The sequence below is a fragment of the Eumetopias jubatus genome, unplaced genomic scaffold, assembly GCF_037043125.1.
Source record: "Eumetopias jubatus isolate StellerSeaLion01/CBP00866 unplaced genomic scaffold, mEumJub1_p1.0 scaffold_3, whole genome shotgun sequence".
Classification (NCBI taxonomy): Eukaryota; Metazoa; Chordata; class Mammalia; order Carnivora; family Otariidae; genus Eumetopias; species Eumetopias jubatus.
Window position 1 is genome coordinate 116,039,777 of NW_028274809.1, and position 72,089 is coordinate 116,111,865.

General features: G+C 42.6%; 1 protein-coding gene across 1 annotated transcript; it reads left to right on the plus strand.

Annotated features, from left to right (window-relative positions):
* Positions 1–894: 894 nt before the first annotated feature.
* On the plus strand, positions 895–29,478 carry FGF9 (fibroblast growth factor 9). The gene is made up of 3 exons (XM_028106545.2): positions 895–1,171; positions 9,789–9,892; positions 28,691–29,478. The coding sequence occupies exons 1-3, from the start codon at positions 895–897 to the stop codon at positions 28,934–28,936; spliced, it is 627 nt and encodes a 208-aa protein (XP_027962346.1). The 3' UTR covers positions 28,937–29,478.
* Positions 29,479–72,089: the final 42,611 nt, after the last annotated feature.

The following is a 72,089-nucleotide window of genomic DNA, read 5'->3' on the forward strand; positions in this document are numbered from 1 at the left end:
CGGGGAACCCGGGCGGCCGCGGCGCTACCTTAAACCCAGCCCAATGCCGCTGCCTGCGCCACTCTGCGCGCCGGCGGGGGCTGCGCAGGAGGAGCGCTCCGCCCGGCTACAACGCTCCGCGAGCCGGCGCGGCAACACCTGTTCGCGGCAGCCAGGGCGGCACGCGAGCTCCCGGTCGTGGCTCTCCTCGCTCGCCGCTCGCCGCCCGTCCTAAGCCAATGGACATCTGCCGAGCCTCTGGAGAATTCTGGATACTAGCTTTGGACGCCTAAAGTTTTTTTTCTTTTTGTTTTTTTAATAATTATTATTATTTCTGGAGGGGGGACCAGGAGGGGAGATTTTGTCGCCGCCGCCAACGTGAGATATTTTTTTCCCCTTGAAGGATTCATGCTGATGTCTGCAGAGTCGGTTAGAGTAAAAACAGCGCATGCCTTCCTGGAGTCGGGATCCGTAAATTCTGACGTAGCCCGTGCATCTTAAAATCCCTATAATAACGCCTAGGCATTTAAGTTGCTATGGTCATTCTGATCTCAAACCAAATGGAGAAACTACGGATTTTTTTTCCTTATTACGGTCGGATGGGATGAAGACCTTCCTGCCTGCTAAGAGCTGGGGATCTATCTATAGAGATACATAGATATGTTTATCAATATGTCAGTGTGTGAGTATAAAGTGGTGGTTTCTTAGACTATCAGTGGTTTGACCTTGAACCTGTGCCAGTGAAACAGATTACTTTTATTTATGCATTTAATGGATTGAAGAAAAGAACCTTTTTTTTTTTCTCTCTCTGCAACTGCAGTAAGGGAGGGGAGTTGGATATACCTCGCCTAATTATCTTCTGGGTTGATACCGTCATTATTGTTTATTCTTGTGCTCCAAAAGCCGAGTCCTCTGATGGCTCCCTTAGGTGAAGTTGGGAACTATTTCGGTGTGCAGGATGCGGTACCGTTTGGGAATGTGCCCGTGTTGCCGGTGGACAGTCCGGTTTTGTTAAGTGACCACCTGGGTCAGTCCGAAGCAGGGGGGCTTCCCAGGGGACCCGCAGTCACGGACTTGGATCATTTAAAGGGGATTCTCAGGCGGAGGCAGCTATACTGCAGGACTGGATTTCACTTAGAAATCTTCCCCAATGGTACTATCCAGGGAACCAGGAAAGACCACAGCCGATTTGGTAGGTATACCATTAACCCTTTAGTGTCCGGGCGATGACATGTTCGGGTTATAACTACCAAGAAGGTGGTGGCCGGGCGGGGGATGCGGGAAAGGATCTGTCCCTCTGTCTCTGTCTTGCCAGCTAAAAAAAAAAAAAAAGAAGAAGAAATAGCCTCGGGAATTGCAGGTCTGCCTCTGGCACTGATGCAAGTCTACATTGAAAGGCAGCCCCCCCTCCCCGACTTTTTTTGAAAAGAGGGCATGATTTATAAATATAACAAAAGTCTGTAGTTATTTTGCATCAGATACTCGGGAAGATCGGGTTTAGGAAGTTTCTTTTGAATGGACTGATTCCACGAGTTTAAAGCTTTAATCATTAACTACTGAGAACTTGAAAATGCCTTTTGCTCAAAGCAGTGGTTATCATCTTGTGCCCCAATGAAGTTTTTGCTCCTTCTCTTTTTCTTCTGATAAGTATACTGCTTGAATTGTAAATTAAGCGTATTGTTTATTCCCACCGCGAGGGTCTGAAAACCCCGAAGGCGAAGGTTGCTGACTGATTGTTCTGTTGGGAGGACTAAAGTCATATTTTAGACTCCGAGAGCAGCAGAGGCAGAGGCGCTGGGGGAAAATGACGGGAAGGGGCAGAACGCTCACCAGGGGCGTTTGTCCTTGCAGCTATCAAGTTATTACCTATGCTCCATATTTCTATAGTGTGTAGCCCTGTGTGGGTTTCCTGGGTGGCTCTCTGGTGTGAGTGTGCGCGCGCGTGCAAAAGCTGCGAGCTAATTTTAAAGGGCATTGCGAGGATTTCATTTCCCAAGGAGGGTACTTGTGACTCAGCATTGAGGGCTGCAGACCCGAGTGCTGGTGACTCTGCTCACTTTAAAGCCTGCACACACGTGCCTGCGGGGCTACCCTGAGCCCAGCAGCACAGTGTCAGCGAGCACAATACCGATGGAGGGACTCTAGAGTGTTTTCCTTACTTACTAAAAAGAAAGCGCCAGTTGGACAACCAGACTGTTGGAAGGAGTTAACTTCTCAGTGAACCCACCTGACAACACTTAAACTAGGTCGTAAAAAACAAAGTCCTGTGGTGATTTTTCTTCCTCATGCTTTAATGCCAGATGTTGAACACAGCCTAAACTATCTGTTTAGGCTCGTGGGGCTGTAGATGATGCCAGAAGGTGAGGAAGATTCAGGCCTGGGATGGGGATGGTCCCAGATACACGAGGCCCAGGATTTTCTCCCTTTGCTCACGGCCGATCCCAAGCCCCAGGCTGAACCTACTAGTGTGAATTTCTGGCAGTCTCCCCTCCCCGCTCAAAAAAGAAAAAAGAAAGAAAGAAAGAAAAGGCAAAGCTGTAGCTCTTTGCTTTGCAATTATTCAGTTGAAATATAACTGGACCCCCCCCCCCCTCGCCGAAATGAACTCAGCTCTGGTTGTTGCAAAGCGAAGACTAAACTTTACTAGAAGTGCTGTTCTATCTGGCCGCTTTAAGGGCTGCTACAGTGCCTAGCGTTCAGTGCCCGAACAACAGGCAGTGGGCGGCCGTGGGTGGGAGAGCCGAGAGTGTGCCGGGCCTCAGCGGGCACCCACTGGACGTCTGCACCGCGCAGGCTGATGGCTAGTGGCGTGGGCGGGCGGCCTAGGTGCGCTGGGCGGGGGGAGCCCCAATCCTCCCGCGCTCCCAGCCGGCAGGTGCCGTCTGCAACCCGGGCCCCCCGGCGCACTCGGCGGCCGCCGGGCCAGCTCCGCGCGGTCCTAAATACGCTCCGTTTCCGTCCTCCTTTCTACCCGGCTGGAGTGCGCCCTTCGGTGCTGCAGGGACTCCTTGTGTCCGGGGGCGACGGGCAGGGGCTGACACACTTCTGGCCGTGTTTGGGGAATGAGATTTTTTTTTTTTTGCCAAAGTTTAGTCCCTTCGCTTTCTCTTTGTGTGCGAGTGTGGGTCCAGCGGGGCTGACAGCCGCCGCCCCGGGCAGCGCGGTCGTTTGTGGTGTGGGAACCGCCGGAGGCGCGCACCGCGGCGGGAGAGTTGGTGGCGGGGACGGAGGACTGGCCGTAGGTCGTACCCCTGACCTCCCCCGTGCCATCTCGGACCCATCTCCCTCATCTGAAGCACGCAGTCAGGTCTCGGAGAGTCGGTGGCTCCGCTGTGCCCGGGAGGTGGGTCAAGGGCCCTGGCAGACAAGGCCGGAGCCACAGGGGAAGGTGTGGTGGTGGTGGGGGGGACAAAGGGCCGCGGAGGCGGGCGGAGGGGGCGGTGAGCTATTGTTAACGGTGTTCCGGGAGCAGGGCTCGCGGCTCGCGGGCCTGCGTCTCAGCCCCCAGGCTTGGGCCCCGGCCTCTGGGCGGGGGGTGGGTGGGGGAGCGCGGCGGGGTACACCGCTGCAAGGCCGGGGCAGCTTCATTGTGTACATTAGCCGAGCCCTGCCTTTGAGAGAGCACCTCGGAACCCCGGCGCAGCCCGACTGGGCCCCGGCGTGGAGAGATTATGGGATGTTCCAGCTGGGGTTCCTCCACGTCCCCACCCCCCATGAGATTCTTCTTCTTTTTTTTAAACGCAGTCACCTTTAGGGTAGGACGTTTGCTAAATGCAGTCGAGTTATTAGAAATCCAGTAAGTGCCACAGGGGAGAGTGAGGATTCAGGGGTGGAATTGTGGGGACCACGAGGGCGGAGAGAGCCCGAGAGGCGAGTTCTGGGGTCAGCGGACAAGGACTGCTGGCACAGCAGCTGAACAGAGATCATAAAACAAAAACTAGACGTCGTCACCTTCTCCCCCACCCCCAATCCTGGAGGTTGGAGAAAGGTGTCGCCAAGGAAGTGACATCTCTAGTCTTTCGACTCACTAGGCACTGTTGGCTGGGTCGGTAGGGGCAGTGCGGGTGGGAGGGGACTAGAGCCCTGGCCAGGGTTGGGGGGGGAGGGTCGCCGAGCAGGCGAGCTCAGGGGTCGGCCGGGAGCTGGCTGCGGGGAAGGGCGCGCCTGGCGCTCCGCTGTACCACTCACCCTCTTTTGGATGGAGCTGAGTGGGTGGCTGTGCGCAGTGGGGGTGGGGAAGGAGGGTGAGGCAGGAGGGTTATTTAAGTCTTTCATCCGGTTGCAGAGAGAAGCGGCCCCCGGGGTGACAGCAGTGCCGCGGTCTCCCGCTGCTACCGCTGCGGCAGGTCCCAATATTAGCAACCTTTGCAGCGAGGTGCGAGTGCCGGGAGCCTCCTACCCTTGCTTTCCCAGCCCCGCCCGGAAGGAGGGCTGGGCTCGTGGGCGCTAGGACCCGGCCGGCAGTGAGAGGGGAGGGCCGCGGAGCTAGCGGGCTCCGGCAGGGGGCCGGGGGGCTGCGGCAGCTCGCCACACCTGGCGCTCCAGCTAGCTCCCCGCAGCCTCTCCTTCTGCCCTCCTCCCTCCCTCATCTGCAGCCTCCCTCTCCTCATCCCTACTCCCTTCAGGGGATTTTGTCTCACCCAGTTTCTCTTCTGATTCTCTAGAAAAGAGTAGCTGCAGTGGGGGTAGCTTTACACCTTGATTAAAATAGAAGGTGCATTTCTACGTGCAATGAACCGGCAGAAGGAAACGTGCTGGAAAGATGATTTTTGCCACCCCCATGCAGCCGCCGGTGACTGCAGCTGCTGGCAAGCTTGGCGGTGACACAGCAGCGGCAGTGCAGGGGACGTGGGGGCGGGGCAGGAGCTGCGGCAGTGACAACTTAGGTGGGACCTTGAGAGAGCCCTTTGTTTTTTCCTTTGGGGGTGGTGGTGTGGAGATAAGGTTGAGCATGGAGAAAAGGAAGGAGGAATTGTATTTCTGGGTAGTAGGCTGGGGGAGCGAGAGGTTTCATTTCATACATACACACATATATATATATTTTTCTTTTTAAAGTACTTGCTAGACAGAAAAAAGTGAGCAGAAAATCAACTGAGGAAATGGTAATGCAGAATAATAAAAGAGTGAGCGTTGGTCCTGATCTGCTATTTAACTTGGCACAAGGAAGCCTGAGTGGATTGACCGCCTGACTTTGTGGGATGATGGCATGCTCTCTGCAGTCTGCCCTTTGGCCTGGAGTGGTGGCTCTAAAAGGCCGGACTTCATCAGGACCCCAGACAAGCATGACCTGGGGCTTCCTGTTCAATATCTCACTAAGGGAAAGACTTCCTATTTAAGGTGTTATTTTCTGGATTGGTTCAGATTCTTGAAAAATTGGAGTTGTAAACTCCCCTTTAGTCAGTCATTTCCTAAGGAAACTCTGAGATTTCCTCAAGTTGCTACAGACTCGGACTTACTCTGTCCCAGGCTTTGAGATGATTGATTTGGCAGCCCTGGTGTGGGATTCTCTGGGTGAGCAGGGAGCTCTGTAGGGAGGGGGTTTAATCTATTTTCGAAAGCTTCATGTCATGCCTCTCTCCACAGTCTGCATACATTCTTGTCCTCTAAAGAATGCAGCTCTGTTAAGTGTTGGGGGCTTTTAGGCTAGAGGGTTGTTTAGCATGGGCCAGAGTGGAGCCGCTTCTGCCTGTCCTCCCATTTGCCATGGCTAGTCTTATTATGGCCTTGGAAGGTGAGGCTCAGTGCCGAGGGGCTCTTGGGAGCTGGGCCAGCTTTGGGTTAATGGTCCATTTGAACAGAGCTCTGGGCTGACCAGTAATACCTAGCAAGTCTGGAGCAAGGATTGAGTCTGGTGTGGTCATTTTCTGAAAGTAGTCCCAGGAACTGTTGTGGCCTCTTGTGGACCAGAGATGATGTCAGACCCCATCAGACCCCCTTGGGCCCAGCGAGCACATCCTCAAAGGAACTGTTGGCTGCTGTGAAAGAGAAGAGCCAAATGCCACTAGCCACTGACCCTGTGCTTCCCCTGTCACTCCATCACTACCCATGACGGTGGCCCTTCTGAATTGAGGATGTCTTGGTTGTGTCTGCTGAAGAGGAGAAACAGCCCACCATGGCACACACGTGAGGGTCACAGTTTTAACATCAGGCACAAGTCCACCATTCCCTCCCTCCCTCTCTTCCAGTCTTCTTTCTTCTCTTCCTTGCCCTTCCCTTCCTCTCCTGTTGCTCATTAAACATTGAAATGTTTCTACACCGAAGACTTCTCCTAGGTTGCTATGGATGCATCAGCCCTCTGTACTGCACACTCACGCAAACAGATAACGTGGGGAGTGGGCTGTACCCGAATGAGTATGGTTGAAAGCACTTGCTTGGCTCAGGCCCAGAGAGAGGTTCGTTGACTTGGTGGAGGTTATGGAGTTTCTTGTGGACAAGATGGTACCAGGAATGTTAAGGATTCCAATCTGGGCGTTGGGGATCTTGTTGCCAGGCTGTCAGGTCTTTCTGACCTTACAACATTGGTGTTCTCTCTGTGTGTGGGGGGGAATGCTGTGACTCACACGATCAAGTGTTCTGCTTGCCCTTGGATCACTGAGGTGACCTCATAAAAGGCTGGGCTGTTCTTTTGAGGTCCCTGTTTTTCAAGGAGCTACAGAGATCTGGACGGTGGTGTGAGATGATGAAATCTTTCCCACCTGGGGTACTACATAGGTAGTTCCGTTTCCCGGGGAGAGCCCCTCAGAAACTGGTCTCACTTTCAGGAGGCCCCCTCTGACTCCCCTTCCCAAACCTGAGTGGCCGTACCCTAAGCATCTCCTTCTCACTGCCTTCACCACATTGTTATATTTATCTATTTGTCTTTCCTTCCACTAGATGATAAGCTCTTTGAGGCTATAGGGCTTAGGCTATATTTTATTCATCTTTGTATATTTAACAAATGGCATGTTTCTTGGCTTATAATGGTCACTCAATAATAATTTGTTGATCAAATAGGTCAGTGCATATGAATTAACAGCTATCTTGTTGATGCCAGAAAAAGAAACAAGATAGGTATCTTAACACTTTCATTTCTAAAGTATATAATAATAATTTCAGTACTTAAGTCGTTTAATAGACGTTAACTCTGTGCACATAAAAAATTTGGGTAAATGTCTACATACATAGGAGATGCCCATCTTCCCAAATTTGGCATGATGAGAGAGCACAGTCCCAGGAACTTACCTGCTCTTCATTTTCTCTGCTACTTCTAGTCCTGCTCATTGGGTCTGTAGAATCTGATCTAGGTAACATCTTCTAGTCACCAGTAAGGGAATGACTATATAAAAATGGTATAGAAATCACGGACACATGAAAAAAAGGTAAAAACAGTGATAAGAGGTACATAATCAATAAGGATTTAGGCTTTGATGTCTGATTGCTTAGGGCAAGTTACTTAACATTTTTAAACCTCAATGTCCCCATTTGTGAGCTGGAGATGAACATATTGTAATGCTGAGAGTTATTCTGAGGATTGAGTGAAAGAAGGCCTCTCGTTTGGCACAGACTAAATGCTCAAGTGTTCAAGCTATTACAATTGTCATTGTTGTGGTTTACTGATAGTCTTCTTGCTGTTCTAAAGACAAGCTAGTCAGATGGTTTTGTAAGATCGCACACACCCTGTGTTTTGGGGCCTGGTGGGTGATGATGATGATGAATATTCATGATTAGTTCTGCCTCCTCACTAGGAAAAAACCAAGAGGTCATCAAAGACCCTGTTGGAAGGTACAAGTGTCTTTTAGTTTTGTGATTAAACTCTTCCCCCTTGACATAGGATATTAAAGTGGTCAGACCTCAACCGGGGCAAAATGTGTCCTGTCATTTTATAAGGACAATTGGACATCGATGAATTCCTTACACTAATTTCAGAATCACTACGACCTATATTGTGGTGTGTTTTCAGGTAGCTAACAAGAGGTTCATATGCATATGGCTCCTAATGGTAATAAAATGCCACAATGTAAGTTATTTTTTAATCATAAGAATTGAAAATAGTACAATGAAATGAAATAATTGCATCAGTAAGGGAGGGCCTCTCACACGAAATGAATCTCATGGAGGTATTTCCTTATTTATCTTCCCATTTGCTTTGTGAGGTAGGGAAGGCTCGTAATAAACTAGCTGCTTTTAGACGCATCTTCTGATACAGAGTAGCAGCTTATCAGATCCCAAATGCAATTTGTAATTTCCCTTTATATTTTTTCCATACACTATTTCCCATTTTATGAAAATAGTTTTGCATATCCAGATAGATATTCTATAAAATGTAAACACAAGATATTTGTTATATTTTGTGCTTATCAAAGAATTAAGAATACCCCTTTGTAAGAAATCTCTCTTCTTTTTTTACATTGCCTTGAAATCCTTTGCTTCCTCAGATTTATGTAGTGCATATCTTCTTTCGATTGCCACACAGTCTACTTTGTGAGAGTTGCAAAATTAATTGTTTAAAAATCCATGTAAGTGCTTTTTTATTAGTCACACGAGACTACCTATAGCATACTTTTATCCTTAGTTTTTTCCTAAACTCTTAACTATAAGTGAATTTTTCAATATTTAAAGATACTTTTAAAATAAGAACTTAGTATTTGGTAAGTGTTAACTCAAGGTCTACACAAAGTGTAGCACTTTATAACAAACTTGAGCAAATGGCTAAGCACAAGTAATACTAGCATTGTCCCAAATATACAGGTGGGTAATCATCTTAAAACAACAATATGGTTAGGGCCATAAAATTCTGGATTCATACCCAGCTTAGGTGTTATTATTCTTAGTGAGGTAAGCAAGGGGAAAGAAGGGGGGAGAAAAGAAGATCATTATGTTCGTTTGATTTTGAGATATAGTCTTCCATGCCTATTTTATTTTTATTTTTTTATTTTTTTAAAGATTTTATTTGAGAGAGAATGAGATAGAGAGAGCATATGAGAGGGGGGAGGGTCAGAGGGAGAAGCAGACTCCCTGCTGAGCAGGGAGCCCGATGTGGGACTCCATCCTGGGACTCTAGGATCATGACCTGAGTGGAAGGCAGTCACTTAACCAACTGAGCCACCCAGGTGCCCCATGCCTATTTTAAATCAAGAGGATTTTTGGTATCAGTATTCCCCCCCCACCTCCAGAATATTATGTTATCTTAATTGCTTAACTAGCTCTTTGAGGCTTAGATAAGTACAGTAAAAATCCATACTTTGTGTAAGCAGAAATATTTGGGATATATGTAGGCTATTTTAATTTTCCAGATGGAGCTCAATAAAGTTATACAATAACTTTATCTTGGTTTATTGTTCCATATAAACTAATCAGGTCTTTGGTTAGCACCTGGTACTCTTGTTTTAAGGGACAGAAGACCATTCTCTGAATAGAATGTTTTCCAATATACGCCCATACACAAATACTTGATTTCATATTTACAAAGTGGGAGTAAGTTGTTTTTCTCTTAAATTATACTCTTGTAAGGTTGATTAGGAGATGTATTTTGGCTTATCTGTCATATCACTTCTTAGGGTATCTATAAATAGTAGCTTTTTCATTTTTAAAATGTTTTGTTCTGTGTTGTGTTGGTAAGTATTTTTGTATCATTATTATAAGATAGAGTTTAGCTGAAAAATCAGTTCTTTTGGAAGTGGTTTTAAGAGAAGAAACTTCTTTAATGAGTGTGAGATTATCCAAGTTGGGAACTGGGCTCAGTGTCCTCCTAAAAAGTCCGAGGGATGCTGAGACTTAGGAATTGCTCTGTGCTCTGACCTGTCTTTTGCCCTCTGCCATTTGTCTCATAGGCATTCTGGAATTTATCAGTATAGCAGTGGGCCTGGTCAGCATTCGAGGCGTGGACAGTGGACTCTACCTCGGGATGAATGAGAAGGGGGAGCTGTATGGATCAGTAAGTACTGGGAGAGACTTTGCCAATCCTTATGCTTCACATTTGATTTGAACTGCATTTTCTCTAGATTATAAATATCTAGAAATGAAACTGAGTCTGTTTGGAGAGAGTATAAGTTCTTGCTTTTTGAGAAAAACCATTTTGTTCTTATTTATAGATATCAGCCCTGGATCTTCACTAGACCAAAGTTTCTAAGAAAATGCTTTATTTATATGCCAAACCATTTTCATTATCAAGTAAATAAAAAATTCACAAGTGTGAAAAATCCCATATTTTGTATTGAATGGAAGTTATTTTTGAAATGAATTGAAATTATCTTCTCCTAAGCTTTGCAAAGCAGTGTAATTAAAACTAGAAATAGACAACTGTGCAGTGAGTATAAACCTCTTTCTTTGAGCTACATAAGACTTTCATTATGTAGAGAAGAGGGAGATGGAAATTATTGTCAGACATTCTTGTATGTGAATAAGAATATAAAAATATTATAATTATTTGCAAGTATTATGAGGTTTTTTTTTTCCTGTCTCACTTCCCATCTCTACTGGGTTGTAAGCTCCTTGAAGGAGGCAGTGAAGAAGTGTTTATTATAGCCTGGCAGGTGCCAAGTGCTTTTCCGTGTGCTCGGGGACAGCAGTGAATGAGACAAAGTCCCCGCTTCTGCTTTGAGAGAAGGGGACTGACTTTACATCTTTGCTATCTCTTTACTTGTGCTAGCAGAGTTTCTAAACTACAGTGCATGCTACACCATAGGAACTTGATACATTTTTGCTAAATGTATGCGTGTGGATCATAGATTACTAGTTACTATATACTAATTTGAGTTTTCAACAAGAGGCTTATAGTGAAATCAACCTTTGGTTTTTCCTTGCCATTATTGGTGGCCAAATGAGAATTTAATTCACATTATCTACAAAGGAGAACATTGATTAGAATCTATAGCAAGTTGAAAATTAAAAGAAACTCAGAATGGGAAACTGAAATGAAGGGGATTTTCATATATAATTAGGAGAAACATTTTCTAGGTCTACGCCTTTCTTATCCACATATTAGTAAATATATATAATGTGTACACACATGCACACATGCAAGGGTTGGAATGGTATCAAATTTTTACTCAAACACTCCAGATGACAAGAAATGGCCTGTGTAATTTGAATACAGCACACACCATTTTTAATGGTGTAAGATTGGTTTTTCTGCCTTGGTAAAATTTGAATCTAGATTGGTTGATTTTGTTAGATATTTAAGTCTTGTTTAAAAAAGTGCTTCCTTGAGAGAATAGATTATTTTAAAATATGTTTTTAAGCATAGGATTGGGTTTAGCTTTTTAAACACAGTTTGTGGTTTAGATAAAGTTATTTATGGCCTAAATTATCTTTGTCAGCACTTTTAAGTGCAAAGATAGAAGGTATAAGGAAGCGTTCCATATTATTATTATTATATATTATTATTATTATAGAGGGAGAGAGGGAGAGGGAGAGATCTTAAGCAGGCTCCACACCCAGCACGGAGCCCAGCCTCACGACCCTGAGATCATGACCTGAGCCAAAATCCAGAGTCAGATGCTTAGCCGACTGAGCCACCCAGGTGCCCCAGCTTTCACAGTTTTAAAACATAAAATGATGTTCTCCTTTTGTCACCCCCTCAATTGTTTTCACTCTTAGGTATATAGAGATTTAATTTATGGATAAAATTAAGTTGGTCACAGTTGAACTTGATAAACTGCTTCTTGTGTGTAGGGCACAATCCAGCTTTTAGTGGGTGGAAGGTTCCATGGTTTATCATCATGGTTTCCAGACTTCTTTGATCACATACCACCACCAAAACAATTTTTTTTGAGTATGAATCTCAACAGTATATATTAAATTACTTAAAGATTCAATACATAAAATATAGTTCATAGAGATTATTTTATTTTATAAAACTTGTATTAAGGTAAACATTTTAAAAGTTTGTGACAAATGAGTTAACACGAATAGAGGCCATTTTTGTTCACCGTTCCATGGACCACCTTGCACACCCCTGCAGAGTACCCTCCCCCAGAGAGAGATGACCAGTCTTTCAGATGAAATCACCAGCATGACAGCCTCCCGCAGTTTCTTGGTTGACAAGGAGAGTGGTGGCCTCTATGTTTGCTGTCCAGCCAAGCCTCATCTCCCTGTCTGGACTCTTGCCGTGGCTTCTTGCTCATCTCTCCTCTCCTCTGGCTGCTCCCCTGCCTTTGTGTGCCCCCGTCTGCAGCACAGGCTGAGAACAGAGTGCAGGCTGTAGAAGATACCCTGAATGTAGACCCAATGAATATCAGTGACAGTCCTGCCTGAAATTGTGGCCAGGTGGCAGAAAGTTGGAGAACCCCATCTTGGCATGTTTTCTGGGAAGCCCGACTGCCTCGTGTAGGGCTTTTTGAGCACACAGAGTGTGGCTGGGAGGACGCCTCCCACCTCCACTGCTATGTGGCTGCAAAGCCACACAGCTTGCTGACAGCGCCACCATGGAACCCCAGCTAGGCAAAGGGGCGAGTCTGAGAAAAGGCCTCCATTTCCTCCTGTGCTTGAAAATGCACAGTTTCTCACATAAAGAGTATCTTCAGGCTTGGAAACTGCCCGGAGGAAAGTATAATAAGGAGTGCTTTTCCAAATTGTGATTTCTTTTGTGGAAGAGTATCTCCCGCAGCTTCTCTGCATCCGGCTTCTCCCCTCTCCAGTCCATTCTCCACACTCATGGGAGAATCACCTTTCAAATCTCACATATGAGTGTCACTTCTCAGTGTGGATCCCTTCATATCTTGCCTTTGAAGGCGAACGCCCGCGTGCTTTAGCCTAGCATTCAGGACTTTTCACCAACCACTTTGCTGCATCTGCCTGTGGTAGGGGCTCAATAAACACTTGTTGGATTGAAATGAACTAAGCATTGTTATTTATTTTGATGTTTCATGAAACACATGGGTGTGGACCTCACCGGGTCTGCTTGTGTTGTCAGGCGTACTGAGAACTCCGCTGGAAGGGAGAATCCACCTCTTCATTCCCATGCTGAGTTGGACAGTGGTATGCCATCCCTGGTGTGTCCCTCCCAAGGGGGCTGGGGCTGGGGCTGGAAAGAGGTAGTGTAATGGCGAAAGCATGGCAAGGAGTCAGGAGACTTGTGCTCTCGTTCTGTGTCTGCCACTAGTGAGGTGCTGGGCCCTTGTTCTCCTCCTCTATGAGATGAATAGCTTGACTTTGATGTCTGGAGTGTCTTTTCCTAGTCTGGATCTCAAGAATTTATGCTTTGGATTTTTTAGGCTACTCCTGAGTCTTGTCTGCCTCATGCATGATGTTCTTTATGTACACAAAATGCTTACACATCGAGATCTTTTTGCCTGTAATGTACAGAGCTGGGAAGAAAGCTTTCTGGATAGCCAGATGGTCTTCCTTTTGGTTGTACCTAAGGCAGGAGAGGGGAATGGAGATAAGATCTGTGCTCCTCTGTGGCTAGGAATCACATTTTCCTTTGGGTTTGTGGTTATCATATCTGATGTGGCAGTGGACATGAGGAGTGACAAAAACATTACATTTTCATTGTGATGAGACTGGGAGAAGGAAAGAAAAGAAACAGGTGATAATTCTATTATTAAATACAGTTGACCCTTGATCAACATGTATTTGGACTGTGTGGGTACACTTCCAGGCAGGCGTTTTCTCTTTTCAATAAATACAGTACAATACTATAAATGTATTTTCTCTTCCTTGTGATTTTCTTAACACTGTCTTTTCTCTAGCTAACTTTATTGTTAAGGCTATAGTATGTAACCCATATAATGTACAAAATATGTGTTAATTGTTTTATGTTTTTGGTAAGACTTCCAGGCAATAGTAGGCTATCAGTAGTTCAGTTTGGGGGCAGTCAAAAGTTATAAGCAGATTTTTGACTGGGCAGGAGGTGAGTGCCCCTACCCCTGTGTTGCTCAAGGGTCAATTGTACACTAAAAATTGCAGCTTAAAGAATTTTTACCTATATGAAGTTGGGTAAAGCTCAGTACACTAAAGCGGGGAAGTTTCTAAACATTGGGGAAACCTTGAGAACACTTACCTTATTATGAAAGAAGGTAAATAGGAGATCTGGGGAAATAGCAGATTTCCCCTCAAAAAGTAAAGCAAAATATAGCAAATATTAATTTAAAATGTATTTTAGGATAAATTTTCTCTTTTCATCTGTGTAATTCTTTGGTTTCCAAGTTTATGTTAGGAATGTATCTAAAAAGCCAGAGGTGAAAGGGGTCATAGTTCTTCAGAAAAATGCATGGAATTCTGGTACCCTATTAGAATGTGGCAATAGGAAAAATACGATCGCTATTGTGTATCATGATATGATTTCAGGACAACCTGAAAGATTCTGGCTCTGGGGTGGGGTTCAATGCTTGAATTCATGTGTTAATTCACCCAGGCATCAATTCCTTCGTTTGCTCCTTCATTCGTAAACATTTATACCCACTATGTGCCCAGCACTGTGCTGAGTGCATTACTGTGCAACAAAGATCCCAAAATCTGGTAGTAGGCATGTATTTATAAATAATTCAGTGCAGAGTGCTGTGTGCTTGTATTAGAGAAACACACAAACATCTTGGGGGTCCAAAAGAGTGTTTAAGTAACTGCTTGAGGAAATTGGGTGGTAACATTTACACTGGATCTTGAGGGAGGAATAGGAGTCTCAGAAAAGGCAGGGCAGACAAGTTAGGGCACATGAGCTTTCAAATGTAAGATTAGAGTATCCTGCCTGAGTCAGAGAAAGGGTGTTAGATCGTGCATGTGCGGGCACACACACACACACACACACACACACACACACACACACACAGAAGATTATAGTTTATTAGAGTATTAGTTTACATTTGTCACTTTTGTTTGTATCAAGGAGACTAGAAGTAAGGCTTGGATAGTTACTTTTAGAGTCTTAATCTAATTTATCTGAATGTTATCAAGATACTTTATTTTTTTAAAAAAAATTTTATTTATTTGTCGGAGAGAGAGAGCACACAAGCAGGGGGAAGGGCAGAGGGAGAAGAAGGCTCCCCACTGAGCAGGGAACCTGATGCAGGGCTCTATCCCAGGACCCTGGGATCATGGCCCAAGCTGAAGGCAGACGCTTAACCATTTGAGCCACCCAGGCGCCCCTGTTATCAAGATACTTTAAAGCATCAAGAGTAATTGACTGTAATAAATATCTCTTTTAAAAAGAATGCCATGAAAAAAATTAATCTCCTTTAAGAAGCTTGCATTTAATGAAAGATATTTCACCTTTTCATTAAAAAAGGTAGCACAATCATTAAAATTGTAATGATACAGGAAAGTAGAGCATAGAATCTGTAAAAGTGATACAAAAGGATGATGTGCAGATTTTGGGTTTGTATCCCTTTTATAGCACTTACTTTTTTCTGTCCAGAATTTTAATTCCTGTTGGTCTTTTCCACTAGATTAAATTTCTAGGAGTCAGATTCTCTGTCTTTATAATCTTTCTGTTTTTTAAAGGCCCAGCAGTACACGTTCGGTGCAGTTGGCATATGGTCAGTGTTTGCTGAACTGGCTCTTCAGCCTGTCACGACCCACATAGATGCAGAGCCTCACTGAATTTGGGCACTGTGGTTGATAGCACTACCTAGTATGTGGTTGTCCTCTTACAGGGTCCTCTTCTTCCTTATTTAAAGATCCAAACTTTGTAGATGACAGAGTGACTCATGCCTAGTTCTTGCAGCCCTCAGACCAGTGCTTTGGAACCTGACCATCAACCTGATGGAGATGCTTATAAAACATGTATTTCCTAGTAGATTTGGTTGTTATGTTTCTAGAGACACAATTGGGCCCTGGTTTATATGAATCCATGTAATAACTAGGTGTGATGGATTTTTGACTGTGTTTCCTATGCACATGAACTTAAAAAATACATTGGTCAGGGCAGTTGTCTCTACTGGGTTAGAGGTATATAAGTCAAAGAATTTCCCTTGCAAGGTGTCTCCATGGTGTGGGGTAGAGGGGGGAGAGACCCTATAGATCTACTTGTCCCAGAATGAAAGAATATATCAATCTCTCTATTTTCTTAAAAAGATTTTATTTATTTATGAGAGAGAGAGGGAGCGAGTGAGAGCACAAACAAGGGGAATGGCAGTGGGAGAGGGAGAAGCAGACTCCCCGCTGAGTAAGGAGCCCGATGTGGGGCTCGATCCCAGGACCATGAGATCACGACCTGAGCAGAAGGTAGACATTTAACCAACTGAGCCACCCAGGTGCCCCTATAAATCTCTTTAAGAGGAAAACATAAAATCTCTGAGATCCTTAGAAACACATACTGATTTAAATGATCATGACTATGTCATTTGAATATGAACCAACACAAATTTTTATTTTATTTTATTTTATTTTATTTTATTTTATTTTATTTTATTTTATTATGTTATGTTAGTCACCATACAGTACATCATTAGTTTTTGATGTAGTGCTCCATGATTCATTCCAACACGAACTTCTTATACTTCTTTAGCAACTCCAATTCGAAACATATTAATGTTAAAATTTGCACTAACCTCTAAGACCAATAAAATCCAGATTGGCGTGATTGAGTTAGTGTGATGGAAGATGGTATATGACTGAGGCTAAGATGCTGCTTCACTGTCCGTGTGGCCCTAAAGCTTTTTTTGAGCTGAGCACACCTGTTCCTTTGAGCACCTGAGGAAGACAGTTGTGCCCCTAACCCTCAAGTCTTCCTATTCTAATTCCTGGGAGACCAGATGATGTGCTAGGTATGTCTTTCTCTTTTCTTATTAGCCCTGGTGGTGAAAGTAGCACTAATTAGCACTACTTAGCACAAATACGTTCTTGGGTGGCAGTATACAGTTACAAGTGGTCATCTGGGGGGGTCCAGAATAGCCTTAAAACAATCCCTTTTTCATGAAATGAAAAGACCAAGTGAAGACAAAGGACCTAATTTGGAGGGCTGCAGTGCTCTCTAAATTAGGTTCTTTGTCTTCTGGGGGTCTGCAGATGCCAGTTTTGAAAATATCCCATCACAGTAGGTGTGAAGTCCAGCAAGGAGGCTTAGTGGTATGCTGGAGAGGCAGCTTGAGCCTGGCAGTGTATCAGAGACCTTCTTGTCTCCATTGGGCATCCTGCATTGACAATTGTGAGCAACTTTTGAACGAGCAGAATAAACTAGTGTGTTTGTGGAACAGGATATCGTACCAAAGGCAAGGCACCACTAGACTTAGCAATTTGTCACTGTGGTTTGTCAGTTCAGATTACTTTGATGATAGATGTTTAGGCATGTCCTGTAGATAGTCTCCAAAGAATGTAATTCATATAAAGGAAATGAAAAGGGTCATTTGTTTAGTAATCTACTTGACAGCAGTATGCTATGGAAATAGGTGGTTTTAAACGGATGTTTTGGGAAATAGAGCATTACCTTATACTGCATATGACGTTGCCGGTTTTCAAAGGATCGAGTAATAATTCTTTGATGATAAAGAGGGCAGCTCCTCAGAAGAGCATCTTCTATATTATTTGATTTAGTTCATACACTGTCCTTGTTTTAGAGATGGGGAGAGTGAGGGTTTAGTGGCTTAGTGGCTTACTCAGGGTCACATAGATAGTGACAAATTACGATTTGAATGTAGGTGAATGAATAAACTTTGTTCAAAACATATGCATAAGAGTTGCCATCCATTTTTGTGAATACAAAATAATTTTACCAGAATTAACCATGTATTAGAGAAGGATTTAGTATTTCCTTTATAGATATGATTTTGGAACAGTTTTTTTTTCTTTCTAGTAGCCTAGTTTTTATTTTGTGGTTTGTTTGTTTCCTTAGCATCTGTACCAATGGCCATTAATTCGTGGAAAATCATCTTTTAACAAATGTATCTATTTGTTTATTTAATTTTAGTTAAGTATATGTTGTTTAGTGGATTAGCTTTACTGATTTACTGAGACATGTTTAAAACATCCCACATTAGTAATGACCAAAGTCACAGAACACAGGTCTGGAGACAAAGGCCTTGGAAAGGACTTGGTTTTAATCATTAATAGCTCAGGAGATTGCTCTCATCTCGTCTGGAGGAGGATGGTCCTGGGTACCAGGCAACATGCTCAGCAGTGGTCTTTGTTCAGGCTCAGGAGTCTTGGAGTAGAATCTTCCTCATGACAGGTGCAGGCTTCACACAAGATCCCTTCTGTTTCCTGCCCTTGGTTTTACTCATATTCCCTGCTCCACACTGCTGCGTTTGCGGAAGCTCTGTGGCCTCAGTGTCTGCCCAAGAAGTCTGATGAGGAAGGCTTGAGCGTGTGGCCGTTTCTTGGGGCAGAGTCTCCACTGGCACCTAGTTCTTCTGTGTCCCTACTAGAATTCCATTTCATAAAGAGTAGCTCCATGGAGGCAGGGACTTGCTTACTTTTGTTTCCTATGGAACTGCCAGTACTTAAAACAGTGTCTTGCATGCAGTTGGCACTTATTACATGTTGCAAGTATGAATATATTGTCAGTGGGATCCCAAATCACTTGTTTGTTTGTTTGTTTCTTTCTAAGAAGACCTTGTGGATCCTGGCTCCTAAACACCTAATTTATGAAGATTAGAAGGGTTGATGTGCAGACCAGAGTGGTTCCTGACCATTTTGTGTATAAGGCTCTCTTTTTGATAAAAAATGTTAGGGAGATCCACAGGATAGTAATTGTGCTTCTGCCTTTTTTTAAAAAAACTTTATTTATTTGTCAGAGAAAGAGAGAGCACAAGCAGGGGGAGCGGCACGCAGAAGGAGAGGGAGAAGCAGGCTCCCCACTGAGCCGGGAGCCCGATGTGGGGCTCGATCCCAGGACCCTGTGATCATGACCTGAGCCGAAGGCAGACACTTAGCCGACTGAGCCACCCAGACATCCCCCCACTTTTTAAAAAGATTTATTTATTTGGGGGGCACGTGAGGTGGTGGGTGGTAGGGGCAGAGGGAGAGGGAGAGAGAGAATCTCAAGCAGACCCCACTGAGCACGGAGCCTGAGGAAGGGCTCGATCTCACAATGCTGAGATCAAGACCTGAGCTGAAATCAGGAGTCAGAGGGCTTCACCAACTGGGCCACCCAGGGGCCTCTGTGCTTGTGTCTTTTGATTGAAAAAAAAAATACATTGCGACAAAACCTACTGTGAATTCATTAACATTGTAAAATGAATGTGTTACAGAACAGTTCATATATACATTTGAAAAGAGCAGCATATCTGTGCAATGGATATTTCACTTACATAGTTGACTGGCAATGCTGACTAATGGCTTTCTTGTCCTGAGCCTCCCTGCACGCATGAAATCTGGTTAATGTGTAAATTGGGGAGCATGAGGACCACCAAGAGAAAACAACACTGGGGGCTACAGAGGCACAAGCTGACTGCCTCCAAGCACTCCCTGCTTCTTCTACTCCTCACTTACTTGCTACTTGCCCTCACCCCATCCTCCATCTTACCTCCCCAGCATCACCTCTCGGTTCAGAATGGATTGTTGGTCACACACAACCTGAACTCCTCCTCACCAGAGCCTGTTTCACAGACTGGTTCTGAATTGCAGAGCCTTCTGCTTCTCTTACTAAATTTGCTTGTGATCCCGAAGTCATTACTGGTGGCACTTCCATATCATCTGCAGACATCCAAGGAGAAGCAGAAGGGAATGGCCTGATGGGCACATTTCCAGCAGAGGTCCTGCCAGGCGATGCTCTGCCTTCTTGCTTCAGCTCACACTATAAAAAAGTGTCCTTTTGGGGATCTATTTAGTGCCACATTTTTCCTTTTTTGTGCTTTTTGTTGGTGATTTCAGTGTTTAGAATGCCCCCAAAGCATAGTACTGAAGTGCTGTCTGGTGTTTCTAAATGCGAGATGGCTGTGATGTGTCTTACCGAGCACACCAGCTAAGTAAGAGAGACTTGGGTGAGTGTGTGCCACAGTGCTGTTGCTGCTGTGTTGTCGGTGAGTTTGTTGTTAAAGAATCTACAACATTAACTTAAATAGAAACCCACAAAAAACAAGGTTATGTATTGATTGACCAAAGTGTTATGACTGACTTGCGTTATGACACCCCTGCTGCCAAGGGCTCCCCCTCAGGATTAAAAGGTTATGGTGTTACGTGGGAGGGACATATACAGAGCTGTCTTCCTTTGTCCTCTTTATAAATCCTTAAAATCCTGACATAAGTCGATCCCTTCTTTTCTTATTCTTTTTGTCGCGTGTATTGTAATTCACTGAAATCTCCGTCATGATTTGCTTTTCCTTTGTAATGAAGTGCTCAAAGCTCAATGCGGTATTCCAGAACAGACTTGCCAAGGTCACACCAAAGACATCCCTTTCCCTGTGGTGCGCGATGTGATTGCTTTGCATGGAATGATTTTTGCCCATTTAGCTGCCATGTTGCTTTGTATGTTCTCACGTAATTGCTGTCCACCCTCTGCTCCAGATTTCATCCCTCCATCCATTTTCCACATGAATTGCTGTGTTTCAGATAGTTTTCTCTTGGCTGTGTTGACTTGGCCTGTATTCTTTTTCTTTCTCCATCTTTCAAGTTCATTTTCAGTTTGCAGTGTTTTGATGGAATATCGAAGCCTGTTTACTTGCATTTGGAACGGTTTGAAGCTGGAGGTAAAGCAGGGAGTAGTGGAAACACAAAGCTTAGCATCCCAGCTCTATTGCTCACTTGCTGTGCGACCTTGGGCAGTCTGCTCAAACTTGCTGAGCTATAACTGTGAGACAGGGCTAATGACAGCCGCATCACAGCATTGCCGTGAGGATTAGAGAAGACGAAGCCCATAAAACAGCCAGCACACTGCTTGGCTCGCAGTGGCTCGTTAGTGCAGGCTTGTTCCCTTAGCATTCTTCATGGATGAGTGTGGCCGTGGTGGAACGCTGCCCTGGTACAGCCTCTCATACTCCTTACTGGACACGAGATGCACAGAAAGTGTGTTTCTCGCAAGTTTGAATTCTGGAATGAAGATGTATGACGCAGTCTATGAAAATAAATATAAATTTCCTTCGTTCCTGCATCCCTTGAATCATACTTTAAAATGTTAACCATAAAGCCTTGCTTATCAAGGTTAATTTTAGATACTTTATTTTTATATGTAGCTCGTTATTATTTTATCCACATAGTTAAAGAAGTTTCTTTGGGATTTAATTTACTTCAGTACTATTGTAATTCTTTTTTTTTCTAATGTTCACACATTAGTGGATTCACCAGGCTGTCACAGCACCTGAAATGTCTACCATCAGAATTGGTTTTTCAGGATTAAAGCACTGTTTTATAAAAAAGGATCTATGTCAGCATATGAATTTGGTTTTGGAGCGATGGAATTATTAGTTGATGGTATTAGCCCTGATTACTATTGGAAGTGGGTTGTTCCACTCTAGCAGAGAGAGGGGCCCTGAGAGACTTAGACACAGCCACCTTCATGTTACAAAGGGGAAGGGACAGCCACACCGGTCACTTTCTAAGAGAGCAGGGCCATTTATATATCACAAGTTCAGGGGTGGGAGGAGAAGTTTGGTTCCAGAGAAATCTGGGCTGGCATGAGTACAGCGGGAGCTAGGAGCTGGGGACCCAGGAAGTAGAGGGGATGCCAGAGACAGGCTTTATCTGCTTTGCGATTTTATGTAGGGTTTCTCTGTGGGTGTTGGGGGTGGGGATGGGGGTGTAGGGGCCCATGAGCATTGGCTGGGGGTATTTGAGAAGTTCAAGAGTTCTGGTATTATTTATCTTTGATGTTGCATTTTGTCTGCCTTATGCCCACATCCAGCTTTCCCGTTCGGTTTTAGTGCTCTACGACATTGCTGACTTTTTATTTTCTTGCAAGACTTGTTTTTTCTCCCAAGTAAGTTCTCTGAGGGAGAGCTTATGATGTAGGGTTTGTGGGTCCGGCATGTTTCTGGTGGCCAACATGGTGAAGAGGATGGTGGTGGGCCCTAAAGTGCAAGGACGTAGTGGTCAAGACACCTTCCAGGACGGGATCATCCTGATGGTCTCCCAGGGAGAAGAAAGGAGGGGCTCCTTGTGCCAAAGTGATGTCTTCTTCCTTATCCTCCTTTCTTCCTCGAAACAGCAACCTCATTCCCGTGGCTGCTTCTGGAAGCATTAATTCAGTCTGCATTTCTGATCAGCTGCCCCCACCCTCTCTGCAGTGGGCAATTGATGCAGCACATTTTATTTGGTTTCTTTCCTTATTTTCCTCCACTGCAGTTTCTTTTTCCATTTCCTGTTCAGTGTGTCCTTCCAGAGTTTTTGTGGATAGCTCTGCTTTCTCCATTTTGATGTTCCAAGACTGAATCCCTAGAATCTTAGACCCAAAGAGACCTTAGAAATGTCTTAGTCCAGTTCCCTCATTTTACAGATAAGGAAATTGAGGCCCAGGATTATTAATCAACCCGCCCACTGCTCCCAGACTCGTGTGTGTGTGTGTGTGTGTGTGTGTGTGTGTGTGTGTGTGTGTGTAAGTTTGGCATTCCTTTATGTAAGGAAATTCCATGAATCTTTTAGTTCTTCAAAAATAGTCTTTGGGCTTCCACTGTCATTGTATTGGTTCATTTTTCGGTTTCTCTTAATTTTATTTCTACAAACCAAGTTCTTAATTTAACCCGGTTTGTCTATCATAGAAAACCTTTGGCACATTTTTCTTTTCCGATTCCACTCCCTACGGTATATTTAATGGTTATTATGGAAACAAAGTAGTTGGACTCAATTGTCTTTGTCTTTTTGGATCCCGTATTTCCTTAATTTCCCCTCCTCCTCTCAGCGGGATGGGTTTCCGCCATGGTGTGTCAGTCAGATTCTTCCAAGGTGTTCCCTCTGCTCTGGGCTCTTCCCTCTTGCGCTATGCACTGTGAGGTTTCTTCAGCGTTTGCAGGTCTTTGATATGTATTTTCAGTGGTCGCTGGATGACTGGCTACTCTTGCCAGATCATCATCTAGGGTAAGAAATGTTACATGTGATTTCTTTTTACTCTGGTGTTCTAAGATCCTAAAAGAAGTTTCATGATTTTTTCCTGTAAGGTTCTCAGTGGAAGCATTAAACGTGCATTGTCTGCATACGGGCACAAGCAACAAAATTTCCTAAAGTGAACACTGGACTTCTCAAATTTGAATCCTCGTGTACCTGGAGCAAGGTTTTCTTTCCCCTGTGGGACTACGTCTCTGGAAATGGAGTACAAGTTGACGAGCTATTAAGATTTGCTAAACAAGTATCCGTGTCTATAGTGGCTTCTAAGGAAGGCCCCTGAATTGTCTAGCCTGTCTGGGGCAGGTTCTGTCCTTGGCGGCATTGTTGGTGCCACAAGGCTGGTGAGCACACAGCCTAGAAAGGGTCCGTGTGCGCCTGGATTCAGACTGGGCCTGGCCTTTGAATCCGCAAATACCCAAGTAAGCTGCTCCTGGAGAAAGGGTGGTTTGTGTTTGTTTTGTTTAGTGTTTGGAGGGGGAGGAGTGGAGAGAATGTCGGAATTCTTAATTTTCTCTATACTTTGATGAGACCAAATGAAAAACTGCCTGCCTCCTTGCTTCATTTTGTTTACATTGACCAGACACAACTGATCTAATTGTTCCCACAATTCTGAGATCATGGAAAGAAAGCAGGCCCCTCTGGAACAGTGGGGATTTGAAAGACGGGGCTTACGGGGAGCCATATCAAGGTGCCGGGGGGTTGGCTCTGAATTGGAGTCTAATAAAGTAAGAAATAGTGCCCTCTTGCCTATTCTCCTCTGTGTTTGTTGCTTTCTGTCCATTTGGGGACTTCTCCCAGGAGAGAAGAGTTAAAAGACCTGGCTTCTTATTAATGGTCCTTTAGTCATTATATTTAATCACCCCGATCCTTGCAACAACTCCCATTAAGACTTTACTGCTAGATTATTAATGAGGAAGAGTACATCTGTACGAGTAATTGTGGTTGAGGGAGGTTTAAATACCACGACTGTAATAAACGGGAGATATGAGAATGAGTGATTGCATCAAATCATTAACTTGCAAAATGTTTGGGAACTCTACTATCGAGTTAGTTTCTGTGTAGTCACTGACCTTGGATTTACGGGTTGGACTGGTTTGTGCAACTAGTTTAAGTGACCCACTGAGTTGAATAAATGCAACCATTTTGTATAGTGTGGTTAAAGCTACACCATATATATTTATAAACATATTTATAAATGTATTTATATATACAAAGGAATATGGAAATCATGTTTTAAAATGGCAGCATGCCATAAGCCTATATGTTTTCCATGAGAACTGTTGAGCCTCAAATTTTGAAAATTCTGATTTCAGTTTTTAAGAGGGTATAGATATGAATTGGGCATAGTAATGCCCATGTGGATTACACATTTTCCAATTGTCTAATATTTTAAGTGGTGTCTATATGAGTTTATGTCTTATAACATTCCTAAGCATTCCCTAGGGTGTGCTGTAATTTTCACATTATTATCTCATTCTTTGGTTTTAATAGGATTCGTAAAAGTTTTGAAGTTTTAATTTCAGTTTTTCCCACTGCTTAGAATTTGATGATATAAAATGAAAAGAGGTTTCCATAGTTGCTAACATTCACCAGATTTTGTTCCAAAGCATGGACTTTAGTAGACTTTTGAATTAAATCCACATTCTCCACCCAAGCCTAGTGATATAATCCAACAGTTCAAAGATAGGTATGCCATAAACAGCTATAGTTAAATAATCTAAAGAAAAAAAAATTAAAACATGGAAATACAATAAAACAAGAATTGATCACTTTATAGTGGAATACTCTATAAACTGTCTGCATTGGAAACATGTGGTGAGTTTTAAAACATCTGAGTTCTATAATTCTAAAGTGTATAGTTGATTGGAAGGCAGAAACTTTTTTTCCTTCACTGCATATATAGAAGAATACAGGCTAATATGTTTTTGCTGTCCCAATTTGCACTCGTTTGCTTATTTTTAATTTAGAAAAATCACTGCGGGGTACAAATACGTAAGTATAGTCACCTCGACTAAGTATTTTGTCACTGAGTTCTAAAGTGTGATCATAAAGAGAGTAATTCTGTAAATCTTGCTATTTTATCTGTCTCTCCAAAGCAGAAATCACACGTTAATGTAATCCCCAATAAGAGGAAGAAATTATTTAAAAGAATATACATGGCATAAAAAAGTAACAGGGTCTTTAATTTTAATGATCGTTTTAATTTTTAAGGTATGTCAGTTTATCTGAGTGGCATTATACTAATTGTGTCATAATTACAGGAGCTGAAATGTACCAGCGCTTTTGCAATGTAATGTCTGCACGATCTCATTTAACTTGTTAACTGAAGTCAGACAACCCTTCCGCGTAGGAGGCAATTGAACTCTTAACCATCACAAAAAGTTCTGGCTATAGATGATGCTGTTTTAAATGGGATAATTCACTTTATTTTCTGGGTTGCCTAAAAAGTTCTATTATGTGTATATAAAAAATGCTATAATAGCCTGCCAGGGGAAATAGAGCAGTGAAAAGGCTAGTTCAGTTTCCTAGCTTATAACTTTTTTAAAAAAAGGTTTTTTTGTTTGTTTGGTAGACTAAAAAAACCCCTCAAAACATATATAATGAGAATCTTTTCATAAATACTGAAAACAAATGTGTTCCCTTGCTAGATTGTGATGTCCCTACCACTGTAGACTTTTGTTCATAATCTCTACGCATTCCTCCTGCAAAGCGAATAGTGTTTTCTAAAAATTACATTTTGTTAAGGTAAAGAGGGAAGGAAGCACATAGGAGTCTTAAGAGTAACAGTTGCTTCGTGTAATTCCTGAGCATGGTGTGCGAGCCCTAGCCTTTCCCCTGTGCAGCCCTCTCTAGTGCCTGGCCCTTTGGAAACAGCACCAGAAGCCTCCCTGGAGGAGGAGGTCTGGAGGAATCACAGTGTTTAGTGAAAAGCCAAAAAAACCCAGAAGGGACTGGTCTCCGGAGTGCGGCGCCTCCAGTAGGGCTCCTGGAAACTTCTTGCTCTAGTGGCTTCATTCCCATAATAACGAGATCCTGTGGCAGAGACCAGGGCCAAGTCATTTCACATCTGGGTCTCACTGTCCCATGTATTTAACAGGAGAAGTTGTATTAGCTGTTTTCCAAAGTTCCTCCCAGTTGTGAGAGGTTATGATGTTAACATAATGTCACCAACCACCATTGTTTATGGAGGGCTTCCTCTGTGCCAGGCATGTTCTTTGCGTATTTGTAATGGCCCTGTCTGAAGATACTAACCTGCTTGAAAGCTGAAGTTACTGAGGCTTGTGGAGGTTAAGGACAGAGTCGTAAATGTCCCACAGCTAGTGAAGGGCAAAGCTGGGATGTGCATGGGCCTTTGACGCCACAGTTGGGCTCTTCACCAGCATGCAAAAACTACCTGTCTTCTGCTGAGGTGATGTTGTCTGTGTTTCTAATCCAACAAAGGCCATTGTACGAGAGGTCCGGTAGCTCTGTAAAGCAAGCAGGACTAGTACATCACTCATGGTTCCAAAAGAAGAAAGAAGTGTTCTATTTTTTAAGTAAAATGTCTGTCAGGTGATATGATTTCCTGCTGAGAAAAAGCAAGCTTAAAATGAATTAGTTTTTCATGTTTTTTGAGGAACTAAAGGTTCAGCATACAGTTCCATACGCTGGTCCATTTTATTAGGTAAGAAGAAAAAAACAAAAACAATTTGTTTAGAAAATTTACTTAATCACAGCAAACCCAAACCAGGCATTTTTAGCCAGGAATAATCTTGTCTGTGAGGAGAATATTTATTATACAGATGGAAGTAAAGACTAAAATTGCTGGTAATGTCTTTAACACACTATTTTTATTTCGTCAGTCTTAATAGAGATGAAAGAGAAATCACATGCAGCCTCATCCTCCAGTGCAGGGGAGGGCCGGGGTTGTGTTTTCTCAGAAGAATGCACTTCTAGGTTTCCATGTGGAGTGAGGTGAAGGGCTGCCTCTCCGATGCTCACCCCCTCCTCCTGAGGGCGGAGCTCCTCCTGGAACCCCAGTGGAGTAATCCCTCCGAGGGGGGAGCCGTGGAGGACTTCTCACTCCCCGCAATTCATTTTGTCCCTATGAACCCTGCATCAGCCTTCCAAAGCTTTCCCGTCGTTTCTGTCCTTGACAGTCGAATCTGTCCTTGACAGACACGTTGTTTTTTCTTTTTGCTTTGCCCTGTTTGATTTAAGAAGAACTTGTCCAGTGAGATAATATTGTGTCAGAAGCCCTTTCGGGGCTTGGAAGAGCACCCATCAGGAGGTGCGGGCAGGCCCTGTGTGCTTTGGAGTGGGTGTTAAGCCTCCGGTTCGTAAAAGAAATAGGGGAGCCGGCCTCACATTGGACTGTTGATTTTGTCAAATTCTCTCCCTTTCTCCCTTTGCTCTCCTGACTTACTCCAGTGCAAGGACGTGATGGATCCTGCCTGGCTACTCTCTATGAACTCAGTGTGCTAAATTGTGTCTCAGGTGTGTGCATGTAAAGAGGGCGCCTGGGGGGGCTCAGTCGGTTAAGCGTCTGCCGACCCTGGGTTTGAGCCCCGTGTCAGGCTTCCTGCACCGCGGGGAGCCTGCTTCTCCCTCTCCCTCTCCCTCTGCTGCTCCCCCTTATTGTGCTCTTGTTCTTGCTCTCTCTCTTAAATAAATAAAATCTTAAACAAAAAAAAAAGGACATCTGTATTTTGGTGATGTCTAGTTTATTGTCCTCTGGGTCTGAATGTCAGAAGTGGAAGAAAGTCAAATGCCCTACCTTCTGCTGTTTTAAGTGTGTGCATGGACATGTGTTTTTTTTTGGTTTGTTTTCTTATTTATGTAAGTTGCCAGATGAGCAAGAGCAAGGGGAATATTTTTAAAGGTCATTTTGTGTTCATGTTTTAAAAGTACCGTCGAGGAAGCTATTGATTTGAGAAGTTGTGGCCTAGTGGTGAGAAGAGCAAAGAGGCTACTAGTCCCATTGCCTTGTTTCTCCAGGGGACAGCTTTTGTGGCTTGGGTGTGCTCTTGGTTCTGGGATGTGAGGCGTATGTTGTTTCTGGTCATGACTTCTGTCCAGGAGACACATGGCTGCAGGAACCCTGGGGCATGCGGTTAAATGGGACCTAGAGTTTCATAAAGCTCAGGTGGAGGGAGAGGTGCAATACATTTTTAAGTAGGAGCGCTACAACAATTGTTTTTACTTCTTTGTCTTCAGGAAGACTCAGTCACACAGAAAGCATTCTATCTTGAAATGTGGACCATGGATTAACTGCATCAGAATTCCCCCAAAGGCCTGTTAAAAATGCGTATTTCCAGACTTTCTGGATCAGAATTTTAAAGGGTTGGAAATTGCAAATTTGCAACTATCCTACTTCAGAGGGCAGAAGGTATCTGACCACAGTGCTGGTGTTGAGAATGTTGGTCTATATTGCAAGTACTTTATAAAGCATATATTAAAGATGAGGCAGTTATCTGAACTTTTCCCTTCAGCGAAGGCTCTACCTCGCAGGATGGTCATTGTCCTAATTGCTGCAGTAAAAATGGGAACAACTCATAGCATTGGTCGTCCTTTGTCTGTCGGGCTTGTTCAAATAATGGACATACGAAAAAAATCTAGAAAACGTTTGCAATCTTTTGAACTTCAGTCGGTATGGAAAACAATTAGAATGTAGTTAAATTTATACAGTCAGGCACTTTTTGCAAAATACGTCACAATGGTTAACATGGGTTAAAATCAGTATTTTCTCACCAGAGTTATATTGTGTCGCGATTGGATATTGCTTTAAAAACAGAAAGTAGCTATTTTGGAAAATGCTGATTTGTTTGTTTGTTTGTTTTAACAGGAGAAACTAACCCAAGAGTGTGTATTCAGAGAACAGTTTGAAGAAAACTGGTATAACACGTACTCTTCGAATCTGTATAAACACGTGGACACTGGAAGGCGATACTATGTTGCATTAAATAAAGACGGGACCCCAAGAGAAGGAACGAGGACTAAACGGCACCAGAAATTCACACATTTTTTACCTAGACCAGTGGACCCCGACAAAGTACCTGAACTATATAAGGATATTCTAAGCCAAAGTTGACAAAGACAATTTCTTCACTTGAGCCCTTAAAAAAGTAACCACTATAAAGGTTTCACGCAGTGGGTTCTTATTGATTAGCTGTGTCATCACACCAGCTCCACAGTTGCCAAACTTTGCCGCATGCATAATGTACGATGGAGGCTTGGATGGGAACATGCTGATTTTGTTCTGCACTTAAACAGGCTTGTCCTCCTGGAGGACCGCCGCTGCCCACTTGCTTGATTTATTGTGAGAGGAGGAGAGGGAGACTGAGCGGGGGTGTGAGTGTGTGCGTGGATGAGGAGCAGGGGAGATGGAAGAGAGAAGCAGAAGCAGAGAGGACCGCGGCCTGATGCATGCTGGGATTTAGACGCGCTTTTACATTTTTGATCAGTTGTACTTCATCTTGTATCAGCACAGCTGCCATACTTCGACTCATCAGGATTTTGGCTGGTGGCCTGCGCAAGGGTACGCTGCATTTTCAAAGGCATGGAGGGTGCAGTCTTACTTAAGAGACTTTTTCAGTTAATGCTCACTGGTTCCATCCCGGTGAATTTAAAGCAAAGACCTCTTAGTAAAAATTAAAAAAAAAATAAATAAATAAAAATAAAAAAAAAGTTAAATTTATTTATAGAAATTCCAAAGGCAACATTTTATTTATTTTATATATTTATTTATTATATAGAGTTTATTTTTAATGAAATATGTACAGGCCAGATAGGCATTTTGGAAGCTTTAGGCTCTGTAAGCATTAAATGGCAAAGTCCGCTACGAACCTGTGGTAAATTCATGCAAGTAAATATAACGGTGCATGGATATGAGAAATTCTAATGACCCTAATGTACTAAAGGCGACAATCTCTTTTGTGCCCATATTATTGTAAACTTATGCACATCATTCATGACACTGAGTATTCACTCTTCAGACTGCTTGTTTCCTAGCTTATCCCAGAGGATTAAAGAAAAACTGGGTCTCAAACTTTTATTCTGTGTCTGTAATATTTCCTCTCTCATAAGTGACTTATTCCATCACTGTAACTTCACGGTTGGAAAATATAAGGGTTGGTATATATCCTATGTGTTTAAACCTATTGCAGAATATACCAAAGCTGAACAATAACTATGCTTTTATTTTAGTTGATCTCCAGGACAACAGGACTAACATCAAACATTGTACTGATTTAGAATCCTCAAAAAGAAAAAAAAAAACTTAGCACAGATTTTTTTTTTTTAATTTTTTAAAGGGACAGAGTCAGATTAAACAGGATCATTCTTGGAGACTTTTTATTTGTGCACTATCAAATATGACATTATACAAGCACCATAGAGGTCATTGTAACATCTTTTATAGAAAATTGCTTTTGGTGTGAACCATCGTAATACATAATAGCACCCTTCAAGTAAAACTTGCAAAATGAAACTAATAAATCTTTATCAGTAATGACAATGAGGGGGAAAGTATTACACTTGTTGACTGTATTTTTTTTAAAAATGGTCCTCACAAGCACTCAGTTTTTTTTAAGAGGGGAGGTTACTATATAGAATATCTTTTACAAGGCTTTTATAACATTTTATGCTGAAAAGCATAAGAATACATATTTCTTTAGTAGCAATAATTTTGGAACTTGCCCTTGGGCAAGGAAGACTATTTCTTACTATATACTAAGGAGGAAAGAGCCAAATTCTTAAAGCAATATTTAAGAAAAAGGAATTTATAACAAATTCACATACCATATATAACACTTTCTAGCCAGTTATGTTGGGAAATTGAAAGTGACAGTTAAAAAATTGTGTTGGGATTTATGTAACTAATTTTAAAATTTAATATTCCAACTTTGTTTTGCTCTGATGCACATTCTTTATGAAAAATAAAAGTATGTCACTGTTGAGTTAAAGCTGTTTGGAAGTAGAAGCGCATGACTTATTGCCATGAGCACATGTGGCCCTTCTATAATCCAAGTTCGAGTATGTAGCAGAGCCCTCCTGCTGATGTGCATTAAGGAAAAACTAAGTCTAACCTTTGGAATTAAGAAATATTTGGGGGGAGGGGACAGAAGCGATGTAAAATAGTTGATTTATGATAAACTCAGAATGTCCTCTTCATTTATTTTCTTGGGTTTTTTTTCTTTAACTTTCGAAACAGAAACTGCATTTAATTCCAAGATATAGTATTCTTATTTATTACTTAACCCTTTGCTGCTGCTAAAATGTGCACATATTCAGGCTTTAGTTTTTCCAAAAGGCATTTGATATTTTTGGCTGAAAACATTAAACATCTGACCACAGGGAAGAAGCAGGTTTCTAGGATGTCATAGGTAACAATACTTAGCACTGAAGAAACTGGTTTTAGGAGGTAGCCAAAAGTAATCTTGAAGTAGCATGAGATGCTAGGTAATCGGCCTAAACGAAAGCAACCAATTTGTGAAAAAGATTAAAATCTCCACGCATTCCTAGAAAATGCTACTTTAACATCTACTTTTGGAGTTAATTTCGTTTTGGTACCTTTTTCTTTTTTTTTTTTTTTAAAGAAAAATGTTATATGCTTTTGGCAATGGAAACAATAAACTGTAATGGTCTGTAAATAAATAAATATTGACTTATGCAATTTATGTAAATAAGTGTTCTGGGAGAGTAGATGGCTCAGGGTTTTGGCATGGGCATTGTCCTGTCGGGCTTTAGAGCAAGTGGGTTTGCATCCGGTTCTTGTCGTAAGAGACCGCAAGCCCGTTGGATGGCAGCTCCGAGCCACTGTGCAAATGGGTGGGTCCAGTTTTCACAAACAGACGCTCAGATAGCCAAACCACTGTCTTATTGGTGGCAGCACTTGCACCTTGGTTAGAGACTTAACGGGCACGGACTGAACCACCCTCCCATCTGTCACGTGAATGTCCCCAGGCAGTGTGAAGGACAGGCCAGGTCAGTGTTGGGGAACCTGTCTCTGCCAGGTCCTGTGTTGTAGATAAATGAATGGCTTTAGTTTATGGTGTTTTCCTTCTATTTCATCTCATTAACACTACAACGTTGTGTTATTTACTTGATAATCTGTAATTGTATGTAAATACATACAGGATTATGTAATTTGTGTAAATACATAATTACAGACTTTTGAAAACTGGTATTTTTTACTCGATGTCCATTTTGGAGCTGCTTCAGATTATGTGCCTACATGAACCAATGGAATTTTGAAAACAAGCTCTCCTTGCTCTTACAGCTGTTGTGTGTGTGTTGAGCGGATGGGGGGTGTGGGGGCTGGAGGCAGAGGAACAAACATCCAGATGTTTTTTTTCTTTTCTGTAAGCATTAGATGAAGAAACGAGTAATCTGGGATAAAGATTTATGAACTCGCAGTGAGCAAAATGCAGTGTGTGCACACATTTACGTGGATGGGTGAACGGACAAAGGCATATTGTTTGAGGTCAAATTCTGTTTGCTGCATCATTTGACCTTGAAATGTGCTGAATTTAGATCCACTGTTTGTGGTCACTTGCACGAGAGAGCAATGAAATCGCGGGGGTGGGGAAATACGCCAGATGGATTCAAAAGTTGTGCGAGCCACCGGCCCCCCTCGGGTGCATGTGTGTGTACATGTGTTATATATGCCACATAATGCCCTGTGTGTCCGTCCATAGACGTGTCACAGTTTAGAATTGATATATTATTGTTAAAAGTGGAACGGGGGAGGAAGTATGAGAATAAACAGTGCCTGCTTCCTTCAGCATATAGCCCCCAATTCTGGGATTCAGCTCTGTGCCGTGGCCCTGGACACAACAGGTGTGGTCACCAGAGTGTGAACAGTGGCTGGGAGCGTGATTTCTACCTTTTACTTCCAGTGTGCTTTGGCGACTGCTTTCTCTTGGGTCTATGGGAGAATTTGGTCCCCAGTTTTAGTAAGATAAGACGGATATGCATCACTGTCTAAGTTTAAGGTGTACAGCGTAATGATTTTACTTGCATCCCCATGATAACTTTAGTTAACATCCATCATCTACAAGCATTTTTTGATGTAACATTTTCTTCACTAGACAGGACCGTGTGGAAATAAGAAATAACCTCGTGTTTCATTTTCTTTGGAAAGAAAGTGAAAATGAGTTCTTAATTCACATTCTTAATGTGAATGCTCCCTCTTGCTTCTATACTGGCTTAGTCATCAGGTTGAGAGCCATTTGGCTCTCAGTTTGGATGATTATTGTGACGGCTACCAGGGAGGCAAACGAAACACCAAAGTGAGGTCTCTTTGTTATTTTGGTTAATGGTCAAAGAAAATCCTTAGAGTTGTTATTACCCACCAATTACATTCCATCTGATATCTTGGAAAACGTTTTTACAACTTAATTTTAATTGAAAATAACTGTAGGCATACCAAATATCTCAACAGCCCTTGGCAGGCTGCACTTGTAACCGGCTCTTTTTTTTTTTTCCTGTCCCTTCTGAAGATCCTTCTACTGATATATGCAATTTTGGTTATGATTCTCATTGTTATTAGTGGACTTAGCCAGGAACATTTGATACCGGGAACTAAAGAGTTAAAAAGCGTAATGAAGACATTCAAAGCTGAACAATTGGTCCTGCCCTCCTCACCAAGGGGAGGGACAAGCATTGTGGACGGTGTTCATGGCCCAGCTTGGAGACACTTATTTTTAAAAACAGTCATGCAGGCTTTTTCCTAACCATTTTGTGGGATGTTGCAAAACATTCTGTCAGCTCCACCTGGCTGTGGCCTCTGGCTTCTAGGATACGCATGTGTACAGGCTAAATGACAGCTCTGTGAGACTCTTGTTTCCAACTAATGGCAAGAGAGCATTTCCTAGTCTGTGCCAATATCGGAATTCTAACTCTTCTTTCAGAAGGAAGCCATACTCTGAACATCTCTTTATTCTGTGGTTGACCAAAGTCTCTTTCCCTCCCTCTCTTTTTCTTTCCCTTCCTCGTCCCCTCCCCGTCCCCTTCCTTCGTTTTATTGTAGGGAAATGGCATCAGCAATAAATAGACCCAATTCCTGATGGCACACTTGGAATTTCAACAAACAGGTGTCCTGGTATACTGGATGAACACGGGGTAAGGAGAGTACCAGGGGCTGCGGGACAGAGTGTGCCCAGTACAGACTTATGGCTGGTGATGGCTAAGGTGAAATACAAAAGGTGATAGGAGGTACAGAAAGAGCTGTAGTCGCTCGCATTCTAACTGGGTCGAAAAAGTGCTTTGTACTTGGAGAATCTAGTAAAAGATTATTTTTTTAATCTTTTATCTTTTACTGATATTTCCTGGATGCCTGTGACTGAGCCTGAAGATATAAAGAGTGCTGGTTGATTGGCCAGCGCTGGTCTTGGAGGGTTTCCTAGTCCTTGGGGAGGGGCATTGGTTCATGGAGATGACCAGAATCAGTTTTTGAATTGGATCAGCTCTGTTGCCCTGTACTTTCTGAGGCCATACTTAGAAGAACACTCTTTTGCTGGTTACTCTTGATTTCTATCCAGAGGAAGGTGACTCTATTCGTTTTTGTTAGTGTTACTCACTTCGGTTTTCCCCCTCACATTTACCTGACATCACAGGCAAAATCCACAATATAATAGCGATGAAAATATAGGATAATAAAAAGGTACAATATAACATAATTTTTAAAAAAAGATTTATTTGAAAAAAATAAAAAAGACTTATTTGAGAGAGAGAGAGAACGGGGAGCGGAGGGGCACAGGGAGAGGGGTAGAGAGAGAGAATCTCAAGTAGACTCCCTTCGGAGTGTGGAGTCCCACCTGGGACTCAATTCCAGACCCTGATATCAGGACCTGAGCCAAAACCAAGAGTCCATAGCTTAACTGACTGTGCCACCCAGGCACCCCTATAACATAATTTTTAAAATATACACTTCACTCTTTCAATATATTGAACAACTGTTATATAACATGGAACACTGTTGAGGATATAATAGAGAAAAAACCCAGACATTCTGATCCTAAATACCAGGCTAGGTTCTATGTCAATGATTATACAAACATACAGTACTTGTTTAAGATACTATAGGACTGGAATGTCCACATTGTAAGGTAATTAGGACAACATTGGTAATATTCCATGAACTTAATTTTCTTCAACTACGTCAGTTTACACTAAAATATAAAAACTCAGAGGCAACCCCATTCAAATCCTATTGTTTTAAGCATTTTAAGAGAGTTCTTAGATTTGATGATACAGATTTTTTTCAGTAGATGAGCTCCTTCTTGGGGTGACTGGGTGGCTCAGTCATTAAGCGTCTGCCTTTGGCTCAGGTCATGATCCCAGGGTTCTAGGATCCGGTCCTGCATGGGGCTCCCTGCTCGGCATGAAGCCTGCTTCTCCCTCTCCCACTCCCCCTGCTTGTGTTCCCTCTCTTGCTATGTCTCTGTCAAATAAATAAATAAAATCTTAAAAAAAAAAAAAAGATGAGCTCCTTCTTGACAGTAAATTGATTTCGTTTGAAAGAAAACCAAGACCAGAACAGACACTGTTTCATTTTTCCTTCTTTAGGAAAATCCAAAGGAAAAGGCAATGGAATTCTAAAAGTTTATGAGTTTTAGATTTGTGAGGTCTTTTAAGGGTACCAGAACTCAGTGAAGCTAAAAGAACTAAGGAGCTATGGAAAATACTTTATTTCCCATAGAATTCATCTCACTAAACTATAAATGGGTATATAACCATAGCTTTAATAGCAGAGAGATGAAATTATCCATCTTTCATTGTTTGTCTTCATCAGAATCACAAATCTGTGGTTACTCAGCTTCTGGTTTCCTTGTTGCTTGCTTCAATCTCCTTTTCTGTTATAGGGGTACCTTGACTTCCCACTCTCTTGGCTCTCCTTCTCCCTATTCCACATTTAAAGAGTACACGTGTTTAGGTGCATGGTACAGAATAAATAGAACTGATAGAATGTGTTGGATGGTCTTTGGAATTTTCCCAGAAGAGGTTTATGATCCCAAATCTGGCTTAGGAAATGAGGGCTAATTGAATTAGAGCAGTACTCAAAGCAGGGCATATTGGCAAGGGGAGAAATTCTCCACCCTTCAGGAGATACATCAAGACTGTCCCTGGTTGGATAAGATCTAAGGGCAGGACATTTCTATGATGCTGCCATTCACCTGATATCCGAAGTGAGATAGATTCAAGTTATAAATGACTCTTGGGTAAATGAGTGAAAAGTTAGAAATCAGGCTATTTCTTTTGAAGATCTACTTCAGAGAAGCAACTTTTTAATTTTGTGGTGACTCTAATGTGCCTATATATATATGCTTCCTGTTTCTTCCTCCTGGCTTATTTCCAAGCAAGAAGGCTGAATTCTACTATGCTCTGTCTCAGAGCTTTCATTTGGTTCCAGATGCAAAATGCTTATTGCTTTTAATATATAGATACTATGTGGAAGAGTTGCATTATTTTAACAATGCTTCCTGTTGAAGGAAGGGAATTAACCTGCCTGAAAACACAGTTTTGTCACATCTAGCTCATATCCATGAGCCATGGCCCTATTCTGTGTTCCATGTGGTCCTAAATGTATTCTTAAATGGCTGAAACTGCATCTCAGATTAGTTGTTCTATGTCCTAATTAGCTGGTTACTATAGATGCTTGGGTCATATTTTTTTTTTTCAAGTAGCAGAAGCTTAGATTATAGGAAAACTAAAAATAAAATAGAAATAATGGAGGTATTACTGTAGTTTGAATAATTAAAAGTCATTTTTTTGTAGTCATGGCTCATATTTGGTGCTTTTATTTTTAACAAACTTTTAAAAATCTTTCAGCTATTGAGTTTTATTCTTAGATAAACCTATGGGTTTTCAATATGTTTATATAATACCCAATGGATGATTTAAAATCTGACCAAAATTTAAAGGAAGGGAACTTTTCATTGAAATTCATTAATTTATTCAGCAAGCAGTTATTGATATATACTGTATTCTAGGGATTATGAAAATAAAAACAGAATGGTTAAAATTTGTTTTCATATACAATATGACTATATATTGACTCGCTTGGCTTATGCCTACCCCTTGAAAAAGTGTGATAAACTAATTGTCATAAGTTTTTCTTCTTATATAAAATATTACTTCTTCTTGGAGAAGAGGACCAGGATGTGGTTTGAAGCAGAATACCATCTCTTAAAGCAGGTACTTTAAATAAGGGACTTAAGCCATTTGGAGATCTTTTGGTTTTCATTCAACTGGGTGCTTAAAATTGTTCCCAAAGGAATTCATTCTTGGTTTGACTTTGAATTAAAAAATGTCTCTGAAAAATAAAACATGCATAAAGTTAATATGATGTCATTTAGCATACCTTGTTGGCATGTTTTATAATGATTAGTCTATATTTTTAGTTTAGAACAGCAGTTAAGTTTCAAAATTCCTGTGTGACTGTTTTTATCTCAGAAACATGTGATGGCTTGTCATGAGGCTATCTTATTTGGGAACCACACCCAATGGTTCTGAGCACACTCAGGGAACTATATTAAGGAGCATGTGACAAATGTATGACCAATTTATAAATACATTCGATTAGTTACTGCCCTCTAGAAAGGGGCTGTACACTGATTAGTACATGAGTATAAGGAAATAACCTGAAGACAGAGAAAGGAGCACCCTAAAGGATGAAAGGTAACAGTACTTGGAGCTTACAAAGAATAGTGACTCTTCCTACCAGCCAGATTAGAAAACCTCAAGATTCATAGAGCACTGTACACAGAAGGGTCTTGCCTCAATTGTGAAGAATAATGAGCTTCAGACCAAATACGATTGCAGTCCCACCTAAAGTATTTTATTTATTATTTTATTTATTTATTTATTTATTTATTTTCACCGACTCTATTTTTAAAAAAGATTTTATTTATTTATTTGAGAGAGAGAGAAACAGAGGCAGCATGAGCAGGGGGAGGGGCAGAAGGACAGGGAGTGGGGAGCCTGAGGTGGGACTGGATCCCAGGACCTGTAGATCATGACCTGAGCCAAAGTCAGATGCTTAACCAACTGAGGCAGCCAGGGACCCCACAGCTAATGTATTTTACAAGAAACACCAGAAAGGATCAAACTATTTTAAGCCGACTTCATCCCAGAAAAAGGCTCAATAAAATTTATGGGAATAAAAAATATCTAGCACCCAGCAAGATAAACTACACAATGTTTGTCATCCAATTAAAATCACCAGACATGTAAAGGAGCAGGAAAATACACCCCATAATGAGAAGGAGAAAAAACCCATTCAATTCAACCTGATGTGGAACTGACAAATATTTTAGAATGAACAGAAAAATAAATTGAAATAGCTATTATAACTATATTCCATATTTTAAAAGAATTTTGGGACAGGGTAGGTGCAACACAAGATTAAAACTTGACTTCTAGAGATAAAAAGTACAATGCGTGATATGAAAAATACATTGGATGGGATTAATGGCAGGCTAGACATTGCAAAATAGAAGATGTGTGCACTCAAAATGATAGCAATAGAAACTATCTAAAAGGAAGACAGAGAAAAAGGGAATTAAAAAATACTGAATAGAGCAGTGAGCTGTGGGACAACTTCAAGCAGCTTAATATACATATAATTGGAGTCCTCAAAAGAGAGGAGGGAGAGGAGGAAACAAAAAATATTTGAATAAATTATGGCCAGAAAGTTTCTAAATGTGATAAAAACTATAAGCACAAAGATCCAAGATGCTTTGTGAACCTAAAGCATAATAAATGTGAAAACAAAAACACTGCACAAAGGCACATAATAACCAAATTGCTGACAACTAGTGGTAAGAGAAAAATCTTAAAAGCAACCAGTTGAAAGAGAAAAAAACAAACCCATATTCCATACAGAGGAACAAAGTTAAGGATGACAGATTTCTTTTCAGACACAATATAAGCAGTAAGATAGCAGAGTAACATCTTTAAATTACTGAAAGAACAAATCTCTTGAACAAGAATTATATACCCAACAACAATATATTTCAAAAACAAAGGTGAAGATTTTTTCTGACATACAAAAACTGAAAGAATTGATCATCAGCTGACCCATACTATAAGAAATGTTTAATTGTAAATATTACTTGTTAATGTTAAAAATTCTAAAATCTTAAAATCCTTCAGGCAGAAGAAAAAAGATACCACAGGGAAATATGGATCTATACCAAGGAACGAAGAGCACCAGAAATAACTACATGGGCAAATATGTAAGATTTTTCATATTTGAATCTCTTTAAAAGATAATCGACTGTTTAAACAAAAATAATAACAATGTACTGTAGGTTTTATCACATATGTAAAAGTAAAATACATGACAGCGATAGCATAAACCTGGAAGGGGATAAATTGAAGTATATTATTGTAAGGTTCTTATACTATATATCCATAGAGTGGTATAATATCACAATAAGTTGAAGATGTGTGGTATAAAACTCTAAGTCAATCACTAATCATAGGTGTGAACCTATCCACACTAATAATCACATTAAAAGTAAATGGTGTAAACATCCCCAAACAGAGATAGATTAGATTTAAAAAGGCAAAATTCAGCTATATACTACCTATAAGAAATAAACTTTAAAGACACAGATGGATTAAAAGTAAAAAGATGGAAAAATAAAAAGTAAAAGATGGAAAAATATACCATGCTAACATCCTACAAAAGAAAGCAGAAGAGGTTATATTAACATCAAACAAACCTGATTTCACAGCAAAGAATGATATCAAGGATGAAGTTCATCTCATTGATGATAAAGGAGTCCCTTCATCAAGAGAACATAAAAATCCAAAATATTTGTGCACCTAATAAAAAAAACTTCAACATATATGAAATGAAATGTGATAAAACTGCAAGGAGAAATAGCCAAATTCACAAATATAATTTGAGATTTCCATAACTTTCTTAAATAATTGATAGAACAAGTAGAGAGAAAATCATTAAGAATATAGAATACTTACGCAAAACCCTCAACCAGTTTCCTATTTGACATTTATAGAACACTGCCCCACCCCGGACCCCCAGAGGAGAGTATACATTCTTTTTAAGTGCACAAGGAATATTTATGAAGGTATTCTGAGCCATAAAACTAATCTCAATAAATTTAAAAGGATTTAAGTCATATAAAGTATGTTCTCTGATCACAATAGATTTCATCTAGCTGAAAGGTCTCTGGATGACCCACAAATATTGAAAACTAAGTAACATACTACTAAATAACCCTGTTTTGAAGAAGAAATTAGAAGTGAAATTATAAAGTGGTTTGAAATGAATACAAATTAAAATACAACATATCAAAAATTGTGGAACACTGCTAAATTAAAACTTAGAGGGAAATATGTAGCACTAAATTCCTATATTAGAAAAGAAGAAAGTTGTCAAATCAATGATCTCAACTTCCATCTTAAGAAACTAGAATAAGAGGAAATAAGCCTAAAGTAAGCAGAAGAAAAGAAAATTAAAGATTGGAACAGAAATTGATGAAATAGAAAACATAAGAACAATAGAAAAAAAATCAATGAAATCTGAAACTTTTTTTTGACAAGATTAATAAAAGCAATAAACCTTTACCCAAACTGATTAGGGAAAAAAAGGAAACACAAATTTATAGATATCAAAAGGATGAGGTGACATGGCCACAGATTCTACAGATGTTGAAATAAAATAAGGGAATATTAGAAACAATTGATGCTAATGTTGGATGTTGAATAAATTAAATAAGTTAAACAACTTATATTGTTTAATAGCTCATTTCTTTTTTGCACTGAATGATATTCCCTTGCCTGGATATACCACAGTTTTTCCATTCACCTACTGAAGGACATCTTGGTTGCTTCCAATTTTGGCAATTATGAATAAAGCTGCTATAAACATCCAGGCGCAGGTTTTTGTGTGGATGTGTTTTCAACTCCTTTGGGAAAATACCAAGGATTCCAATAGCTGGATCGTATGGTAAAAGTGTGTTTAGTTTTGTAAGAAACTGTCAAACTCTTTTCCAAAGTGTGTACTATTTTGCATTCCCACCAGCAATGAATGAGAGCTCCACATCCTTGTCAGCATGGACAGTTAATTTTTGACAAACATGCAAAGGGAATTCAGTGGAGAAAGACAGCTGTTCAACAAATGGTCCACACAACTGGATATCCATGTGCAAAAAAAAATGGATCATAGACCTAAAACATCAAACAAAAAACTATGAAACTCCTAAAATTAAACAAGGGAAAAGATATTTGTGATAATAGGTAAAGATATCTCAGATACAACACAGAAAGAGCAACATTTCTTTCAAAGATACTACTAAGAAAATGAAAAGTCACAATCCAGTAGAACATATTTGCAAAGTATGTCTTGACTTGTATGTCCAGGGACTTATATCCAGAGTCTAACTGTCAAAACTCAAGAAAATGGGCAAAATATTTGAATAGACACTTCACCAAACAATTTATGAATGGCGAATAAGTACATGAAGATACTCGATGTAATTGCTCACTAGGGAAATGCAAAATAAAACCAGAATGAGATAGATACCATTACACACCTATTAAAATGGCTAAAATTAAAAAAAAAAAAATGACCATTCTAAGTGTTGGTGAGGATTTGGAGGAACTGGAACTCTCAGTCACAGCGGGTGTATATAAAATTTTACAATCTCTTTGGAAAACATTTTGTCATTTTTTTAAAACATTAAACATATATTTACTGTATGATGCAACTATCCCACTCCAATGTATGTACCCAATATGTACCATATGTTCATAAAAATGTGCAGCTTTTTAAGTAATAGCCAAAAATCTGGAAAAAACCAAATGTACTCTGCAGGTGAATGAATCAACTATAGAACATCTGTACATTGGAATACTGCCCAACAATAAAAACAAATGAATTACTGAAATATGCTGCAGCATTGATGAATTTCAAAATAGTTATGCTGAATGAAAGAAGCTAGACAAAAAGGAATACATACTGCATACTGTATGATTCCATTTAAGTAAAATTACGGAAAATTCAATCTGAGGTAGAGTTACAGAGAGTAGATCAGTGGTTGCCTGGAGATGAGTAGACAGAGATGGGAGGAAGAACTTCCAAGGGACACGGGGAGACTTTTGGAATGATGGATATGTTAATGATCTTGATTTACTGGGTGTGTAAATATGTCAAACTCATCAAGTTATATACTTTTGTGAAGTTTATTGTATGCTAATTACACCACAATAAAAATGTAAACACATGTGAAGTGATTACAAACAATATCAACCTTCCAGAGTTATTACATTGATAAAAGGATATAAGGATGCTAGTGTAATCCTGGGACATCAGGGAACCCAAATACAAGTCAGCTCCCTTTACGTACAACTAGAGCCTGATGTTTTCCCATCAAGGAAGAGCTCCTAAAATTTGCTAAATAGCAGGCAAAGGGAGAATTCAGAGGAAGGGGAAGAGTATTAGGATATTTGTCCTTGATGACCATTTTGGATGGGAGCGATCTGCCAGAGAGGGGCAGATGAATCTGGGGATGAGCATTTCCTGATGAGTGATGGCTGAAAGCATCACCCACCCCACCCCAGTTTTAAATGAAGCCTTCATGTGGGGACAGCACACTGTTCCTTAGGAGAGAGTGACTAGACTTACAACGCTCAACAAAGGAGATGTGGAAGCAAAACAAAGAAACCAACAAGAAAATCAAGATGTATATGTAATATCATATAGAGCACTTTTTGGGGATGCTTTGTAATGATTAATTCTATATTTTTAGTTCAGAACAGGAGTTAAGTTTCAAAATTCCTGTTTAGCTGTTTTTATCTCAGAAACACGTGACAACTTGTCACGGGGCTAAATTGGGAACCACACCCGATGGTTCTGAGCACACTCAGGGAACTATATTAAGGGCTATGTGACAAATGTATGAACAAATTATAAACCCATTCGATTAGCTACTGCTGTCTAGAAAGGACTGAGCCTTTGAAGCAAACACCAGAATTCAGACTGCTGTGAAGTTTGTGAGAGATTAGAGGAAAGAATTAATACATGTAATCCAATGACAGAATTATCCTTTCTACTTTATATTTAAGATATGACATGAAGGTCAAGACTGTCGGGTTATGGATTAATGGCCTGAAAACAAATTATATATAAGGGAGAGAAGACTCAATCAGAGCCTCAATTTTGTTTTCTACAAACTAGAATGAGAACTTTTCACTTGGTGGGCAGTAAATAAATCAGCTATGGTTTGTCTCAATAGAAACTGGGCCAATTTGTGCTTTGCACTAGATAGTGTTGTGCCTACACCAAATGGGAGTCTACTGGACTTAAGAATCACATGTTCCAATTGTGCTGCTTAATTAATTATTTGTAAAAAGAGATTTGAGAACTCAATGAAATATTAACCATACTGATGTCAATTCACATTTGGGTAATACCAGTTTATAAAGAATATTTATTTGCATTTTCTCAGGGGGTGGAAGATTAATGAGACTGATAGATAATTTAAGAATTGTGAGCCATTAGTATCATTTTCAACATTTATTATATACCTATTCTCCACCGAGCCACTTAGCACAGTGTTTAAAAGCATCTACTTTGTAATCAGGTTGCCTGGATTTGAATTCCACCTGCACCACTTCCTCCAACTTCGTAGCCTGGGACAAGACTGCAGATCTCTTGGTGCCTTAGCTTGGTCCTCTATCCCTACGTGTATAGGGGTTCTTGTCAGGATTAAGGACATGAGGATTTGTGAAGTATTTTCAATAGTGCCTGGCACACAGTAAGCATTCATCAGATCTTGGCTATCCTTACGTACCTTCCTTTTGAGTCCTTAAAATAACATAATGAGGAACTTATTAGCCCTGTTTTACAGATAGTAAGCTAGCTAGTTCATGCTGTATCTGTGCTTGCACCTAGGCTTTCTGACTTCGGCCCAAGCTTTTCTCCTTTATACTGTATTACACCATGTCCACTAAGGTTCCTATTTTTTGGAAATTCCCACCTAGCATTTTTCTTAAATCATAGTAGATTTCCATGTGCTCCTCCTGACACTGCTTTGGCAGTCCAAACTTGCAGTCTGTACTGTCCTTTGCAGGTTGCAGTGCCTCTCGGAATGCAAAGCAGAGGGAAGGCACAATCTCATTTACCTTCACCACATTCTAGAGTGTGGAAACGTTGGCCCAGCATAAGTTTCTTCTTCTTCTCCTTCTTCTTCTTTTCCTCCTCCTCCTCCTCCTCCTTCTTCTTTTAGTTTGAAACAACTGTAAGCAGGAGAAGTGAAGTGACTTGATTTGGTTCTGTTTCCACTGGGAGTGAAAGACAGTTCACCTTAGAAGACAGTGATCTAATTTTCCCTTTATGTATCCCAATCACATGCCCACTTCCTTCTGTTTAATTTTCTGAATGTATTTACTTCATCTCCATGCAGAGGAGATCTAGCCTATGGGTAGTCCAGGAATCCTCAGACAGTACCTGCCTGGGCTGACCTTGTCACTGGGCTTGATGTGGAGACAACAGACAGGTGGGGACCACTGTTAATTCCAGTTCATTCTTTCCTTCTCCCAACTAGTGGGTAGCTGAGTTCACCATTACCCAGCTAGAGACTTAGTTTCCCAGCCTCCCTTGCAGCTAGATTTGACCACCTAATTAATTTCTAGCCATGAATGCAAGCAGAAAAAATTTATGGCATTTTTGGACCTGGGCCACAAACATCACACGCTCATCCCCCCATCTTTCTCCTTCCCATGAGTTGAGACCCATATGGCCTTGAGACTCAACTTTGACCATGGAAGACAAGCCCAATGTCCTGGGGGGCTGGTGAGAGGACGGAGATTGACAGGAAGAAACCTTAGTTCCTCAAATACTTTCATAGAGTAGAGCATCCAGCCCACATACTCTGGGCTGTAAAAAGAGAAATCAAGAAAGGTATTATTGACACTATATTGTTAAATCCCTTTATTTCATCTTGCCTTTTTTTCTATCTAAGACTGGGTTCTTCATTTCTAGCAGGTTTATGCTGGGTGTTTCACAACAGAGTTCTGTCCACTTGAAATGAGTAACGAATTCTAATGACAAAAACAGAAAATGGCTGTGCTACCGTCTATGTTCATTGAATGAGAAGAATTTGTGTCACAGAACATGACTTTGCAGCCGTTGGCAATTCCATTGTTTATTTTCTGTTCCAGAACTACACTTTTGAATAAAGCCACCTTGTTGGTGACTGTTTGATGCGTACACTGTTATACATTCTCTCTGGTTTGGAATTCAGTGGTTTATTACTAGAGGACACACTATGTTTTACAAATGACTTTTGAAACCATTTCAGAGTTTATCTAGAGAAGAGTAAAAATATGTATACTAAAGGTATCTAAGACTAAAAATAAGTAATCCAGCACTAGGGAAAGTGTGGTGGTGGAAGGATATATGATTGTCTTATTATTGTATTTACCTATACTTAATGAAAAGTCAGCTCAGAAGATTCTGTAACTGTTCTTTTTTTTTTTTTTTACTTTTTTAAAGATTTTTTTTATTTATTTGACACACACAGAGAGAGAGCAGGAACACAAGCAGGGGGAGTGGGAGAGGGAGAAGAAGACTCCCCGCTGAGCAGGGAGCCCGATGTGGGGCTCGATCCCAGGACCCCGGGATCACGACCTGAGCCGAAGGCAGATGCTTAATGACTGAGCCACCCAGGCACCCCAAAGATTCTGTAACTGTTTATTGCACCAGTTTCAGAAGATGCATAAACCCACATTCTTCCCCCTCTATAACAATAGAAGAGAAAGCAAACCGTGTGTTTCTATTTTATTCCCATAAAATGGTGTTTGTTTGAATTGCTACCACGTTGTTTGCCTGGTAACTCGTCTCTCTGGAATTAACAAAAGAGGATGTGGATAGTGACCACCTTTGGAGAGTAGGCGAGGCTGTATAGGGAGAGGTGTTTTGGTGCTAATGGGGCCCAACGGGAGCAAGCAGCTTTATATGTGACCAAGCCAGCACAAGGAAGGCAGGAGGAACAGACGATTAGGGCAACTCGAGAGCCTCTTCTCTGCTTTCCTGCACCTGCCTCAACTCTACCTGACAGACTTTCTTTAGGGAGTTTCTGGAGAGCCTGGCCAGATGCTCTCTGCCTTTCTCTGCTTGCCAGGTGGAAAATAATTCTGAATTGCCTCTGCTTGGGATCACTCTATCAAATTTTAATTTACCACCATTCATTGCCAAACATCTCCCCTGAGCTTCTGACTTGTATGTCCAACTCCCTGTCAGACAGCTCTACCTGGATGTCTCATGGGTGCTTCAAACTCCGTGTGTTCAAGTGTAACCTGCTTCCTGTGAACACCATCTCTAAGGGGACACCACCATCCATATGGGCACCCAGCAAAAGACTTGGAGTCTTTGTCCCCACCCTAGCCTAACCCTATTGCCCATAGTCACCAAATCCTGCTGACTTCTCTCCAAATTATTTTTCAAAATCATTTCTTTTTCCTCTATCCTTCTACCATGGCACACCCCACCCCATTTGAACATACTGCAACAGCTGATCTGGACTCTCCACCTCAAATCACAGTCCCTTTCCTCCATCCTTCACAGAGCTGCTGGAATGGTATAGGTCTGCCTCCCTACTCCCCTGAGGCCTGCTGGGTTTTGGAATGTAGATTTTAGAAAGGCAATACATTATATATACCAAATATTATGTAACATCCCCAGCAGGATCTGAGGTAGCACCTCAAGTTCCAAAGCATTAATATTTCTGCTCAGAAAAATGCATGACATTAATTGGATAAATAAAGTCTATACATAGCTTCAGACTAGTGCAGGCCAGGTTTTGTGGCCTTAAGATCAGGTTGAGCTCGATTTTGTCACCTAAAGTGTTAAACTCTGTGTTCTGAACTTTTTGGGTTCCGCTCTGTGCACGCTCAGTTACATTTCACTGCACTGCTCTCTTCACTTTAGGAACTTCTACGGTCCCCTTGGCCTACGGGACAGATTCTAATATAACTTCCCAGCTTCCTGTCACCTGGGAGCCCTGCACTTCCTCAAGGGTAACATTTGCTCTTCCTTCCCCCTCTGCCCCAGGGCCCCTGACCTGGTTCCCCAAGTGCACCATGCTCTTTCTTGATTCCCTGTCTCTGTTCATGCTTCCCTCCTCCCTGGAGTGCCCAAGCTCCCCTGCTGGGCACATTCTTAGACTCACTGTAGACATCACCTCCTTTGGGGTCTTTACTGGCAAGACAGCACCTCTCCCTTCACTGACCACACAGCATATTGTATTGAAATTGTTTGTTTTTGTATCCTGGGCTCCCAGGGCAAGCCTGAGTCTGGTTTACCTCTGTATGCCCCATGCCTACAAAGCATTCAGCAAGTTTATTAAGTCAAGTGAAAAAATGGCTCCCTCTCTTTGCTTTCTCCCTGGAATATGTTTAGTGTTTTATTGTGGGTGTTAATGGGAGGATTGGAATTCCATAGATGGATGTTAGGTTTTGAGGTTGACTTTTTCAGAAACAAATTTATGCATCAAGGGCTGTCTGGACTCATCAAGGGCTCGACTGACAAAGAGAATCCTCTGTTCACTACAAATCTTCCCAAACTGGTGCTCTGTAGTTTTGCTTGATGAACTGGTGCAAAGAAATCTGGAGTATGGGGAGGGATCCTCAGGAGGCAGAAGAGGAGCAGGTGGGCAGGTGGGCAGGTGGGCAGGTGGGCTCTGTGGCCCTTGTGGTCTCAATCCCTGATCCATTGCTTGATCTACACAGTTATTTAACTTCTTGAAGACTCAGTTTCCTCATTTGCAAAAAACATAACATACCGGATGGCAGCTGTCAATAAATCGACAATAAATTGACAATAAATCGATGGCAGCTCAGTAAATTGACAGTAGAACTATTACTATAGCTCTGGCTGTGCTGTGATTCGGGTCACTTGGGGCAAGTCACTCTACCTAATCTGCAAACACGGTGGTGGGTTGGAGTAGCAGTCTTGTCTATTGCATCTCAACACACAGACCAGCTGTGAGTAGTGGAACATGTAATCTTATTCAGAATTCAGTAACTCAAAAAATGTCCTCCTGCACCTGGGAATGTGTGGATTTGTGTCAGAGCTGGGGCCGCCCCTGCCCACATGGAGGCTGAAGTCCACTAGAGGGGGCAGGCTGTGAATAAGTACACACAAGGGTCATCAGGGGAGGGTTCCTAAAAACAGTCCGTGAGTTATTTACTTTTTTTGTTTTTAATAGATTAGAGTGGCTTCAAGGTTACCCATGTGACAGTGTCACTCTCATTGAGTTGCAGTCCAATAAACATTTTTTACCATGGAAGGAAAGGGGTGGAAATATATTAGTGTGTTGGAGACTGTGCATAAAATCCTAGGTGTAAATAAAAAATGATAAATAAATATATATATTAAAAAATCCCTAAGTGCACACATGAGCTGTTTTGGAAAAAAAATTGAGAATCACTGAAATATAGGACTTTTAATAGAAAGGCTCTTCTAACGCTAAAATTCCATATCCTACCGTCCGTAATAGTGACCCTGCTAGATCTTTGGTGCTTTCACATCACCATTATTACATATCATTTTTGGTAATAAAGGCTTTATTTCAATCTATTTCTTTGCAGCCTGGTCATTTATTTAGTCTTGCATTTGGCCAATGTTTGCGGGACAATGACCATAAGGCAAGGCACTGCGTTGGGTGCTGGGAAGTCACAAGTGAGCAAAACTGATTTTCACTCTCACCGATCTTCCTGGCTGACGGGAGTGGGGAATGATGATCCGTTTATGGACATCTGGGTAGTAGATGTTCAGGGTAGACTAGAAATCAACACAATTTAGAAAAATGGGATTTCTTCCTGCTGAATTGGAACATTAGTCCTTGGTATCTTTAATTTCTCTCTCTCTCTCTCTCTCTCTCTGTCTGTCTTCAGAAAACCCAACACAACTTTTCCAGCGTTCTTCATAAATTGTTCTTTCCTTCATCTTCCCCTCATTACTTAGGGTTGTGCCTCCTCGTACCATGAGAAATAACTTCCCGTGGGTGTTTACATGTTTCCATTATTTATAGGCTGCTATGTTTTCTCTTTTGCTCCTCACCGGTCACCACCCAGACGTATGGTACATAGTTAGTTATTTTAATCTTTCCTAGTAAATCAATGCTCCCAACCTCCCCATCATTTTTATTACTCTTCTCTGAACTCCCCTCAGCTTTTGTATGTCTTTATGGTATTGAAGTGCCTGGAATTTAATGTAATTTTCCAAGTGGGGTTTGAGAAAGGCTATTAGAGAGGGACTCTCACCTCTGTTCTCTGCTGATGAAACCATTGGGAACAAAGCCCAAAACTACATTAGCCTTTTTGCTGCTGTATCAGCTTTATGAACTCATATCTAATTTTCTTCTCGCCGTCACCTCCCAGCTTGTTCTCACAGCCTTAGTGCTTGGGTGCTCGATGGAGAGAATGGGCTGTGGTACTCTGACGCTGGTTTTGCTGGAGCTTTTTAGTCAGGAGTCAGCACCAAGGATCAGAGGGAGAAAAATCACGAGTAGAGCCCTGCAGGGCACATCTAGCTGTGTAACTAATGAGAGCGGAAGCAGCTGCTTTGTGCGGGGTACTGTGTGTGTGAGGGGCTGTGTTCCGCGAGACTTACTTATATATTCTTGTACAGTCTTATATATACTTATATAGTCCTGTGCAGGACTCAGAATAATTCTGTCAAGTAGATTGAGGAAACCAAGGCTCAGAGACATTATTAGGTAAGTGTCGGGAAGTCCCCTAGCCAGAGGTGGCACAGTTGGGTTTGAATCTGAGTCAGCCTGAGCCATCTTTACCACAAGGCCTTTGCTCTTGGGAATCTGTGCCCCTGGTGAGGGGGGCAGGGGAAGCAGAGGGGCAAACGGTGTTGTCTGGAGCACCAGAGGCATGGGGCAGAGCACTGGAATGGAGCACTTACTTACTGAGCATGTCCTCACTGAGAAATCACAGCAGGCATGGTCTGGGCCTCATGTCCTCATCCTGATCAGTTGAGGCTCAGCCTAGGACCTCTGAGAACTTGGGGAAATACGTGAGTGACCGTTAAGTCCCTGCATGTAGTAGACACTCAATAAATGTTATCGCTTGCCTCCTCCCTCAACTCCATTGCCCAGAAAGTAGCTTTGGGAGTTACCAGAGCGGGAATCAGACACAAAGCTCAGGAAGACAGACCCTGACAAAACAGATCTTTTAAAATTTTAATTCTGAGGAATGGAATTAACTAATCTCTGAGGACATTTCAGGAAAGATCTTTACTTGAAGTATATCCTAAGGGTCACTTGCCTGCTCTCAGCAGTAATGCCGCTTCTTGACACCTTACTTTCATGTTTCCTCCTTTTTGGGTCAAAGTTGAAACTGAGTAATTTAACTTTATTCAAATGCTTATGCAAACCTTGATCAGGTATATATGGAAAATGGAGTCTGATGGGGGATATTGGGGTGCAAATCGTATATGCAGTGTGCATAAAGATGGCCTTTTTTGAGAAAATATAAAATCTGTATTTTGGAACCATTACTGCATTGGAAAATATTGCTTTCCCTCTCTCTATGTATTAATTCCTTAGAGGCTCATCTAGTAGCTTGGGATAGTGGAAAAGGTATGGTTTTTGGAGTCACGCAGATCTTGAACCAGGCAGTGTCATACTTAGTTTTGCAAAATTAGGCAAGTCATTTAATTTATTTGATCCTAATTTTTCTCATTTTTAAGTTAGAATTTCTGCCAATGAGTTGTTGTGAAGTACAAGTGAGATAATATACCCTTCACAATGCTTTGTATCTGAGCAAGTGCTTCACAGATGTTGGCTTTCCCTTCTGCTTATCTCCATCTCTTATTCTCCTTTATATTCATGTGATGTACAGTTTGCCAGATGACCCACATATTAGTGAACATCTCCAAATTATCTACTATATGGTTAGAACTGTATGATGTATTCTATCCATCATCATCACTAGCACCACCACCTCCATCACCACCACAACCACCACCATCTCCACCACCACCTCCATCACCATCATGACCACCATCACAGCCACCACCACCATCCCATCACCACTACCAACAGTATCACAACCATTGCTACCATTACCATCACCACCATCACCATAACCATCACCACCTGTCCACCATTACCATCATGAGCACTATCACTGCCACCACTACCATCCCATCCCCAATACCAACAACATCACTACCGTTACTACCATTGCCATCACCACCATCACCATAACCATCATCACCATCACCACCATCACCACCACCCCCACAACGACCCTCAGGACCACTATCACTGCTCCCACTACCACCACCATCACTACTACCACCACGATCACTACCACTACAACCACCACCATTACCACTAGCTTACCACCACTGCCATCACTTCCTCCACCAGCACTTAATGGGATACTCATTGTGTGCCAGTCACTATGCCAAGCACTTTATAGACATGTTCTCATTTATTCCTCACAATTAACCTTTAAAGTAGGTACTATTGTCATTCCAATTGTGAAAATGAGACTATTGACTCTTGGAGAGATTAAATTACTTCTTCAAGGTCATATAGAATATGAGAGATAAAAAAGAAACAAGAAACATGAGCCAGGAACCCTGCCCTGAGGACGTATATGATCTGTCGGGAAGCAGAATTAATGCATATGCAAAATTAGTAACCTTGAGAGACATTCCGTAGTGAGTGCCAAATTGCATGGTTCAGGCTAGAAAAGCTGCAGGTGTTTGGAGAACAGGGCCTAGTAGAGGTCACTGTGTGTGTTAGGTTCTTTTGTTTTTGGATTTCACACTTATTCAGGTTTCTTTAAATATGTATGGCTACATGTGGGCACCGGCAATCTCTGGCAGCCGTTTGGACTTCACAAGAATCCTGGATGAGGTCTGCGGACAGTGTTCTTAGGGCAGACAGAAATTGAGTTAGATCTGCCCCTTGAACTGGGCCTCGGAGAGTTGTCCGGGACCCACGGCTGCTCTTGCAACAGGGCAAGCTTGTGGCCTGGCGGCGGCGAGTATTCGGGCTCCTTCTCTAAGACTCTGCTGTTACTGTAACTGGACCACTTGATGTGTTCACTCCTGTGCTTCCAAGCTCTCTCTCTCTTTATCTTTATCTCCTGTTCGGATTTCCAGGAGGAGGGATCTCCTTGGTCTCCCTGTACCTCAGCATCCTTATTGCAGCAGAGCTTTTGCACCTGGCAAACTCACCCGCCACTGGCTGGCCCATTGGCTGTCCACACTACATTAGGAGCCCAGACGAATCCCATTGGTTAGGGCCAAAGGATATTAGTCACGCTGAAAATGGCCACCTCTGCAGAGCGCTGGGGATGGTTGTGTCACCAGGATTGGGATCAGAGTCTTCCGTCCCAGGGGAGCTCCGGGTAGGGCAGGCACCTTGACTGGGCTGTTGACTGCAGCCGGGGAAGCCTCTATGAAGGAGGGGAATTTGAAGGGGCATTCCAGTTCGGGAGAATATTATCTTTGAAAAGGCTCAGAGGATGGACGGAATTCAGCTTCTGTTAGCAGGGGACACAGGAGAGGAACAGTGGGAACAAGGGGCAGTTATTTACACTCGATCAGGGTCCTTAAAAAGTCAGGCGCAAATGTTTGGGCAACGCTTGAGAGGCACTGGGGAGCCTTTAGGGGTTCTGGAGTACAAAAGAGACGTGAAAATGGTACTTCAGAAGAACCTGCGGGGCAGAGACAAGAAGCAGTTTGGAGCAGACAGGATCAGAGTCAGGGAATCCCATCAGGAGGTGGTTCCATTCATCTAGATGTGTGGCCAGGGAGCAGGAACACAGAATTCCTGCTTGGAGAGATTTTAGTGTCTTGTGCTTAGGCACCTTTTTAAATTTCTAGTCTGCTTGCAGATTCAGGCCATTAACATGTTCACATGACACTCTGTTTATTACGTAACTCATACGGTCCGGTTTGAACCACAACGAGAGACCTATTTGAATGAACTCAAATCGTAGAGTAGGTTGGTAATGAGTCACAAGTTGTTTTAAAAATAGCTATTTTGTTTGTTGAATTCACCTGTTTGCTAAATTCCTCAATTAAACTTCCATACCTCTTGCTGTAGAATTTTCTGTTTTATTTCTTGCCTTTATTTTGAAGAATGCCATGCTCAGTGTTTGCAGAAACCATCTCAATTTTTATTCTTTGTATGTGTTCTTACACGCTGCTGCCTGAACACCACCAAGTTAGCTACCTAACCCTCTGCGGTCCCTTTGGAAAGCACAGTGCACTGAATACATAATTGAGCTTGATTAGCTTTTCTTCCAGAAAGTACTTCACAGTCTCTAAAAGCTTAAGATGTGAGATTTAAAAATATGATCAGCAAACAATATATACCAGGGATGGTTTTGCTGCCTCTGAACTACCATGAATAATTTGATTTTCTATTGTGTTTTGAACACATGCTGTTGATTGGAAGATCCACCATTATTTAATGTACTGCTATTGCTATGAAATAAATCCATTGCCAATTAAATGAAGACACACACGAATATTTGTACATCTCCTAAATGTAGAGATGTGAAAAATAAATGTGTAAAAATACATGTGTAAAATGTGAAAAATAATGTCTTAGAATTGGTGAATTATGATAAAGATTACAAGAATCTTTTGAATCATGTTTTCAAATGGGAGCTAAACCAGTGATAGCCTTAATTCTAGGCCAAACCTTAATTTTAATCTTAACCTAACTGCTACCTAATCCTCTGGCTAATCTGTCTTTAACCCTAACCAACTCTTATCCCCTCTCCCACTGATCACCCCATTCTTTTAATATTATAGTAGACACTGTTCATATCTGATGACTTCCCAACTGTCTTAGTTTGGGCGCTACAACAAAATACCATAAACTGGGTGGCTTAAGCAACAAACGTTTATTTCTCACATTTTTGAAGTCTGGAAAGTCCAAGGTCAAGGTGCTGGCAGATCGGTGTCTGCTAAGAGTCCTCTCCCTGGTTTGCAGACCGCCGACCTATAGACTTCCAGCCCGATGCTCACAGGGAGGGGCAGAGAGGAAGCAAGCTCTGTAGCGTCTCTTCCTGTACAGGCACTAATCCCATCATGAGGGCTCCACCTCATGACCTAATCACCCCCCAAAGACCCTGTCTCCTAACACCATCACACTGGGGGTTAAATTCAACGTATGGATTTTGGGAAGATACAAACTTTCATTCAGTCCATAGCACTGACTCTTCTGCCCTGCCCATTGGGATCTTTGTCCTAATTTGCCTGGGCTCCTGTAACAGCTCATTGTTTTGTCTCCTTGCTCTGACCCCACCCTCTTCTCTCCTGCCATATTGAAGCCATTTATCTTTCTAAAATTAAAATCTTATGGTACCGGTTTTCTATTCAGTAATTTCTTCCCTCTACCTGGAATGTACTTTTTTTCCTTCCTTGTCTGGCAAAGCCCCAGCTCATATGTCACCTTTGTGAATTCTTTTGTGACACCACGGGTAAATTTTTTGTTGCTGTGTCCTTTTATGCTCCCATTAGTACTTGATTCAGAAATGAAAGCTGTGGCTAGGCGCTGGGTGGAGGGGACAGCCAGGCCACATGCGGGGTCAGTGCTGATCACAGATGACAAAGAAAGGGTTCAGGCTGTGGTGCGACTCATCAGGTTCTGGGGGATCCTTGAGGACCAGAAAATGTGGTTCCTAAGAGCATCAGATGTGAACAAAGAGGTTCTCTTAAGTCTTAGCAGGTTGGGAGTAGGAATGTGCACTTGTTGGAAGGCTGATGAGATTAGTTCCCTCACTTGGCTCTTTTCTTGGGTTCTCCATATCTGGATCAGCTCTGATTTAAGGCAGGAGCCGGCAAACTACAGCCCACAGGTCAAATCTGCTTGCTGTTTTTGTAAATAAAGTTTTACTGGCAAACAAACATGCCCATCTGTGTCCGTACTATTTGAGGCTGCCTTTACATGACAAGAGTGACAGCAAATAGTTTTGACACAGACCACCTGGCCTGTAAAATCTCAGCACATTCACTCTATGGCCCTTTGGAGAAAAAGTTGTCTGACCCCAGGTCTATGACATTTTGGAGGCACCATCCTACGGCATCTGACACTTTAAGCAGTCACTTCTTGTTCCTACTAAAAAAAGAAAGAAGTAAAAGATGAGATCAGTTAATAAACATAAGGAAGAAGTTTAAAGTAGCGCACAAAAAGAAACACAGAAAAAAATAATAAGAGCAAAGGACTGGTTAAGAAACAACAAACCCAAGGTCCAAGCCAAGGTCTGGGTCTGCATTAATCCCTTTGAAAGTGCCTGGAAAAATGCTCTGTGTTTGCAGTGACAGCGGAATCCTCGGCCAGGATCAGAGGTCTGCTTTGAGGAGGAGTGCGAGCTGTGGGCCCGTCGCCCTTCAGCACCTTAGGGGGAAGCTTGTTTTTAACTTTGGAGACCAGCTCTTCGCCATTCTCTCTTTCCTGTGCCCTGTTCCTTCTTCCCTGCTCAGCCCACCCTTGGGGTGCTGGGATGTCTCACGTCCGGCCTGGGACGTGGACACGGTCTCCTTTCTTCCTGTCTGTGGTCACCCCTCAGCACTACACTGTGCTTAGGAAATCTAAAATGTGCAGTTGGGAGGACAGAGCCTGGGGCACAGGCGCCTCTCCTTTCGGAGGTGGTGCAAACTTCCTGCCCAGCCTGCTGAAGAGCTGAGCGGCTCCTGAGAGAACATATGTCACTGGGAGAGAAGTGAGGGCAGGTTCACTCGGAAGTGAGCATCTGACTCCCTGGCAGGCTCAGTCTCAGAGTAGCCTGGGGCCTGGAGAGAGAGGATATTTCTGTCTTCTTTCCCAACTCTTCTCTTTGCTGTTTATATTCAAATGTCATCTCTTGTCAGAGGTATCTAGTGAGAAGGGGGAATGGGGGGTTCTCAGGTAAGCAGCTCACAGGCACAAAGACCAGCCCTCTGGATAATCTGACAGTGTGGCTTGCATCCAACAGGGCCATATGTCATGTAATCCTAACCAGGACCCTCTGCCAAGCCAAGCTATTCTTATTGTCATTCAGAGGCAGGTTCCAAAAGAAAAATCTAGAAGGGTTTGTGGAATTTAGGTGCAGTAGAGACTACGACCGAGCTAGAAGTTTTCAAATGTGCTTCTGATTAGATATAAAGTCAAATAGCCCATTAATCAAGTGTTTCATCCAGGGCTATCCCTGACCAGGGGTTGGTAAGGAAGGAGTAAGGCAGAGTGGGAAGCCATGGAAAGTGTGGTGATTTGATGCCATTGCTTGGTGTTTAGATTTGGGGTAACATGGCTCTAAGAAGAGTTGCGGAGATGGTTTTTCCAGCTGGTGCATCAAACACCAACTCCAGCTCACATGTACACAGAGCCTACCCACAGAACCCCTCTGTCCCATCATCTTAAGGCCCGTGAGGAGACACCTCTACATGCACTCCTTAGCCACTTGTTCTCCTGTGGGTGATTTTTCCTCAATTCAACCAAACGTATTGCCTCATGGACTCACTGTTCCACCTGCTCAGGGTAAGCCGTGTGTGTGCACGTGTTGCAACAAATATAATATGAGAGGAATAAGTACGATGCTGACAGGATTCAGAGAGAGAGGTCGTGTGCTATTGGGGGATGAACAATGATTTTATGGAAGTGAAAGATGAGATGTGAGATGGGTCTTGAGAGGGATAGAACTTCAATAAGAGAAAAGCAATCCGGTATAGCATGAGGAAAGGGAAGTAGGTGCGCATGTGGGGACAACATAGAGCTGGGTTTGAATAATGGATAGGTTATGGTTAGGGGAGCGAGAAGGGGCATGTTAGGTAAGATCTCTATTAGTGAGAATTAGACTTGGTGGGGAGTGGCAGTGAACCAAAAGTTACAATGGCTTAGCAAGATATAAATATGCAAAGTCCAGCAGTCCCCAGGGCTGGTATGGTGCCCATGTTTCTTCTCTTTTCTTACTCCACAGAGTGGGCCTTTAGCTGATGGTCCAAGATTGCAGCATCATATTGTAGACATCAGGATGAAGGCAGGGACAAGGAAGCAGGTGGTAGAGGGCATATGTGTCCTATCTTTTAGAGAGGGTTCCCAGAAACTACTGCATAGGACTTTGTGTTCATTACATCGCCTAGAACTTAAGTCACATGGCCTCTCCTAGCTGCAAGGGGTCCTGTGAAATACACTCTTTATTTTAGGTGTCTACATTCCCAGCAAAACACTGGGGGTTCTATCGCCATAGAAGGAGGAGAGAATGGGTATTCAAGGATAACTGGCAGTATCTGTCTTAGATGATGGTGGATCACGAGTATCAGGTTGAGAAGGATGTACTAAAATGCAGAGGTTACAGGAAGCTGCGAAGCTTTTGAGTAGGGGAGTTACGTGAAAAGGAGTATTTTAGGAAAAGTACTCTGTCGGTAGTGTATAGAGGATTAACATGGGGAGAAACGGAAGGTGGGGACACCAGGAATTTGATAGCAACATTGCAGTGAAGAGTGAATGGTGACGGTGGGAATATAAATGGGGATATAGATTCAAGACTCATTGCAAAGATGATATAGCAGAGCTGGTCAGTTGAGAGGAAGGTGAAGAAAAAGTTGAAGATGATGCAGAGGTTTCAAAACCTGGGCACTTGGGAGAATGGACTTGGCAATATTTGATCTGTAGACCAATAAGAGAAGCTGGTTCAGGGAAGATTATGGCGGCTTTTGAATATTTTATTTGAGGTTCCAGTAAGGCTTCCAAATGTGGTTTAGAATGAGTAGTTGAACTTGTGGGTCTAGAATAATATGGTAAATTAGTTGCTCATGGGCCACATTTGGCTTTCAGGTGTAGTTTGTTTGTCCCGTACTGGATTAACCTGCATGACTTAAAAATAGTTGAATTAGTCATTATTAACTGCTTATTAAAAAAGTCTACATTTCTGACTTCTTTTGGAAAAATCTTAAGATTTGGAATCACCAGGCCCTCATTGTTGCAAGACAACAACTGGCTTGAGTTGAGAGTGAAGTATGAGCTCTCCACTTCGCTGCCATCTCCACTGCTCCCTCGAGTCCAGCCTGGTGTAGTTATTTATATTTCCAGCCTGGTCTCTGTAGGTACTTGGGTATTTAACACCTATTGTAGGGTTTGGAAAACGTGTCAGAGTCACAGATACAGATTTGGGCCTCGATTCTAGAGAGAGTTGAAACCATTGAAATGAATGAGACTGACATAGGGGAGGGTGGAGAGGAGTTCTAGAAACACTAGGGGCATCCCACATTTGTGAATCAGAAGACAAGTGGAGCCTGTAATATAGACAGGAGGGAAGGTATCATTTAGGCAGGAGAAAACCCAGAGTAGTATCATATCACAGAAACCAAAGAGAAAAGGATTTCGAGATGGAAATCAGCCAGTGTCAAATGTTACCAAAAAAGGGAGGAAAATGAATCTCAGCCAAAGGCTATTTGCTTTGGAGATTAGAAGATCTTGCGGAGTTTCAGGAGAGTGGTGAGGGCAGATAGAAGTCAAACTGAGATATTGCTTTGATGTTCCTAATAATCTGGGTTCATCTGTATAAAGATATTGGGGTATGGAGGAGGGGAGGGCACACCTGTGGTTGGTTTAACTCTAAACTTCTCACTTACCTGGGGAGAGCCCCAGGTAGGGACTAGACAGGAGGGGAGTGGGCTGTTCTCCAGGGAGGAAGGTGCTTCTTTTATTCCACATCTATTAAATGCCAAATTCCTTAAATATGTTCCCTTATTTGTTTAGTCCTCACAAAAACCTGGGAGTTAGGTCTCATTATTTGCATTTGTACAGATGAAGACACTAAAGTGTACAGAGGTTGGGTGATCTGCTCAAAGTGATTTACACAGTGACAAAGCTGGAGCTTTAGGATTTGAAAATGGGCTCTTTCATCACTGTTCTTATTGCACGCCGACCAATTACATTGTTTTGGGGTGGAGGGAGAGCTGAGATACCCTTTTATTCTCTTTTACTTAGATCTTACCATATGATCCAGCTGTACCCATGCTTACACAGTCAGCAAAAGACCTTCCTCGTAACTTTTTAGCATTGTTCGGTTCAAGAGCTACATCTTGCTCTAAGTGTGTTCTGAAATGGTTAAAAATAAAATTTTAAGGCAAAAATCACCTTTTTTTGAGTCTCTTATTTAATACACAAAAGGCCTTTGCTTTGTTCCAGTTACACAAACATCTCGGTTATTTCTGAAAATTGTGTGCCATGAATAATATCCACATAACCATCATGAAAAGGAAAAATGATCTATGTGAATGTGATTGATCAGTTAGCAGACTGGACTTATTTCATTATAATCTTTCAGCATGGTCAGAATACCTAATCCCATTTTGTGAGAGGAAAGACAAAGACAAAGGCATGATACTTGCAAAATAGGTAACGCACCCTAGGTACTCATTTCCTCACTGAGTGGATGAGTAGTACTCTCAACGGCAAATCGGTAGATAACTCTGTACTCTCCCGCTTACCCTGCATCCTCTGGCTTTGAGGTGATGAAAACAGAATTCAGAAGTCAACACTTGCAAAATCTCCCTATTTCTATCACTCTTTTTCCCCTTTGGGGAATCATCAGTGACTAGAATAATAATCCCCACTATTTCTTGAACACTTACTATGTGCCAGTCACCATGAGAAGTGCCTTGAACCACATTCCCTCTTTGTATTTTCCTAACAACTCCTGGTAGATTCTTATTCCCTCCATTTTACAGATGAGGAACAGACAGGCTGAGTGAGCCTGGAGGATTTTGCCCAAGACCACTCAGTAAGCCACGGAGCCGGTATTAGATTTACTCTTATCCAGGTCCCTGTGTGCCTGCTGCAGAATCAGCTGTCCTATCAGGAGTCAGAATCAACTAGTGTAATTATCCCTCAGTTCTTCTGAGGCAAAGTGGTACCCTGGTGAGAGTGCTTGATGTCAGATCTAAGAATTGTTTCTCGTGTGGACTGGTTTGCTCTCTTTTGGGGAGATGCCTCTTCACTTTCATTTTCAAAATAGGGGAATTCAAACCAACTGATGGATCCAACTGAATTCAGACCAATTTCTGGCTCCAGAACCAGGATGCACAGTCCAACAAAGGATTGTTCTCTGAATTGTGCCATTACTTACATGGAAAATTCTGCCAGGGAGTAACCGTGAAAACCGAGCAAACTATTTGCTTCTATATTGAATGATCTTGCTATTAAAAAGAACAAAATCAAGATTCCCCTGGAAAATCTGGGGAGCCTGCTTGCTTAGAGGGCTCTTCCATCTCTGTGATTCTAAGAATGGTTTTGTCAGGTTGGATTGGGCGCAGATTGCTGTACAGCTCCTAAATGCAGATGGCTTCCCCTTTGGGAAGTAGCAGTGCTCAGTAATGGACCCCTCGTGTTAACAAGAAACATAAGGTGGGGATGGGCAGGGGGCTTAACAAGGTATTTATCACAGTGATTGTGCCCAGGGGTTTCTCACAGTGATTGCTTCATAAATTTTAGTAATCTTTCCTCCTCTGATTTATGTGGCTTTTCTAAAGGGCATTGTTCGGCAGTACATTAATGTGGATGCTAAATATAGCTGGAAAAAGCCCAATCCCTGATGCTCCAATGCCCACTGGAAGGCAGGCATCTGCCAGTCAATAACCTACTTTTGTTTCAGTCTTTCTTAGCTAGAATATATCATGCCGTAGAGGCTATTTATATCTGGAAAACATTCTGGAAGTTGTTAGAAATCCTTCCTGCTGCAGCGCGCTGCCCTCCCAGGAGCCGCTGAAGTGTAAATGTGCAGCGAGGCGTTCCTCCCAGCAGCGCCTGGACTGAGTGACCTTGATGGGCTCCATCCTTCCTTTGAAAACAAAAACACTAACTTGGAATTTTAATTAAAAGGCAGTGAGTGGGCTATCAAGCTCACAGCGTTGGCTGAACTGCTGTTCATCACAGTGTGGATTTGAGGTCACCATTGTGAAGCCTGTAACATTAACTTATCAGGGAGAACACATCAGCTGAATTTATCTCCAGCTTCGCCAGGAGGGAGAGGCTCAGAAGAACAACTTTTTGGTGCATGAAACAGTGCGGTTAAGAACACGGAATTCTACTAGACAATGCCAGTCACTGTCCTAAAGCCAGGGAGAAGGGGCTACACAAATCACGTCCTTTTGGTCAGCACCATGTGAAAGCTATTGGCTTAACCTTGCAGCACTGGTCACCCATGTGGGGACAGACGAAATGGTTCTGTTGTGACATGGCGAGGCTCTCTGAGTGCTAGTGGTTCAGCTGGCCCATAAAATGAATTAAGTCCGCCCAAGTGGGTTGTTTTGCATTGAAAAAGTTATTTAAAGCCTTTTAAAAATAGCATTATTGGAGCCTGTTATTGGTTTACATTACTTTGTCAGGACACACACACTTGTTTACTGCAAAGATCTCCTGATTCCCAGATTTAAAACAGCCTCTAAATAAAGTGACCATCCCTATCTTCAGACATCAGCCACCTTGAGTGGTCATGGCGACTGGCCCCTGGAGCCCAGACCTATGGGGCAGGGTGTCCCCAGCCTAAGTCAGCAGTGGGTTCCCCAGGGAGCTTTTAGAGCGAGTACATTCCTGGGCTTGCCAATGTACTCTTCTTCAGTGAGTCTGAATCTGGGTTTCAGGTGGTTTCCCAGAAGATTTTGGTGATTGAGATGGTTTGGGAGCTCTTGGCTAGGGGAGCTTTTGGGAGTCCAATCCAGTCATGGGATAAAAATAAAAATAAGCAGAAGGAAAGAGAAGGCTCAGGTAAGTCCACCATTACTTTTGCATGCTCTTCTTGTGAGGATATTGGGATCATCCAGCAACAAGATTGGCAGGGGCTTACTCTGTGCCTGGCTGTTACAATGCTCCACACATTATATCCCTCAGTCCTAACAGTTCTTGAGCAGATGGTAGTATCCCCATTTTACAGGTAGGGAAATGGAGGCGTAGAGCCAACAAATCTGTGCACTCGAAGGTGCTGGAGACATTGGTTTGGCCCCTGCTGCCCACCCTGCCTTGGTTTCCTCTTGGGCTGTGACAGACCAGCCTAACCACTTGCAGCCATGTCTTCCTCACCCCCTGTACCACAGAGATGAGTGCCCTCACCCCCAACACTTCTAAGGCTGAAAGGAGGGGAGAAGGAAGCCAGGACCCCCCACATCCCAGTCCTCTATGGTTCACAGCATCAAGCCCCAAACCTAACCCAAGGTGTCACACAAAGTTTGCCAGGCTCCCCAGTGATGTGGGCTGGTGTCCTATACTCTCTCTGATGGATCCCAGACCTAGGGGAGAGGAGAAGGGGGCAGGGATTGTACAGCTTCAAGGAGACGGGTGAGGTGATGGGATGGGAGAAGCCTGATTTGTAGGATTGGCTGATTTCTGTGGTGTAAATACTCTCATGATGGCTGATTTCCAACTACTCATGGCTTAGCAACTGGCTTCAAAAGTTCCCGAACATTTGACCACTGAAAATTGCTTATCAGCAATTCAAAGTGCTCCTGGTGTCTGTGGGCCAATGTCTGTGCCTTGCTGGTATGTCCCCGCCCTGTCGGTTCCTCTCTCTGCCTCATTTCATGCACTCCTTTGTGGTGCCCTCAGCCCCCACTCCTGCAGATGTCCTGATGCACCTCGGGGTGTCCTGCCCACACTGTACCAGTGGGGTGACTTGCACACAGTAGGTGTTCACTAGATGTGGCCCGAGGGAACACACCTGACCTTTAGGCCCAACTGCCACTGCACCAACAGCTAAAGCTACACACTTCGGCAAGGCACGGGGACCCTGTGAGCCCCTCAGCAGCGGAAGCCATAGTTTTCGTGGGTCCTGTGTATGGGGACTGATGGCAGAAGTTCTTCCGATGCAGGACAGCGTCGGCACAGGAGTGAGGGGCTAAAGGCGAGACAGGCAGAAGACAAGCCCGCAGGCCTCCTGAACCCCAGGTCCTGTGACGTATCCCCAAGGGAAGCTGCTGGGCTGTGGGTCGGCCAGGAGCAAGCAGAGCTGGGGGTGGCTCTTGGAGCCGAGGCTGTCTGTGGAGCGAGTCTGGGGCAGGGTGACAAACAGAGCCAGGTGCTGGAGGGAGCAGCTGCAGCTCCACACCAGAGGACAGTATTTCTATGTACACCATGTGGAAAGCATTGAGAGTCGTACACTGGAATTTTTATGGCACTTCTCTCTCCCTCTCACACACTGTGCCCAGAGGCTTCTTAGAACAGGAAAAGAGTGACGTGAATGTGGTTATCTCTTGCTTAACTATTATCTGGTAATATTTAAACCTCCAGTGCTTACCATAATGTTCACTCCACATCTGACTGGTCTCCCAGACAGAGCTCAGCCCCGTCGTTCCACCCCGGCAGCCTCTCAGCCCGGGCTTCGTGAGGCCTCCTCAGATTAGGCCACCATCTCTCTATTGGGTCTTCCAGCCCCTGTTCTTATGCTCCTCTGGGTTGCCCTTTACCCTCTGGGGAATTTTCTGTGACGAGAATCCGACCATTGCCTTGAGTAAAATGTCCGCTGTCTTCAGGGTGGAGTCAACACTTCTTGGCCAGGCATCCGGGCCCCATTTCAGTCTGGCCCGGGGTGGAGGGCTGTGTTTCTAGTTCCGTCTCCATGGCCATGCCCACACATCCTGAGCTCCAGTCCCACCACCTTCCCTGGGGTTCCATGCATGGGCTTTGCTTCCCTTGCTCCAGCTGCCCCGGCCTCCTGGGTCACTCGGCTGGCTCCTGCCTGTTCCCTTGGTCTCAGTTCCCCTCTATCTCCTTTCTTAAACTCATCCCCCAGGGCCGCCTCCTCCCCTGAGTTGCTCCGGGCTCCCTCACACACACCAGCATCAGCACCCTGAGGAGTAATGGTGACAGTGCCTTGTGGCTTATGCACCTCGTTCACTCTGATGCCAATGACTTAACAAAATGCCCAACACGTTGTAGGCACAAAAAATATGCTTTTAAAGTGGATTTACTCAAATGGATTATTCATCTTTTGCATGTTTATCTTAATCACGGCAAATCAGAATTCAGTCTCAAAAGCTCTCCTGAGGTGTCACTGAGCTGAGAGTTTTGGGGGACAAGAGACATGCAAAGCGAGTAGCAGGTAGTGTGGGGTGATGAAATCACAACACTCACAGTGACTCTGGCTTGCTTTTTCTATCCCTAGGACCAGATAATTGACAACTGACTGCACATATGAGCATATACAGCATTTGATCATAAGCCCTAAAGGGCAGAGAACGCTTAATACCTAATTTGCTTTGCACACCGGTCCGCACAGCACCACCGACAAAGAGAGCTTGAAGAATACCCGACAACTCAGGAAGCTAACGCATACCTGGTTTAACCCTGAGCCTACCTCTTTGGTTGTAATGCATCAGCATCCATGGGCAGTCTTATTGCAATAAGGGGGCATTATTTTGAGCCAATATCAACCAGGGAAATAAACATCTGTGGTGTTGTGTAACCGGCTTTCATCTTGCCCCCAACAGAAAGTGGGTCATTGAAACGTGGGTAGAAAACAGCCTAGGTGATGCCTATGCTTGGAAAAAGACATGATTTAAGTCCTTTCTGTTGTTCTGATACCAGAGGCCATGGCACCATGACGTGGATGGCAATGTTAAAAGGACAAGACGCAAGCCTTCTGGAAGACCTTGGTCCTTTGTCTGATGTGTCAGTTTTGATTTTTATGATTGATGACGCAGTGAGTCCACACCATAGCAACACTCACAGCGGCCTGTGTGGACGCTGTGCTGAAGGGTTATTCTACTTCCCTTCTATACACATTTCTCAAATGTCTGGCCTATGAGATTTTAGATAATAAACCAACCCAGAGCCTTTGCAACTCTGTGTTTCTTGATCACAAGTGGCAGTTTTTTTTTTTTTCCAGCTTCTTCTTTTTTTAAGATTTATTTATTTATTTTAGAGAGAGAGAGAGCATGTGGTGGGGAGAGGCAGAGGGAAAAGGAGAGAGAAACTCAAGCAGACTCTGTGCTGGGCGGGGAGCCTGTTGTAGGGCTTGATCCCATGACCCTGAGACCATGACCTGAGCTAAAACCAAGAGTTGGATGCTTAACTGACAACGTCACTCAGGCCCCCCTCCAGCTTCTTTTTAACCTGGCGATATGCTTACTGGATTCTAGTGAGTTTGGGGAGAAGGCAGAATCCCAGAAGAGTCTCCCTTTTTCAAAAGCAACATTGCTATTTTGTCTTAATATGTGTGAGTAAATCATATTACATTTCATGGGACATTTAATAATACTTTTCAGTGAATAGCAGTTTTAAGTAGGCTACTGAGAGTAAAATGAACACATATTCCAAGACCGAGCCATTCCTCTGTAGCCCCCAAGGAGACATATTAGTTCTTTGGTTTATCAAGAAGTCTGTTCCAAAACATACTTCGTAGCCTCAAGATTGTCTTGACTTGATTCATTGATATCAGAGGGAAGTTTTGGTTCATACATTTTTAGGTTTCAAGTTACAGAGGCTCATGGAGGAATAGCGCTAATAGCTAGAGCTCCAAAGCCAACTGCCATCAGGTACAATTTTGTCAAAGCAACCATGCTAGAGATGCTATAGAAAGAAGAACTCACATGTATTAAATGATTATATGACAAGAGCTTTCCACATATTATCTCATTTACTCCTCTCAGGTAGTTATTATTACTGTGTCCATTTTACAGATGAGGGAACTGAGGCTTCTGTACATTGCCTAAGATCCCTCAGTAAGTGGCAGGGCCCAGACTTGAACTAGGTGATTTGACTCCAGAACCTGCAAAAACATTCACTCCCTGAAAATGTCACCATGAGCACACATGAGTGCTGGTCCATTTTAGACTATAAAATAGGCAGAATTATAAACCAAGATCCATTTTAGAGGTGACTTGCATTATGCTGAAAAAGACCTCTGCTTCTGGTTTCAATTCTAAGGTATAAATAAGATGTCTTTTCTTTGCTCTGTGGATTTTTTTTTGACCCTGTCTTCAGGAAAGTACATTGGGTGTGCTGCTAAAGAATGGTAGCTTGATCTGAAATGTGGAGCCCATGGCCCTTGTGTATGTTCCACAGAGAGAGTTCCACGTGTTTCCTCTCCTGCCCACACTGCCTTCTCCCTATGCTCCCCATCCCCCAAGATCAAACTGCAGCATTTCAGGATGCTATCTATGGAGCTGTGGTGGACTGGTGCCTTAATGTGATCTGTCATCCAAGTTCCTAGATGCTCCAAGTTTCATGTGTCATAAAACTTACTTGGGAACAACTGGGTTGAATTATGTTCCCCCAAAAGATACTGTCCTAATTCCTAACCTCTAGTACCTATGAATGTGACTTTATAGGAAGTAGGGTCTTTGCGGATGTTAATCAAGTTGAGATCATACTGGATTAGGGTGGGTGTGACTGGTGTCCTTATAAGCAGTTTGGACCCAGACATACAGGGAGAAAGCCATGTGAAGACACAGAGGCACAGAGGGAAGAGGCCATGGGAAGATGGAGGCAGAGATTGGAATGATAAGCCAAGGAATAGCTTCTTCCCAGAAACTAGGAGAGAAGCAAGGAAACATTCTTCTCTTAGCACCTTCAGAGGGAGTGTGGACTTGCCGACGACACATTGATTTTGGGCTTCTAGACTCCAGAACTATGAGGCAATAACTTTTTGTTGTGTTAAGTCACCCAGTTTGTGGTATTTTGTCAACGCAGTCTGAGAAAACTAATACAAGAATCTAGTTTAAAATACAGATTCCTGGGTGCCTGGGTGGCTCAGTCAGTTAAGTGCCTGCCTTCGGCTCAGGTCATGATCCTGGAGTGCCGGGATTGAATCCCGCGATGGACTCCCTGCTCAGTGGGGAGTCTGCTTCTCCCTCTGCTGCTCCCCCTCTCATGCTCTCTCTCTCAAATAAATAAATAAAGTCATAAAAAATACAGATTCCTGGCCTCACACATGTAGATTCTGATTCATGGATAAGGCTCATGAAAGGGTTTTTTAAATAAAAATGCAGGTGATGCTAATGTGGAGGCTCACTGTGAGTAAACTCTTCCCTGGGAGCTGGACTAGACTGGGTCACAGCCATCACCTTCAGCGTCAAAACTAGAGAGTGTGGTGCAAATTTATTTCGTAGAACAAAAGGATGCTTGTCACTAAATGATAAAGAAAAAGACAAAAAAATGCATGCTACTGGTTTTATAAGAGGGGTGTAAAAGGAAAGTGTCTTGAGACAGTGTTATAGATAAGGCCTTGCTATCTGCACACCTGTCTGGGCTCTGAGGCCAGCATTCAGGTTCACACCCTGTCTTATCTTTATTACCTTCTTTATCTTTAACATTCTAATGCTGATCTGCTGGGGGGCTGTGTTTTGAGCCTGAAGATACAGAAATATCTTTACATAAGTTCAAGCTTGCCTTCTGGGCTTCTACTCCCCCAGTCTGCTCTGTGGCCAGAACAATCTCTCTTATTACAAGAATGGCATTGTCGGACTCTGCTTAACCAGCTCCTTTCATGGCACTGTCATCTTCAGGATCAAGTTCAAATCCTTTATCATGACATGGGGCTCTTTGCCACTGGGGCCCTATTCGCGCCTCCTGCCTATTTCCGCAGCTTCTCCTGGTGATCTTCCCCCCCTATAGCTTACACATTCTTTTCTATTCTTCCTCTGCCCCTGGCCATTTCCTGGGTTTACTCTTCATGGGTTCCCGGTTTAGAAGTCACTTCCAAAGGGAAAGCTTCCCAGACCTTCAAGGCTGGGTAAGGGGCCCCTCCTCTGTGCTTCTAGAATCCCAGTTCACCCCACCGGTAGCATGCATGGGTCACACTGGATGGACTTGCAGGCTTGCTTCTTGTCACCACCCTCCACCTGTGTGTTACGGACTGAATTGCATCCCCTCCAAATTAATATGTTGCCATCTTAATGTCCGATGTCTTGGGAGGTGGGGCCTCTGGGAAGTACATAGGTCATGAGGGTGGAGCCTCCATGAATGGGATTAGTGCCCTTATAAGAGGGATTCCCATGGGGCTCCTTTGCTCCTTCTGCCCTGTGAGGACACAGCAAGAAGTCTGTGGCCTGGAAGAGAGCCCTTACCATGCCATCATCTTGGGTTCAGACTTCCAGCTTCCAGAGCTGTGAGCAATGCATTTCTGTGGTTTAAAGCTGCCCAGTCTGTGGTATTTTGTTGTAGCGGCCTGAACAGATTGAGGCAAACCCTAACCCTGGATGTGATGGTATTAGGAGATGGAGCTTCTTTAAAAGTTACTTAGGTTTAGATGAGGTCATGAGGATGGGGCCCTCATGATGGGATTAGTGTCCTTGTAAGAAGAGAGAGACCAGATCTTCCTCTCCCTGCCAAGTGACTTTCTGCAAGCCTGGAAGAGAGCTCTTACCAGAACCTGACCATGCTGGTACTCTGACCTTGGACTTCCAATCCTCCAGAGCTGTGAGAAACAATGTCTGTTGTTTAAGCCAGGCAGCCTGTGGTATTTGTTATAGCAGCCTGAGTTAAGACACCATGGGTTCTGTAAGGATAGGGAAAATGTTTACCCCAATACCTGAGACACTGCCTGACACACAAGAGGTGCTCAATAGATGTTTTTAAAGTTAATGGCAGTGAAACAAATATTCTCAGCTCTACCACTTAATCTTCACTTCTAGTCGCCCAGGCCAATTTCTCCTGTTTTACTGCTTCTGTGCTTCAGCTTCTTTGCAACGTGGAGAAAGTCACACAACTGTGATGACTACATTCACCACCACCCCCTGCATTCTAACCTCTGTGCTTCTCAGATTCATCCTTGAGGGCATTGGTGCCATTCCTAACTCAGCAATGCCCATGTTCCACAGCCCCATTCCATTCCCATCACTCCCACAGAGAACCTCCATCAGCCCTCCCCAGGGCCCTCCATCAGCTCTCTTCCCTCCTTGCTGTCTCTCTCCTCCAAGTCCAGCTCCTCTCCCATTCCTTTGATTGTGTCCCCTGTCATCCCCTCTGTCACTTTGCTTTAGCCATGATGTCTTTAAACTTTGACCTTTTCCTTTCCATGGGTTCCTTTCTCTCAACTGTAAATAAGCTTCTGTCTGATCCCTCCTAAAACTTATTTCAAGCAATGCTTTCTTCTCACATTTCCTCAACATCCATCCAGCCAGCCAGGCCTGCAAGATGATGTTGGTATCATGCGATCTGGCTCTTGCTTACTTCCCTGACCTCATCTCTTCCATGCATACTTTTGCTCATATGCTCCACTCACACTGGCCTTCTTTCTGTTCCTTGAACATCTTCTCTTTAGGAAATGTACACTTTCTGTTCATTTGCCTGGGAACTGCTCCCAGACACTGCGTGGCTGTCTTCTCATTTAGACCTTGGCTCAAACACCACTTCCTCAGTGAACCATGCAATCTAAATTAGCACCCAGGCTTCACCCCAGCACTCTCTATAGCCATCTGGTTCTCTTTCTCTCCTAGGACTTATAACAGAATAATAGGAAATTTTCTTTGTCATTAGTTTGTTTGAATACTCTTTATCTGCCGTGCATCCCTACTCTCATTGCTAGACTATAAGCTTTGTAAGAGTGAGGTCCTTGTCTGTCTTCATCACCAATGCATCCTTAGGACCTGTAAAGTGTCTAGTGCATAGAGTAGTGCATGCTACATATTCTGCTGACTGCATGCATTCATTCATTCAACAAATATTTGTTGAAATCCTTGTGTGTGTTATTTAAGTCTTGGATCTGTATTGTCTAGGAGCTCATAGTCTAGTGGGAAGACACATACCTATGCAATTTTAATAATGTTGTATGCACCACAGAGAAGGTATGTATGATTCTGTAACAGAAGCCTAAAGGAGCCAGGGTCTCATTCCACCTGGAGGTGTCAGGGAGGGCTTCCATGGAAGGAGGACTGGTAAAAAGGCTCAGAGTCTTGATTCTACTGCCTCTCCTGAGTCCTGAGACTCAGCTCAACCTCCTACCTTTGGTGGCTTCTGCCTCATTTCTGGGTCCTTCTTCTCATTTTGAATTCAGGCATTCCTAAGATCCTTTTTATGGGATGGCCATATACTCCCCTTTAGGGCCATTGTACCCATTTTTCAGAGATTCAGTCACCAGCTCTGTGTAAGTAATTCCAAATATGAATCTTTAACTGGCATTTACCCACGTAATTAGTCCACAACTTCAACAACTTTTGAAATCTCTCTAGCTGGATATTATCTTAGATTCCATATATTAATTTTTTTATTTTTATTTTTTAAACTCAATATTTCTTTTCTTTTCTTTTTTTTTTAAAGATTTTATTTATTTATTTGACAGGGACAGAGACAGCGAGAGCAGGAACACAAGCAGGGGGGGTGGGGGAGGGAGAAGCAGGCTTCCCGCTGAGCTGGGAGCCCGATGTGGGACTTGATCCCAGGACCCTGGGATCATGACCTGGGCCGAAGGCAGCTGCTCAACGACTGAGCCACCCAGGCGCCCCTAGACTCAATATTTCTAAAATCAAATTGGTGTTCTCCTCTGCCCCAAATCGATTCTTTTCTTTTGGTGCTAGCACTTCTTCAACCACCCAGACTAGTGTCTTTAGAATTAACCTGGTTATTCCCTGATTCTCATGTCTTGTATTCCATTAAGAAGTCTTGGATTCTACTTCCGAGATGTTCTCATATACAGTTCTATCCATCTATTCTTGACTTTCAGCTTCTGTGACCATTCCTCATGATTGCTGTATTAACTTCTTAATTTATTTTTTGACCTTTCCTTTCTCTCTTCTCTGATCTATTCTTCACATTTGATCATAGTTTTTTTCTTTAAAGAATTTATTTATCAGAGAGAGAGAGAGAGAGAGAAAGAGTGGGTGGGAGGGGTAGAGGGAGAAGGAGAAGCAGACTCCCCCTGAGCAGGGAGCCTGATGTGGGGCTCAATCCCAGGACCCCAAGATCACAACCTGAGCCGAGGGCAGATGCTTAACCGACTGAGCCACCAGACGCCTCGATCACAGTTATTTTCTGAAAGCAGATTGAAACATATATTCCAGTGCAAAAAACTTCCTTATGAGATTGTTATGAGATCACTTAATTTTGCCAACACACACTCTGTACTTTAAACTCATGCGGTTCTGTTGGCCTACAAAATCCCTTCCTTTGTTTCCATATTCTGAAACCATACCTATCTTTCAAGACTTATTTCAAGTATTACCTCCTTGGTAAATCCTCACGATCTTTCTGGATAAAATTAGTCCTTCCCTTCTTTGTGTGTCCTAAAACATTTTTTTCCTATCACTTCTAGCATTTATCTTGTGCCCATATCACATTTTTTAATACACATTTTTATATTCTTCACTTTACTGTAAGTCTCTTGAATGTAGGGACTGCGTCTTTTTCATTTGGTATTTTCCTTCTGTGTTAGTCTGGAGACTCTGCGAAGCAGGGGCTAAGATGAGATTCGTTATGCAAGGATTTAGTAGGAGCAATACTTGTGAGGGAAAATGGGTGGGGACTGGGGGGAAGGCAGGGAGGGGTCTTAGACGGAAATGGGGTCTGACCCACGGGTAAAGGAGAGAGGGAAAGGAGGTAGGTTGAGTGGAAGATTCTTAGCTTGCTGTGCAGTTCTGTGGGAAATTGATGAGCCTGTCTGGGATTCCTTTAGCTAAATTGGCTTGTCAGAAGAATCCCACATCTCGCAGGAACAAGCCTGCGTTAGTGTTCCTGCTAACTCAGTCATTGGGTAGGAGCAGCGCATGGGAAGTGTGACTTTGGTGTGAACACAGTGATGGATTCTGTAGTTAGGGCTCTTGGTCAATTTTGCTGTCCATAGGGATCTGAGAGGCTTGTTTGGGTGGCCTCCATACCCTCTGAAGCTTCGTATCTTAAAGCTTACTTCTCCTTTGTTCCCCTTGTTCCTATGGATCTTCTAGAGTATTTACCTATTAAGGCCCAGGTCAAATATTACTTTTTCAAGAAAGCCCTCTCTGAATACTTTAGCCCACCTCATTCTCTTTTCAGAATTCCTATACCAAAAGTTTAACCTCTGTTGTCTCTGATGGAATCTTGTATGTTAATTAGGTCTTTCTTAGCTTATCTTTGAGTTCCTTGGGGACAGCATCTGGGTCTTATAGTGGTTTTTTTTTTTTTTTATGTCTCTTACAATGTTTGCCATAATGTTGTCCATATGTCACTCCATAATTTATATCCATTTATGTCACTCCATAAATTCTTCTGAATTGGAATATCCATTGTTTATAGCTGAAATCACCCCCTCACATCTCAAGAATACTGGTATTTTTTTCT

Coding starts and splice junctions, on each gene's coding strand:
- FGF9 (XM_028106545.2), top strand. CDS start 895: ATGGCTCCCTTAGGTGAAGTTGGGAACTATTTCGGTGTGCAGGATGCG. Junction 1,172..9,788: donor GAAAGACCACAGCCGATTTG/GTAGGTATACCA, acceptor TTTGTCTCATAG/GCATTCTGGAATTTATCAGT. Junction 9,893..28,690: donor AGGGGGAGCTGTATGGATCA/GTAAGTACTGGG, acceptor TTGTTTTAACAG/GAGAAACTAACCCAAGAGTG.